The sequence below is a fragment of the Meriones unguiculatus genome, chromosome 6 (genome assembly GCF_030254825.1).
Source record: "Meriones unguiculatus strain TT.TT164.6M chromosome 6, Bangor_MerUng_6.1, whole genome shotgun sequence".
NCBI lineage: Eukaryota > Metazoa > Chordata > Mammalia > Rodentia > Muridae > Meriones > Meriones unguiculatus.
Genome location: NC_083354.1, coordinates 23,108,998 through 23,178,357, shown reverse-complemented (window position 1 = coordinate 23,178,357; position 69,360 = coordinate 23,108,998). Strand labels below are relative to the sequence as shown.

The window sequence follows — 69,360 nt, the reverse complement described above, 5'->3', positions numbered from 1 at the left end:
AAGTTGTGTGTGCCACCTCCCAGCTTGCTTACTTTTATTTTATGTGTATGAGCGTACCATGTGCGTGCAGAGGCCTGGAGAGGGCATCAGATTCCTTGGGACTGGAGTTAGAGGCGGTTTCGAACCACCGTGTGGGTGCCGGGAACAGAACCCAGGTTCTCTGCAAGAGTAGCAAATGCTCTTAGTCGCTCCAGCCTCAGCTGTGGGATTTCTTTTTTGAAGAAGTTTTAAGTAATTATGAAAATGTTTAAAATCATTTTAAAAAACGATAATTGTTTTAATTAATCACATTGAGGTGGCTAGCGTGACTCCAGGTTACTGTGCTGGCTCAGCCATGCCTGGGGTTTGGTGTTCTGCTTCAGAAAGGGGCTGGAATGCTGGGGTTTTCTTTCACGGGTAGAGGAGACGGGAGTCCCTCTCTTCTGCCTTTAGGTTTGAGGAATACTAGAATATGACACCGAGGCACAGATTTCCTTTGAGCCAAAGACCTTGCAGGACACACACACACACACACACACACACACACATACAACTTGCACATGGTTGGCACGCTGATCTCTCTCTCCCTCTGAGAACAGGAAAGGAAGCTGGCTCCCTGTGAAAGATTCTCTCCTCACAATGCAAGGAAAGAAGAATGTCCTGATCAGAGACAGGATATTCAGCTGAGAGGAATCTGTGCATCTAAACCTTGACAAAATACCTCCCAGCTTCCTCCAGTCCCACTCTGGCTAGGTGTCTACTGCTGTGGTGAAATACCATGACCAAAAGCAGCTTGGGGAGGAAAGGGTTAATTTATTTTGGTTTTTCTTTCTTTCTTGTGTGTGAGACAGAGTTTCTCTGTGTAGCCTTGGCCATCTTTGTAGTCAGTCTGTAGACCAGGCTGGCCTAGAACTCAGATATCTGCTTGCCTCTGCCTCCCAAGTGCTGGGATTAAAGGTGTGTGCCACCACCACCAGGCTTGCTTTTTATTTTTTTAATAGTTTCTCTGTGACACCTTGGCTGTCCCAGACTCACTTTGTAAACCAGGCTGGCCTCAAACTCAGAGAGATTAGCCTGCCTCTACTCCCGGTGTTGGATTTTTGTTTTGTTTTTGAGACAGGGTTTCTCTATGTATCCCTGCCTGTCCTGGAATTTACTCTGTAGACCAGTCCAGCCTGGAACCCAGAGATCCTCCTGCCTCTGCCTCCCCACTGCTACACAGAAAAACCCTGTCTCGAAAAACCAAACCAAACCAAAAAACCTCTCCGTCTCTTTAAGGTATCTGTGCGTCTCTCCGAGTGTATTCATATGTAGGCACTGCCAGGATGATGACAGTGCCAGGAGCTGGGACCGTGGGGGTTAACTGTCTGCCAGGCTGGGACCAAACCGAGGTCTTCCGCAGGAACAGTCTGCTCTTAACTGCTGAGTCATCTCTCCAGCACCCTTCCCTCTGTAATGGGGTCACACACACACACCCCACGGTGTAAGTGTGGAGGTCAGAGGCACCGGTGGGAGTCAGGTCTTTCCTTCTACCATGTGGGTTCCACATCAGGCTTGGTTGCAGGTGCTTTTGATGTTACCTGGGGGTGCAGGAATGGGTTCGTTTTCTCTGGTTAAAGAAAGGCAGGAAAGAAATGTCATTACAAATCTTGGGGCACCCAGCAGAGTCCGTCATAGGATGTCAGGGAACTTGGGGGCCCCTGTTGGGATCCTTATGCTCTGTAGTCGTAAGAGACTCTTAAGCAGAGACACAAGCTCAGGGAGTTTAAAAGGAAAGTGTCAGGGCAGGCGACTGCAGCTGCGGGGTTGCAGTGGCCGGGAGGAGGCGACCAGCTGGCCCGACAGCTACGCGACAGGGCTGGACGGGGAGCTCCGAGGAGGCCTAGAACACCAGCGAAGGCCCGATCCGGATCCCGGCCGCTGGGTTAATCTGTGAGGGAGGAGACAGGGCGGGGCTCCACCTAACCCCTACTCCTTAGTCAACACACGGTCACCTCTTTTGGTGGCCTCTGCTGTGTGGGGTGCTTTGTGTGCAAAAAAGCACGCCTTTCTCCTACTAACCTTTCATGGATACGTTTGTGGACGCGAGTACTGTGCCTGCGTGTGTGTGTGTGCGCTGTGTGCCCGGTTCTTTGGAACGGAGTCGGTCCTGCTTGAGCCACCCCAGGTCCTGGGGAACCAGCCCCCTCCCCTGAGCGGCCTTGGCCGCAGCCTCCGACCAGGCGGACCTCGAACTCTGACCCGACCCGCCCCCACTCCTGGCCGCCGACTTAGTCCTCAGGCTGAGAAGGGGGTTCTGTCGTTTACTCTGTGACCGCTCTGGCTGGCCTGGTAGACCAGGTTGTACAGGAATTCACAGATATCCACCTGCCTCAGGCCCCAAGGAGTACTTGGATTAAAGGTGTGCGCTGGGGAGAAAATGACAGACCGAGGCCGGGGTTCGAGGACAGCCCCAGCACAGCCAGCCGAGGAGAAGGTTAGAAGAGATTCATCTATCGTTAGACCAGCATTAGTGTAGCCTTACCGGAGCAAGGCCTCAAAAAATTGGTTTCAGACTCAGAGTTGTTCCTCTCCACGGAAATCTTTAGTAAAAGGCGAAAGATTTATACGATCTGAAGAGAAACCAGAGTATGCCAGCGACTAGCTGAGGACAGCGCTAGGGTAACAGAGCCTCCTAGTCTACCGACGGTGACTGTGGGTTCGCCGTGCCGGTACCTACGGCAACTGCTTCCCGATCTCCTTAAGCGAAGATTTCGTTTTTAGCTTCAAAATTCGAGCACTAGACGAGTATCTTTTCACGAAAACGAGCCGCGCTGGCCGCGATGTGTTATGGGTATGTAAATGAGCCGGGTGGCCGCCCTGGAGACTGGCGCGGTTCCCCCGGGCGACTGCAGGGGGCGGGGCGGAGGGTTCCGCCCCTTGCTGGCCGCGGGCGTGTTCTTTCGCGCCCTGGACGTTAGATGAACGGGTTTTCAGCTGGCCGTAAAGGACGAAGAAATGACCAACAAGTTCCCTGTACTGAGGGGTGGGGTCGGGACTGCGGCACAGAGTTTCAAAGGTGTCGGCAAGGTGCTTCTCGGCTCCGGTCGGGAACCGTGCTTCCGTGGCGAATAACCTAGACAAAGCGCTGCGTTTTCAATGCAGCGTCCTGCCGCTGTACACAAGGGGAGCAGATGAGGTTAACGCTGCTAAATGTACGGCAAAGGGAGGTACTTTTTCCACTGTTGATACATGCATCGTGTGTGTGCGTGTGTGTGCGTGTGTGTGTGTGTGTGTGTGTGTACTTTTTTTTTATTTGTAGAGAAAGACCAAAAAGTCCAGCACTCTGCACCAATAGCCACAGCAGCGTTTCCAGGTTCTGCAGTCATATGAACAGAATTGTAGAGAAATCCAGCACACTCCATTAAAATACAAAAGTCAAAAATAAAGTCCTGGAAATTTTTTTTTCTTCCTTTCTGTCTCTGTCTCTCTCTGTGGGGTCAGATGCCTTGGAGCTGGTCAGCAATTGTGAGCTGACCCACATGAGTGCCGAGAACCAAACTCTGGTCTTCAAGAAGAGCAGCAAGCTCTTTTTATGTTTCTGTTTTTTTGTTTTGTTTTGTTTTTCGAGACGAGCTTTCTCTGTGTCACAGCCCTGACTGTCCTGGAACTCGATCTACAGACCAGGCTGACCTCTCCCTCCTGAGTGCTGGGATTAAGGGCATGCTCTGCTCTGCCTGTCTACAGCAAGCACTCTTAACACTGTTCCATCTCTCCAGCCCACAGTGTGTGTGTGTGTGTGTGTGTGTGTGTGTGTGTGTGTGTGTGTGTGTTTCGAGCAATATATACACTTCTACTATAAAATATCTTCTAATGTAGTTTTATAATTTTACCATAAGGCCCATTGTCTTGTGGGCTAAATGGTTGGCTCAGTGGTTAAGGGCACTTGCTCTTGCAGAGGACCTGGGTTTGGTTACATACACACACATAGACAAATTGATTGGAATGACTTTCAGGCTACAGTCCAGCTAGTCCAACATAGCCAGCTGTGTGTGAATGGCAAGTTCAAGACTGCAGTACTTGCTCAGCCCCACGAGGCTGAGTGTTTCAGCTGGTCTTCTGTATGAGCTGGAACCCTGAAGAAGTAGGCTCCAAGGGATGTGCTGGCAGAGTGCAAGTGGGCAAACCTTCCTCCTTTCATTGTCTTTAGACAGGCTCCAGCAGAAGGCGTGGCCCAGATGAAAGGGGTGCCTCCAGATCTGCACTAAAGGTGTGTGTCCATCTGGACCAAAAGCACGTGTCACCCCACTTCACAATCTAGATCAAAAGCCCGTGTCTTCCAGCCTCAGGATAGGACCAAAGGCATGTTGTCTTCTTGCCTCAAAATCCGGAGCACAAGTGTGCCTTCCATTTCTAGACTGTATTTCATTCCAAATATAGTCAAGATGACAACCAAGAATAGCCATCACACAGGCAAAAAAAGTCATACACATAAAATTATTTATACACACACAGTTGTTACTTGAGGTAGGGTTTTTCTGTGTAGCCCTGGCTGTCCTGGAACTCTCTTTATAAACCAAGCTGGCCTCGAACTCAGAGATCTACTTGGTGTACACCACCAGGCCCCACTAATAAAATAATTTTCTTTTTTTGGTTTTTCAAGACTTTTTTGTTTTGTATAGTTTTTTTTTTTTTTTTTTTTTGGTGAGTGTTCTGAGACAGGGTTTCTCTGTGTAACCTTGGCTGTCTTGGACTCACTTTGTAGACCAAGGTGACCTCAGACTCACAGAGATCCCCCTGCCTCTGCCTTCCAGAGTGCTGCATCACCACTGCATGGCACGGTTTTCCAAGATTTTTAAAAAATACTTTTTTGTCTTGATATCTTGTGTTTGTGGATAGCATAGAATCTATTTTTAATTGTATGTATTTGGTTTAGCTTCTGTGTATGTATGTGTCTGTGGGGGGGGCATGTTACCACACAGATGCAGGTGCTTTGTGGGGGGTGGGGGGCAGAGGAAGGCTTCAGAAGCCTTGGAACTGAGGTTACAGCGATGACGAGCTGTGCCATGCGGATGGCTAACAACAGCCTGTAACCCCAGCCCCACAGCCTCGTTGGGCACCTACATTCAGGTGCACACACACACACACACACACACACGCACATACATACATGTTGGAGGCTCTGCAGCTGAAGGTTGCCACCTCCACACCCGGATAGCTTCCGGAGCTGGGCGCAAGATGGAGGACTCCCTTCCCCCAGCAAGGCTTCCCGAACCGGGCCTGTCCTTACTCAGAGGACGTCCCTGAGCTACAGGGCCTGGCTTGCCATAGAAGCAGCCTCTGACACAGCTTCCTGTAGAAGGTTCTCCGCTTGCTGCCCGTATTATTAGGTAGAGTGCCCCTGCGACAGGCCGTGCTGTTTACCATGAAGCGCACTGACAGCACCTATTATCTACCTCCTGGCCGCTTTCTTTTTCCTGAATATTCCTCTCACCGCAGGAACAGAGCTGATCCGCCTCCCAGCAGCTGGTCCCAGATGTCATTCCATGCTGCTCAAGGCCTTCCGAGCCCTGCACTCCGCTTCTGCTCCTCCTGAGCCGGCGGGCTGATGGCCAACAGTTCCCAAGGGAATTTAAAACAATAAAACAAATATATATTCATATTGTTTTTAACTTAATTAATTTTTTTTTGACACAGGGTCTCTTAATGTATCTCTGACTGATGATCCTGGAACCCTATGTAGATCAGGCTGGCCTCCAAGTGCTGGAATCAATGGCATGCGCTCCCATCTGGCTAAAAATAATTGCTTGGTGTGTTGGCTTACACATGTATCCTGAAGAAGTTTGTTCTGTGGTCTGGAGATGCGGCTCAGTTGCTCCAGTGTTTGGCTAACATACACAAAGCCCCAGTTCAATTCCCAGCATTTTATAAAACTGGACTTAGCGGCAGATGCTAATAATCCTGGTGCTTGGAAAGTACAGGAGGTAGAAAGTCACAAGGGCAAAGCCATTCTCAGCTACATAGGGAGTTGGAGACCAGTCTGGGATACATGAGATCCTGTCCCCCCAAAAAAGTGAGCGGAGGCTGGGAAATGGCCCCGTGGAAAAGGACACGTGTCACGAAACCTGATGACTGAGTTCAGTTTCCAGCAGCCACATGACGGAAGGAGAGAACTGACTCTCATGAGTTCCCTGACCTCCCCCGTGCGTGCACACACACATACACATAAATAAATAAGTGTGGTTTTAAAAGGAACTTTATTAAAATTTAACGTGGCTTTTGAGGTGCACAGTTCCAGTTTGGAGAAGAGAAAGCGCCGATACACTCACAGGCTGCATAGTCTCTGGTGTTGAGCAGCCGCAGCCCACTACCTCTTTGACACATGTTGAGCCATCTTTGGGCATTAGGGGTGTTGTCTTAGCGGGCAATCTTCCCTGCCTTTGTTAGTTCTGCTGAAGCTCTTGAAGCCAGCGAGAAGTGTTAAACAGATCCTGGAGCAAGCAGCTTCCTGCCCCTCCATGTCCCCTGAACGTTGCCTGTCTTTTATTCTGCCTTGTGTATGTTATCATTTTTGTTGTTTTTGTTTTCCTCACTTGAGTGGTTGCTTTAGTGGTCACTGTTAAGGGCCAAATCTGCAGTGGAGCAGCCAGGCTGTGGGGCAGGGAGTCTGCACAACTCCAAGGCCTTCGCTGGCCTGCTGCCTTCATGTTCTTAGTAAGCCTGACATCTGCGAAGGAAGTGCTCTGTGCTGAGTGATATCCCAGCCCTTCCTCATGAGTCTTTAATGTCCCTGCATTTTCATTCTGCTCCGAGCTGCTCAAGATTTCTGTTTGGAATCGTTCTCATGAGGCCTCTCTCATTCTGTTTCTAGTTTTCTGGATATGAAGATGATCACGGGTTTTCTATTTTTACTTTTTTTTTTTTTTTCCCCAGGAGCTCACTGTGTATCCTTGGCTGGCCTGGAGTTCTCCAGGCAGACCAGGCTGCCCTTGAATGCATAGAGATCCACCTGCCTCTCCCCCATGCGCTGGGATTAAAGGCATTCATCCTAGCACTATTTTGTTGATTTTTTTTTGGGGGGGGGACAAGGTCTGTGTCGACCAGGATGACATTAAACTCCTGGTCATCTCTATCCCGTGTCCCAGTTGTCAGGTTGCTGCAGGTGGTACCGTTATGACAGGTTAAAGTTTTAAGCACATGCTATGCCTTAATGTTGAAGTACAAGTTGGAGTGTTCCGTTTTGTTTTGTTTTAGTCTCTAGAACAAACAGTAAAATTTGGGAGTTATTTCTGAAGCTGTCAGTTGTCTTTTCAAGGAAACAGTCCTTTTATATTCTTCAAAATATTTCCCCCTTATTATTGTGTGTGTGTGTGTGTGTTTGTGTATGTGTGTAGTGTGTAGGCATACATGTGCCTTGGCATGTATGTGGAGGTCAGAGGACACCTTTCAGGCATTTGCTTTCTCCTTCTGCCACGGTGCCTGGGAATGGAACTCAGGTGACCAGGTTTTCACATCAAGCACTTGGACCAGCTGAACCACCCTGTCTTTCTTGACGCCCTCCTCCTCCTCTTCTTTTGATGCTGTTTGTTTGTGTTTTGTTTGTATTGATGGACTCTGGCTGTCCCAGAACTCACTATGGAAACCAAGCTGGCCTGGAACTCACAGCGATCCGTCTGTCTCTGCCTCCAGAGGGCTATTTATTTATTTAAGATTTACTTTTATCTTTTATTTCTGTGTATGTGTGTTGTGTGTCTGCTACGTGTTCTCAAGTCCACAAAGGCCTCATCAGGTCCCCTGGAGCTGAAGTTCCATGCAGTTGTGAGCAGCCTGACGTGGGTGCTGAGAGTCAAATCAGGTCTTCTGGAAGAGCAGCAAGTGCTCTGGCTGCCGGACCATCTTTCTCCAGCCGCACTTCTATACTCTTTTATGCCATGCTTCATGCCTGTTCTTTATTTTCTGATCTTCTTTTTATTTAATTTCCTGTATTTTCATTGGCTTGCTTCTGTTTCTTGAGTTTTTCCCTTCCTTCCTTACAAGCTGGATGGTTGGCTGTTTATTATCATTATATGGTGCTGGCTTGAACCCAGGGTCTTATGCATGGAAGGTGAGTGGTGGACCCTAAGTCCCAGCACTAGCTCCAAGTTAAAGAGAAAAGAACAACAATTAGTGGAGCTTTGCTGGATAAGGTTGGACTCTGACATCCCTGGATGCCATTTGTTTGTGCTCAGTCAATGATGGTGGACTCCCTTTCTCAGGGAGGTTCCAAAACTCTCCCCTAATCTGAGTGAACCCAGATTTTGTAAGGAGTGTCACATAGCCCTTAGGGCAGATTACCGGCCTGACCCTTTCCTGATAAGAAAAGCAGTCTAACAAGTATCTGAGAATACCTAGAAATTCTCTACTCTGTTAAGGCTCTTAGTCTTCAGTGGTGACCTTGCACTATGAAGATTCTCCCACCCGTAGGACAATTAAGTACTGTGTTCTCCTTCTTGTGATAGGACCATACCACTGCATGGAAAATGAGGCACTGTACCACCGCATGTAAATCACCCTTGAAACTCCTCCCACCGGTTTATAAATCCCTGAGTTCAAGTAAACATGCTGGCTGGTCACATGCTATACAATACTGTCAGCCTTCCACTATGGCTGCCGTTATCCCCCACTGGTCTCATCTTACCAGACAGGCTCTCTGGCCTGCTGGGTCTGGGCTTTGCCAGGCCTGGGCTGGTATCGTTGCCACAGACTTTGGAACGTCTGAGTTTCCACTGCCACCAGTGATCTCAGTCTAAAAGAACTCAACTGTAACGCTCTGTGGAAAACTTCCACACGCCGGCCTCGCCCCAAAGCGCTCCAGCCTTTCCTGAGATCTGGGACCTTTGATTCCATTCTCTGTCCAGAAGCTAAAGGACCCTGATGGAGAACTATAAACATTTACCAGAGTTAGGGAGATGGCTTCGTGGGTAAGAGTGCTTGCTGTAGAAGCAGGAGGGCCTGAGTGTGGACCCCAGCACCCACGTAAAAAGTGGGTCATGGGTGTGGGAATAGTGACAGGCCCACAGGGTCGAGGCCTAGGTTCAGTGAGAGATCCTGTCTCAAGGAAAAAGAAGGGAAGCATGATAGAGCTTATCACATCTTCTGTCCTTCTCTGGCCTTCGTGCATACGGGTGTTTGCACACATCGCATGCCCACTCAACACAACATACAGTCTTGAGACACACAGCATTCATTAAAAGCTGGGCATGGTGCCTCACATCTGTATTCCCAGCATTCAGGAGACTGAGGCGGAAGGATTGTTTTCAGTCGCTCTGGACTGACTGAGTTATAACTCACCAAACCAAGGTTAGACTGCTCAACTCTTCCTTTCACTAGAGCATTTAAAAAGTATTTTATACTTCAGTCTTTAATTATGTGTTCATGTGCACACAGGAATGCATTAAATGGGCACTCTAGAAAGACAAGTTCTTATTTGTGTCTGGGCGTGCATAGGAGGCAGAGTATGGAATCAGATCACTCGGAGCTGGAGTTACATGTTTGAGGGATCTCCGCTTGTTATTTGGATGCTGGGATCTGAATTCTTATCTTCATGATTGTGCACCAAGTGCTCTAACCGCTGAACAATCCCTCCAGTTGTCAGCACATGTCTTACAGAGCAAGAGCGTCATTCAGAAATCCCATCTGCAGGGAGAAGACTAACGGTTTCCCAAAGGAGTGGACTTCATTTGTAAGAGCATGGAGCCGCCTGCCTTCCGTAGACAGACTGGGATGTGGTGTCGCCCAATGGTAGGGCACTTTCCCAGGATGAGAAAGGCACTGGGCTTAATCCCTAGCAAGGCAAATAACAATGATAATAAAAACAACCACAGTAGTAACAGAGAAAGTGGAGCAATACTGGAGGTTGTGGTGAGGGGCAATTGGGAGACTGACAATTTTACTGGTTTTATGGGCTAATCTATAGGCCAGAGGATTTCCAGAAAAGTAAACAGTTGGAGTTCACAATATATGAACACCAGCTCAGGGAGCAATTCCTTCCAAGGAGTCCAAACAACTGAGCAGTCATACAGTATTGAGTGGGTTTACAGCTGGATGTGGTCAGAGACAAAGTCAAATGAAAGTCTGCAAAAAATACCTCCCAGCACTTGTGAGGCTAAGGCAGGGGGACTGCTGCACATTTGAGGCCAACCTTGGCTGAACACAGAGTTCTAGGCCAGCCTATGTGAATAAGACTCCGTTTCATAAAAACCAAAACCACGTCACAAAAAACAAGTCAGGTGTGGTGTTATGCTTTTAAGCCCAGTACTCAGGGAGGCAGAGGCAGGAAGATCCCCATGAGTTTGAGGACAGCCTGGTTTACATGGTCAGTTCTAGACCGGTCAGGGCTATATAGTAAGAATTTGTCTAAACAACAACAAATCAAAACCAACCAAGCAACCAAACAATCAATAACAACAACAAAATCCTTTAAAAACCCTCACAGTTGTGCTTCTGCAAAGCATACCCCCTTCCATCACTGTGGAAGCAAATCCCCAGCTTCTGTCACTGTGGAAGCAAATCTCCTGCTTCTGTCACTGTGGGCATACCCCTTCCGTCACTGTGGGCATACCCCTTCCGTCACTGCGAGCATACCCCTTCCATCACCAGCACACCCACTGCAGTCACGGTGAACGCACGAGTGTGGGAAGAGTGGCAGTGTTAGAGGCACTAAAGGGTGAGATGGACTCGATTCCCTTTACTGACATCACTAAACAGATAGACAGACATCACCTGCCCCTGAAATAGGAGGGCAAGCACAGTATAGTCTCTAAAACACCCTTTCTCCAAAACAACAGAAAGTACAAGGCATGCAAAGACACAGGAAAATATGACTCATACAGCAAAAAACAAACAAAAGCAGGCAGCAGGGACTGGCTGCGTCAGTGGGCAGAGGTCATATTTGACAGATACAGGCTTCAAAGTCACTGTTATAACTAAGGAGCCAAAGAGCTATGATTAAAGAGGAAAGGGACTGTCAAAGGACAATGTCACACCAAATAGAGTATATCACTGGAGAGAGGAATTGTTTTGTTTTATCCTAGGTCAGCATGAGCCACATAGTTCCAGGCCAGCCTGCATCACAATAAGACCAAAAGGAACATAACAAGATTTCATAAAAGTTTTATTGTTGCTTGGCATGGTGGCGCATGCCTTTAATCCCAGCACAAAGAGCAACAACAACAGAAAAAATCTGCTGGACTTCCAGGAAGCCCAACAAAAGTCAAGTAGAATAAATGCAAAAAAGTATATAAAGATACATACCGTGGCAAAAATACTGAGAGCCAAAGACCAGAAGGGAATGTTTCATTTCATTTTATTGTTTTTTCAAAACAGGGTTGCCCTGTCCGTCTTGGAATTTTCTCTGTAGACCAGGCTGGCCGCAAACTCACAGAGATCAACCTACCTCTGCCTCCTGAGTGCTGTGCACTACCATGCTGGGCAAGGGAATACATTTTAAAGATTTCTTTCTCTCTCTTTTCTTTCTTTCTTTCTTTCTTTCTTTCTTTCTTTCTTTCTTTCTTTCTTTCTTTCTTTTCTCTCTCTTTCTTCTTTCTTTCTTTCTTTCTTTCCTCCTCCCCCTCCCCCTCTTCCTCCTCTTCCTCCTCTCCTTCTCCTCCTTTCATGTGTGTGAAACAGACAGAGAGGCGCGCGCGCGCACACACACACACACACACACACACACACACACACACACACACAGATTATGTGCACCACACATGTACAGGAGCCCTTGGAGGTCAGAAGAGGGCATCAGATCCCCTGGAACTGTGGTTACAGGTAGTTATGAACCACCTTATGATAAAAATGGAACCTGAATCTTCTACAAGAGCAGCCAGTGCTTGTAACCACCTCTCCAGCACCAAGGTGGAAATCTTGAAAGCAACATGAGAAAAACAAACTTGTCATAAGGCAACCCAAATAAAATTTCCTGCTGACCTTTCAGCAGAGACATCAGAGAACAGGGTAGTAGCAGTTGGATGACATATTCACAGCTCTAAGAAAAAAAAATCAATAACCTGAACTTCAGATCAGTAAGTAAGTAAGTAAGTTGTTCCAAATGGTCAACAGCTGAAATACACTATCCAGGAAACCCTAGGTGGGCTGGGATGTGGCTTAGAAGTAGACTCAGATGCAAGGAGGCCCTGGGTTCAATCCCCAGCACTCGAAAATAAAGCGGTGCTGGGCTCTGAAGTGTAGAAATGTTGTCAGCATGAGCTCAAAGGCACGGTGTGGGGTAGTTCTGTGCTGGGCCTCAGAAATGTTGCCAGGTGGTAACTCAAGTTCACAAAAATAAATTAGAGCCGGAAATGATAATACTAACATAACAAAACTGTAAGTATAAACGCTCTGTTCTTTCTCTGATCCATTAGTATGTTTTTTTAAAGAATTGTAAAGATTTTGTTTGTTTGTGTGTACGGGTGTTTTGCCTGCAAGTATGTTTGTGCGCCACATGCATACCTGATGTCAGAAAAGAAGACGGCATTGGATCTTCTGGAACTTCCGTTGCAGAGGGCTGTGAACTGCCACTCGGGTGCTTGGGAATTGAACCTGGAGCTCCAGGAGAGGACAGGAGTGTTAGGTCCCACGGAAGTGGAGTTACCAGCTGTTGCCAGCCTCCTGAGGTGGGTGCTGGGAACTGATTTCAGGTCCCCTGGAATTGCAGGAAGCTCTTTTACTGGGCAAACCATCTCTCTGGCCCTTTGTTAATATTTTTTAAAAATACATTTTTAATGCTTACCCGGCAGGAGAGATGGTCAGAAGGTTTTCTCACAGGTGAGGCTCACTCATTTCACTCCAGACATTCAGCAGCTACTTTATCGGTCTGGGTGCTCCGTGGGGCCCCAGGACTTCGGAGGTTTAGGGGGTTTTATTTGGTGATTTTAGATCAGCCTAGGCCATACAAAAGCCATTATCGTGAGGACTCCTGTGGGCAGCCTGCACGTGGCCTGGGGATGTGGCCCTGCCTACCTTCTCTCCCAAAGTCTGATGAGCACAGGGCCAAGTCCCACCAGGATGCCCAAGGAGGGGGTTTATTTCTCAGAGAAGGCCGGGTGAGAATGTGTATGTTTATTCATCTAATTAATATGTTCGGTTAAGTTTCTGTTGTTTTGCTTTGTTTTTGTTTTTGAGATAGTGTTTCTCTGGGTAATCCCGGCTGTCCTATAATTCATCTGTTGACCAGGCTGGCCTTGAACTCAAGAGATTCGCCTGCCTCTGCCTCCTGAACGCTGGGATGAAAGGCCTACACCATCACCGCCCAGCACATAAGGGGCATTTTGATCTAATAGTTCAGTCCTGGCTTATGCTTAGATTTTTACGTGATCAGGTCAGACAGTTTTGTCTTCCTCGTGAGACCCTGAGTAGGGGCAGGTGACGCAGTCTATCCTTACACTTATTTATTCTGTGTATGCGTTCACGTGTGGGCATTCTTGAGCCATGGTGAGTGTGTGAAAGTCACAGGACAAATTGCTGGAGTCAGCTCTCTAACATGCGGCATCTGGGGATGGAACTCAGTAGTCAGGACTGACAGCAAATGCCTCTACCCGTCGTCCAATCCCTGAGTCATCTTGGAGTCCGACCTTTTCCCTTCCGCTGGGTTAGGTCACTGATCCCTCTGCCCTCAAAAGCTTGTTTTCCCGGGCTTCCTGTTAGAGGCCTTCAGAAAAGGAGGATCTTGGGAAATTTGGGCAATTCAGAGGGCGCGTCTTGAGGAAGTATTGCCACCACCCCGAGCCTCAGTTTCTCCGGGTGTCCAGTGGCTCCTTCCGTGCAGCGCGTCAGCTCGGGAGGAAACGGATTGATTCAACAGGTGGCAATTCCCAAGGCAAGAGAGGCAGCAGGCTCAGTCCGCAGAGCCAGGACAAAGGCAGATCCCAGGGGCCGGGCAGGGTGGGTTTCCACCTGGGGCTGCCGCGAGCATGACTGGCAGCGGCGCGGGCACCCTGCCCCGCACCCAGGGCGGCCGGGACCCCGGGGGGCGGCGGGCTGGGGGGAGCCGGGCCAGGGCGCGGAAGGGGCGGGCCCGCGCCGGGTGGGCGGAGCGGCGTGAGGGCGGCGGGCGGGGCAGCAGGCCGTGCTCGCGGGCAGCGGCCGGGCAGGCCCGGAGGGCCCGGGTGCCGCAGCGGCTCCTCCGAGTCGGGGACCGCCGGCGGGGTGCGAGAGGCGGCTTTCCAGAACCCCGCGTTTCCCCGCGCCGAGCGATCGAGCCCAGGGCTTGCAGCGGACGCTCGCCAGCGCGTCCTCACCCCTGTCATCTTGTCACCTCTCTGCCTAGCTCCACCCCCCCGGGCTGGGAAACCCGGCCGCGGAAGGTCCGCGGTCCCCCGGGCCCAGGCCCCGCGCCGCCCCGCGTCGTCCCCTCTGGCCGCGCGCCACGAGCCCGGGATGCAGCTCTCCAGCAGGGCGGCAGCCAGGGAGGCGGCGAGCCGCGACGTGCTGGCCGCGGACCTCCGCTGCAGCCTCTTCGCCTCGGCGCTGCAGAGCTACAAGCGGGACTCGGTGCTGCGGCCCTTCCCCGCCTCCTACACCCGCCAGGACTGTAAGGACTTCGAGGCCCTGGTGAGTGCGCCCTGAGCCAGCGTTGCTCGCCGCATCCTGGGCCAGGTGGCCCCGTGGAACGGCAGCCAAAGGCACGTCCACCCGTGTTAGAAAACACACCAATTCTCTGGACTTCCTGTTCGCAGCCTGGCCTTGGGGAAGGTTTCCATCAGCAAGAACACTCCTGAACACCTCGTGTAGACACATTGCCGAGTCATTTGGTGGCTACTTCCTCGTCTTGGTGGCTGACTCCCAGGAATGATGCGAGGAATAGCGCCATAGTCCTCCACAAAATGCTCAGCTGTGGCCCTAAAGGGGCGTTGCTCTGAGCCAGCTGTTCTGCCTCACTAGAAAGTTGTCTCCTCCCGTTGCAACTAGTTAGACTTTGCCCTTCAGAGGAAGCTGCACGTAAACGCTTCTTATACAAAATGTCACACACAGTACACAAGTTTTTTATAATCTGATGATTTATAATTCTGAGTACTGGGATTACAAGCTTCAGTGCCAAGCATGGCCTATAAGGCATATAATTTCTCTCTTTTTGGTTTTTTTCAAGACAGGGTTTCTCTGTGTGTAGCCTTGGCTGTCCTGGGCTCGATTTGTAGACCAGCCGGGCCTTGAACTCACAGAGGTCCGCCTGCCTCTGCCTCCTCCCCCAGTGATTATAGACGTGTGAAACCGTGCCTGGTGGCATATAATTTCTTGAAGACTTAGGGTCAGTACTCCAGATGTCAGCTATCCTTGTAATCTAAATATTTGGAATCACCTGGAAAGATACAACTTGCCAAAATTGACTCCGTGAAAAAAAAAAAAAATAGAAAGTAGTGGTGGGGTACACCCACAATCTCTTACCCTCTTACTCAGAAGGGTAAGGTGGGAGGAGCACAAATTTGCGGTTAGCCCGGGCCACAAAACGAAATAAGCAAACAAAGGGCCTAGCTGCTTCATTGATGAGTTCTATTTCAAATACGGGGGTAAAAAATAATTGCAGCTTCCGGCTGGAAACTTAACCGGGCTCAGAAGTTAAGAGCACTGTCTACTCATCCAGAGGTCCTGAGTTCAATTCCCAGCAACCACATGATGGCTCACAGCCATCTATAATGAGATCTGGTGCCCTCTTCTGTCACACAAGCACACATACAAATAGGTCAGCCTCAGTTTCTGTACAGCCTGGATTACATAAAACTATCTCAAACAGAACAAGAAAGCAGGAAAGAAAAAGAGGCTGGAATGTCCTAGGTATTGAATCTGATAAAGGTAATCTGAGAAAATTGTTGAGCAGTTCCATTTCCAAGTATAATTGCAAAAATCCAGAGCTGTAGAGATGGACGTTAGGAGCACTGGCTGCCCTTCCAGAGGACTCAGGTGTGAACATGGCAGTTCACAGTCATCTCCCGACAGTTGCAGGGCTTCTAAGACTCTCCTCTGGCTCAGTGTTAGGGAGTCAGCTAATATACTGAACCATCTTAGCTAATGAAATGTTCAGAATGGACAATGCGTATCTCCCACCATCTCTGATGAGGTCCGGAGCGCTGGGTTTCCTTCCTCTCTGCTTTCATTCCTTGGAGGTCCATCAAAGGCTCCCCCTGGCGCTTGCAGTCCTCACCAGGTGCTGAGGATACCTCAAGTCTTGCCCACGCTGCCTGTGCACGTCAGGGTACGGGAAGTGGGAAGTCAAAGAGACAGGCGAATCGGCTCCCACCGTGGTTCGCTCTGCCAAGCCCAGGTATTCGCTCCTTTGAGTTTGTGGTGTAAGGGACTTGAGCACAAGACATACATAAGTTTGACAACAGCTATTTATAGGTCAGGTGACTTCAAAGGCTGATTTTCAAGGAAAATCAAACCCGGTCTGGATTTCACTTTCTGTATCATTTTGTGGCTATCTGAAGGAGGAGACTTAGGAAGTTGCCTTTTTTCCCCTCCTCCCCTCATCTTCTAGCTGAAAGCATTTGGGTGCCCTTGCCACTTTTGGCCAGTCACAATTACTTTCTCCACACGCCTAGCCTAGGTGTTGTTGCTTTGAACAATTAGTGCCCTGGTCTGAGTGGTTTTATTAACTGCTGCCTGCTAGAGAACACCTTTGATGAGCCAAGACCCTGCCATGAGGCATGGTCCGGCCTTATCCTGCCTCTGTCCCTAAAGCCCTCAGTTATCTCCTAGATGCCTTGTTTTGAGAAAATTTCTATGCTGCCAGCTCTTTTGATTTTTACACTAAGAATTCTTTGTGCTCTCTGGGGCTGGCCTGGGAGGTGCTCACGCAGATTTGAGGCATCTGAGTATGTGCTGATTGCCCGAGCTAGAGGCTCTGACCTTGTTTCTGGCACAAGGGTTGCATAAACCTTTATCAGGCCAGAGACTTTATAGCACTCTTGGGATTTCCCAGCCTGTTGCCTTTTGTCCCCAAGCTTACTGTGTTGTCATTTGACAACCTTGTCCCTGTCTGAGAACTATTAAGCTTTAGTTTGTTTGTTTTCCTTTTAAAAAAATACTATGCGGGGCTGGAGAGATGGCTCAGTGATTAAGAGCACTGGTTGCTCTTCCAAAGGTCCTGAGTTCAATTCCCAGCAACCACATGGTGGTTCACAACCATCTATAATGGTATATGAAGCTCTCTTCTGGTTGCAGACATACATGAAGACTGAACACTCATATACATAAAATGCCTAAATAAATAAATTAAAAAAAAAACCTATGCCCTGGTTTTCTGCTGGACCACAGACCTTTGTAGGGTTGGAGGTGTCTGGTGATAGTGCCTCTGAAATGACGCCAGCCTTTCCGTGCTCAGGTGTTTGGGACCTAAATCAGTACCAGCATCTAAATCAGCATCCTTGGGGATTGTTAGGAGGGCAGAATGGAGCTGGGGAGCTCCATGGGTGAACTGCTTGCTGCACAGTCTGGGGATTTGGGTTGGATCCCCAGAACTCACAGTGACAGGAGAGAACTGACTCCTGAAAGTTGTCCTGTGACTTCTGACTTCTGCAGTCACTGTGGCACACATGTGGACACACACACACACACACACACACACACACACTACCGGAGGCAGAAAAGGCTGATCTCTGTGGGTTTAAAGACAGCTTGGTATATATATTGAGTTCCAGACTAGCCAATTAGACTCCATCTCAGAAAAATTAACTACTTAATTAATTAAAGTAGTAAAAAAATGTATAAGCTGAGACGAGTCCCCTATCCTGAGTCCCCCTGATACCATTTCTACTCAATGCTTGGGAAACTCTACTCCTTTAGGACTCCTATGAAAGTTTTTCTTGTTCTGTGGCCCACTTGCCAAAATTTGTTCTACCACTGGGGTATTTATTTATTTTGCGTGTGTGTGTTCACACATTGGTGTGGAGCCTTGAAGCTGACCTTCGGTGTCTTCCTCATCATTGTCTATTCATTGAGGCAGGATTTCTCACTGTACCTGAAGCTTGCCAATTCCAGCTAGTCTAAGCTAGCCTGAACGGTGGTAGTATAGCCTCCACACCTGTTGGCTTTTTTTGCATGTGTTTTCGGGATTTAAACTCTGGTCCTCATGCTTGCATAGCAAACACTTTATCCACCGAGCTATCTCCTAAGGCTTCGCCTAGCCCCCTGCCCTTTTAATGTGATGCTGAGGACCAAACCCCATACCTAATATTTGCTGGGCAAGTACTTTGTCAGCTGAGCTGTATGCCCAGTTTGTGGTGGTGTTTTTTAAAGCCCAGGCTGGCCTGGGATTTGGAATCCTTCTGCCTCAGACTTCTGAGTACTGGGATACAAGTGTGCACTACTATGCCTGCTTCTTTCATAACTTTAAAAAATGGCTCTCACAAATAATGCCGCAACGAAACACCCTTCTACGCTAATAGTTGTTCACATTCTCATGGTCTTCTTGAAGCAAACGCTTCAAGACGTGGTGTTGCTGGTTCAAAGACTAATGAAGCTCTGTGAGGATATTGACATTTTCTGGGATAGACCCAGGCTTTCGACCTTGTCCGACAGTGAAGTCCCCCAGGAAGCTGTGAAACAAGTGAATAGACAAAACATCCTGATGTCTGGTTGTCGTCCTTACAGCATGTGACTTAGTTGATCACCATAGCCCTGGCATTGGCATTCTTCTGGTTTGTAGGTTATATGGAGCACTTCAGTTTTCCTACGAATTGACTTGAGGGTTTTCACAAGTACTCAGGTGCTGGGGAGGGAGGAATTTAGATTAGGTCTTGTGTAATAAAAATGCTTTCGGTAAATACTTGATTTTTTTATTGTTGGTGTTGTTTTGTTTTTTTTAGACAGGGTTTCTCTGTGTAGTCCTGACTGTCCTGGAACTCACTCTGTACCCCAGGCTGTCCTCAAACTCAGAGATCCACCTGCCTCTGCTTCCCAAGTGCTGGGATTAAAGGCTTGCACCAAAACTGCTCAGTAATACTTGATTTTTAAGTGTGGTTCTTAGTCTTTCGGATTAACTGTACCTTTCAGTGTTCAGGACCAAAGTGAGGGCTTTCAGTGTGCCAGGCAGGTGCTCTACTACTGAGTATTGCCATATTTAACAGCTCCACTCAGAGATGGAGTATGAAGAGTAGAGAGAACAAAAGACACAGCTCCAAAGACTTGGGTACCTTCTGGAGGACATGTGCTGGGAAAGATGTCTCAGCTGTGGGAGGTAGTGTGGGGGTGGATGGGTTGGGGTCCCTGCTCAGGTGCCAACCACTTTCTGCCAACCATCCTAGCGGTACACTGGTGGGCATTAGACTGGTTGGTGATGAAGGTGATGGTTTAGGCAGTGCTGGGGATCTAACCCAGGGCTCCATGCTCGCTAGGCAATCACAGTGTAGGAGCTGAGTTACACCCCCAGCCTAGTATTTGTGTGTGTGTGTGTGTGTGTGTGTGTGTGTGTGTGTGTGTGTTTGTAGGGGTGTATTTTCAAAGGTCAGAGGACAGAAATTGGAGGGAGTTCCTTCTCTCCTCCCACCATGTGGGTTCCAGGGCTGGAACTCAGGCAGTCAGGCTTGTCACCTTTATCTGCTGAACAGAAAGCGTCTACAGGTCAGTTCTAGAAGTAGCAGCCATAGGCTGACTGACATTCTGCTACCTGAGGTCACCGATGCCCACAGCCAGCACCGAAGAAGGCATTTCCAGAGAACTGCCTGTGCCTGGAACCCCGCTATAGTTTCTCCCTTAGATGGCAAATTCGTATCTCCTTACCTCTGCTTGTCTCTCACCTCTCTCTCCCTTTCCCTTCCTTTCTTTCCTTGAAACAGGCCTCATGTAGCTGGCCTCCAGCTTGCTATGGAGCCCATGTACCTTGTCTGGTCTTTGGCTTCCTGGTCCTCCTGCCTCCTCCTCCTGAGTGCTAAGAGACCAGGTGTTACCACCATGCCCAGTTCATATGCCCCAGGAACTGGGTCCAGGGCTTTGGGCTTCAGCCAACTGAGATTCATCCCTAGTTCCCTCGTTAATGTGTTTTGAGACTTATGTCTAATTATTTTATTTGGATCTCTTTACATACAATCTATTTTGTATCATATGCTTTCCCTTCCCCAGCTCCTTCCAGATTCTCCCCACCTCCCGACTTACGTCATGTTCTTTCTGTCTTTCAAAACAAACAAACAAACAAACAAACAAAAAAGGTCAAAACAAACAAACTAAAAACTAGCAAGACAAAAAAAAAATACAACGAAATAAAAAATTCATGCAAAAATCATGGGGTCCATTTTGTACTGGCCAGTGCACCTGAGCATGGGGCCTGCCCCAGAGCGTGCGGAATACCTAGTGACACTCCACTGGGGAAAACTGATTGTCTCTTTCCTAGCAGGTCTGCTTCTTGGTTCGGGCGGAACTTTGTGCCCACTTTCTTCCTCTGTGCTGAGATTTTGTCTGATTTAAATCCGTGCAGTCCTGCCATATGCCTGCTGCCATAGTCTCTGAGGTCACATGTGTTGTATCTGGATGATGCTCTCCCTTGGAGCCACCATCCTGATTTTCACAGTCTTTCTGCTTCCTCTTCACATAGACCCCGAGCCTTGAGGGGAGAAGCTTTATAAAGAACATTCCCGTTAGGGCTGAGTGCTCCAAAGACAGTCACCGTCTCCATGTTGTACAGTTGTGTGTCTCTGTACTAATTACTGTGTACTGTAAGGGTCTCTGCAAACACCATGGCCAGGAGCACATCAGTCTGATCCCTGTGGGGCAAGAAGGAAGTCTAGTTCAACACGATTCAGTAGCTCGTGTCGGTTCACCCTTGACACTGGGCAATTTATTTTAGGCATATTTAATCACAGCACAGTTGAGGAGTTTCCTGATGTTAATCAGTGCCGTGTGTACAACAAAACTTAAGACACAATTACATCAAAACTCTTTGTAAAGTACACATGACATCTTCCATAAGGGTGGGTCCTTATTACATGTGACATCTTAAGGGGTTCAGAAAGGCTCTGTGGTGGTCTCGGGTCATACAGAGAGAGCAGAGGTCACCAGGCTATTAACCATGCCCCGTCCCAGACTTCTGGGTGGAAACAGGCTACACATCTCTTCCTTTGAACAGACAACCCTGCATGTTTAACATCCCTGGATCCCCCAGTGCTTCTCTGTGAGTGCAAGAACCTCGTGTCTCCTGCAAGAAGAAGCTTTTCTGATTGAGAGTTGAGTGATGTGCCGATCTGAGTCCTCGCCAAGTGTGGTAGCTGTGGGTCTCTGGTAGAGAGCTTTTCTGCCGGTCAGCTGGGAGTCACGAATGAATGGAGATGGGCTAGAAGGAATGGCAGGATTAACTAGGGATACCCCGGGACCTGGGTCAGAACCAGGAGGCTGAGTGATTTAGTTATGTTTGTTTCGGGTGTTTGGACTTCGTGTACGTGTGTGTGTGTGTGTGTGTGTGTGTGTGTGGGTGTGGGTGTGTGCGCGCGCGCGCGTGTGTACTACATACATGCCTTATTTGGTACTGCCGATTAGCTCCAGAGCTTGTTACGCAGGAATGCTACCAGCTGAGCTACATCCCCAGACTCCAGTTGTGTTTTATTGTCTTTGAGGCAGGATTTCACTCTGTAAACCCGGCTGGCCTCAAATTCTTGGCAGTTTTCCTGACTCAGCCTCCCAAGTGCTGGGATGACGGGCATTCACCACCATGCCCACTCCCCCAGTCCATGTTAAGTAAATCTAGATTTCCGTGGTCTAGGTGTGTGTTAGGCCTGGCATGCCTGTATGGGGTTGCAGCATTTACCTCGCAGCCTTCGCCTGGCAGCCCTTCGTGCCAGCTGGGTCAGTCCTCACCTCATGGTAGCTGATGTCATTGTTTGGTCCCCAAGGCAGGTGGCCTTTGATTCATTCTCTTCTCACCACTGTCCCCACTCCCTCATCCCCTCTGGCACTTTCCTAACGATTACTTTTTTTCCAAGTGTTTTCTTGCCTGCTGTACCTTGTCAGCAGCTGTCACCTGCATCTGGGTGGCTCCAGTTTTGCCTGGTGATGAGCGTCACCTGCAGACAGCTTCCCGGGGAGCTTGTGGGCTGGTGGAGCTGGTGGGCCTTTTGTGAGGCTGGGATCTCCAGTGCAATAGCCTTTAAGGCTCTCCCCAGACTACCCCTTGCTTGTTTTCTGCCGTCCTGTCCCAGGGGGTGTTTAGGTCCAGGATGAGCCTTTGAGGGCCTGAGTGCTCACTCCTCTGGTATCCCCTGGCTCCGCTCTCACAATCCCCCCACCACTGCTGGTGCAGTGAGTTCCCTTCCAACTTGCCCTTCCTCCTGACTGCTCATTTTCTTCCACCCGGCATTAGTAAACACATCCCGCTGTGGATCTCTTGCCCACGTGGAATCTCACTTGGCAGAGTGTTTGCCTAGCTTTCGAGAAGCCCTGGCAGTGTCACGTAAACCTGGCATGGTGGCACACACCTGTAATCCTTGCACTGGAGAGTATGAAGCTTGAGGCTAGCCTGCTCTACATAGTGAATTCCAGGACAGCCTGAGCTACATAGTGAGACACTATGCCTTAAGTATCATTTAGGTTATTATCCACTGAGAGAAATTCTTGCTGTGAAGCCTTGGATGTCATGAAAGGACCAGGCTGGCCCTGACTCTGTGGTCTTCCTGTCTCCTGAGTGCAGGTCTGTGCCACCATTTTTTTTTTTTTTTTGTTCATATGAAATGCCCTTTTAACTGGGCATATTGTATTTTATCTGGCAACCCTAGTTGGGTGTTTTCACTCCAGGGGTCCTACTACAGTGGAGACAGGGAAGACTCGTAACTATTAGAGCAGAATAATGTGAAAAGTGAAGTGGGCCAGAAAAGAGTGGACAGATGGAGGCCGGGAAGGCAGGGTGAAGCAGTGGGAGGGCCTGGGAGGTGACTGCTCCTGCAGGGAGCTTGGGTGCGGCCTGGGGCCAAATTAGAGCTGGTAGGGCTGTTTCCCATATTGCCCGAAGCCCCTAAGAGAGGCCTAACTACTGCTCTTGTGTGGGGCTCTCGGGGCCCAGTTCGGGGCGGTGGATAGGGCCGTGGCTCACAAGATGGGAATAAGTGCTGGGGAGTCAAAGAGGTGGCTGAGCTCTGCTCTGGGTTAACACGTGTAATAGGTAAGCAAACAAATCAATGGAATATGAGTGCAGGATAGGAGTGTGGGTGTCCTTTGTTATTTTTTTTTTCTCTTTTCACCCTCTTCTTCCTTTTCTCCCTCCCTTCTTTTCTTTCTTTTTCAAGATGGGGACTTATGGATCCCAGCCTGGTGTGGAACTTGCAAGAATGACCTTGAACTTGAGCTCCTAATCCTTTCCATCTACTGAATACCAGGGTTATAGCACTTCCGCTGTGCTGAGCATCGAGCCTAGGGCCTCTTAAGTCTTTTGTTTTATAGGTAGTGTCTTGCTTTGTTTTCCAAGTTGGCTTCAGACTCACAGCAATCTTCCTGTCTCCGGCTCTTGAGTCTGGAACTACAGGAGTGTGTGTCCAGGCCTGACTATAGAATATTTTGTTGTTATTGTTGTTTAGGACTGGAGATTAAACCCAGGGCCTTGTGTGTGCTGGGCAAGCAACCTGCTGCTGAGCCACATCCTAGGGCTTCCCTTCCTTCCTTCCTCCCTCCCCACCTTTTTAATGTCTCATTATATAGTTCAAGTAGGTCTTGAAATCATTAGGCAGCTCCCCAGGTAGCTCTGATTTTTGATCCTCCTGCCTCAGCTTCTCTACTTTGGGTATGGCAGGCATGGATCATCAGGCCCAACTGACAACGACTTTTCTCTTACTACATTTTAATTTATTTATTTGTGTGTGTGGGTGGGTGGTGCAGGTGTGCCACTGCAGTGTGGGGAGGTCAGAGTGTGGGAGTCACTTCTCTCCTTCCACCGTGTGGGTCCTGAGGATGAAACTTGGCTTGTTAGGCTTGACAGAAAGTGCCTTTACCCACAGAACCTTCTCACAAGCCGGCGGAGAACACTTTAAAATAAGGGTTCTTTTGCTTCCTTCTTCATTTCACCAAGACCCCCTCTCTAATGCCTCCCAGATGGGCAGGACCTGGTGCCGAGTAGATGCTCGGTGAAAAGCATCTATTCATTGTGTTCATGAAGGGAACGTGTAGGGACCAGGGACCACGCATTTGGTAATTCCTGCAGACTCCAGCCATCCCTCACAGTAACATTCTTGCAACTGAGGGTATCAGTTGTAACAGGGCGAAGACTGAAACCCTCATCAGCTCAGGTCATGTTTTGTACCAAGTGAATAAAACAAAGCAAAACCTTTTAGAACTGAAATTTTTCACGGTTTGGTATTATTTAGGAAGGAGGCTGATTTACCTTGGAAAATTCCTCGTGTTAGGAGTGAAGTTTTCTGTCTCACCACTAGAGGGCGTTCAATCACCATTGTAGCGGGGATCCTTGCTAATGGAGGTTCTCCTTTCAGCTTGCGGATGCTGGCAGGTTACCCAACCTGAAGGAACTTCTCCAGTCGTCCAGAGACACAGACAAACAGGCCTGGGACCTGGTGAGCTGGATTTTGTCCTCCAAGATCCTGACAATTCACAGCGCAGAGAAGGCAGAGGTGAGGCTGGTGTGGAGGGTCACAGCTCCCTAAGGCTGGCTGTTTTGGGACAATGCCAAGCTAAGCCAGTAGCTCTGAGACCTCCCTGAGCACCACTGGGCAGCTGGCTGAAAATGCAGGTTCATGGTTGTCACTTTCAGAGATTCTTATATGTCTGGCAGCCAAGGAAGTTACACAGCGGCAAGTTCTGCTCTGCAGGTCAGGATGGGGCTCCTCCCCTGGAAACGGGGTTAACTATGGCGTACTTCCCTTGGGCAAACGTGCTTTAGCCATGGAGCAGTGGCTAAGAGCACACAGAGGGCTCAAAAGTCTATCAACCGCAGGTATTTCTGATAAGTGAAGGCCCTGTCCATGCCTCCAGGATGTCTCTTAGTACCGGAACTTGCGTGTACAAGGTCTGGAGTTCTATCCTGAGCACTGGAGGGAAGGGAAGGGGAAAACAGAGAGAAGAGGGGAGGGGAGGGGAGGAGAGGGAAGGGGAGGGGAGAAATGGAGTTGGCTTAGTCCCGCTTTTAAACAGAAAAGTACCCCATAGTAGTGGGATACTTCAGTTTTACGTCCAAATCCTATTTCAGTCCATTGCTGAGGTCCCAACTGTAAGGCAAGACCGAAGTGATCTCCAAGAGAAGCAGTGACAGAAAGGGTGTCACCCAGCAGTTTCTGGCAGAAGCTAGATGTCCCATAATTCAGTTTTTCTTGCCTGGCAGGGAGCTCACAGGACATGGCGAGGACAACAAGGTCCAGAGTGGATCATGTGGCCTCTGGTCTGGCGATCTGCCCTTTGAGGGGCACCAGCGGGATGGTTATCTGTGCTGCTGCTGAGCTAGTCAATTCCAAATCAGCATTTCATCTCAAGATAGAATGTTTTTACACTGGGTGGCAGTATGTGTGTGGAGGTCAGGGGACAACTTGTTCTTCCAGCATGTGGTTCCTGGGATTGAAGTCAAGTCGTCAGGCTTGGTGCAAACACCTTTTCCCCACTGAGCCATCTTTTTGGCCCTCAAGTTAAAAACTTAAAAAAAAAAAAATTGTTTTAGATGAGCTTATTTATTTGACACATTTAGTTATGCAAAGAAAATATATACAACTGCCTAAAAACAGCCATGTTTTCATATTACTAAACCCAGAAGTAGCCAAAACATAATGAACTGTAGATTGGACCACAGGATTTAATGCAAAAAACCACCCCGTACAGAAAAATGTCTTGTAACTTCACTGAATCCAGTATTACACTGTGGTTCTCTAAGCTCCTCAGCTTCTTCCGAGTGTTCAAGACTTACTCATTTGTGAATGTGAGCACTGGGCATGTATGCCCACATGACAGAAAAGGGCATCGGGTCTCATGGCTGTGAGCCACCACGTGGGTGCTGGGATCAGGCCCTCTGGGTGAGCAGCCAGTGCTCTTAACCGCCGAGCCAGCTCTCCAGCCCACCTTCCTCCAAGTCTTTTGCACTTTCTATTTGCTGAAGATCAGTAGATGGAGCCTGTAACCACCTGGGATCAGCATCTGGTTTTCCAAGACAGGATTTATCTGTGTAGCCTTGGCTGTCCCCGACTCACTTTGTAGATCAGGCTGGCCTCAAACTCACAGAGATCCTCCTGCCTCCACTTCCCTGAATGCTGGGATTACAGGCGTGCACCACTGAACCCCTCTTTCTGGCTGCTTCTTAATGGCATAGTTGGTTTTTTGTTTGTTTGTTTGGTTTTTAACCATCTTCTGCCTCCATTTCTTCAATCTTTTCCTTTTGCTGCGTTTCTTCTTTTTCACATATCACTTTGACCAGTCACTTCACCATGCAGGTCTTGATCCTAATCTACCCCAGGCAAGGACTGGCCATGGTCTCTTGAGCTACACAGCTTACTTGACAATGTATTTATTCTTATCTTAGTCGTATGAGTGTTTTTCCTGTATGTATGTCCATGCCTGGTACTTGAAGAGGGTGTCAGATCCCCTGGAACTGGAGTTCCCAGTGGTTATGAGCTGACATGTGGGTGCAGGGAACTGAACCCTGGACCTCTGCAAGAACAGCAAGTGCCCTTAGCCTCTGAGCCATCTTTCCAGCCCTCTGCTTTTGGTTTTTGAGACAAAGTCTCCACATGTCACCTTACTGTGTAGCCTATAAAGTCATGGTAGACCTCCTGCCTCAGATTCCTGCGCTCACAGGATTGACTCCTAAGTCCAGCTCTAAGGATTCAATTTTACAAGTGTCCCTAAGTGTCATGGATTTTGATCCCAGGGATCCTGGTATTACAGGGACATCCAACATTGCCGGATGGTAAGGAACATAAGGAGCCAGGGGGAGAGAGTCTGTATTCCGAATACTTCTTTGCTGAATTGAGATACAGTGATTTCTTCAGACTCCTGTGGGATCAAGGCCCCATTAGATGTTGGGCATTACAGCTAAAGCAGGTGCAAGAGTGTATCCTTGATGTTTGAAATGTGGGTGGTGTCTGGGTGGGGCTGGAGAGGTGGTTCAGTGGCCGAGAGTACTAGCCGTTCTTCCAGAAGACCTGGGCTCAGTTCCCAGGACCCCACGCAGTGTGCAACCGTCCTTAACTCCACTTCCAGGAGACAGTGCCTTCTTCCAGCCCTCTCGGGCACCTGCATGCATGTGCTGCCCATGCAGAAAAATAGGCACACACATATACTTAAATAAAATAAATACAATTTTTTTAAAATGTAGGGGCGGTGGGGCACAGGAATGTCAGTTTTTTATTTTGCCCAAGTCAGGACATTTGCCTACCATGTATTATCATTTTTTTTTTTTTTTTTAAAAAGGACCAATTGGCTGGGCATGGGGAGGTGGAGGGAAGAGGATCAAGGCCATTTGATAGCAGCTTGAGTCCCATGAAATCTCAAATAACCTCAAAAGACAAATGGGCTGGAGAGATGCCTCAGTGGTTAAGAGTGCTTGCTGCTCTGGTAGAGGACCTGAGTTCAGCTCCCAGAAACCACGCAGGGCAGGTACCAACTGCCTGGAACTGTAGCTCCGGGGCATCCGGCTCCCTCCGCTGACCTCCACTGGTACCCTGCCCATTTCATAAATAAAAGAAAACCTAAAAACAGCAAATATGCTGAACAACAAAAAGGATGAGAGAGAGAGAGAGAGAGAGAGAGAGGTGTTAAAAATGAAGAAAAAAGGAGCTTAATCCCAGTACTTGAGAGACAAAGGCAGGCAGATCTCTGTGAGATTGAGGCCAGCCTGGCCTACTGAGTGAGTTCCAAGACAGCCAGGGCTACACAGAGAACCTTGTCTCAAACTACAACAGCAGCAGCAACAACAACAACAACAAAAGAAGAGATATAAGAAACTCCAATAAAATAAAATAGTGAAAATAAAGACGCCTACAAGGAGCTTAGATGGCTGTGTCAATTAGATTTTTCTAAATAACGAACCAGCCTGAAGTTTAGGGACTTAAACGATGAAATGAAAATATCGGTTGTGCCAGGCGGTGGTGGTGGACTCCTTTTATCCCAGCACTCAGGAGGCAGAGGCAGGTGGATCTCTGCTCTTTAGAAAAGAAAAACACCTGAAGAACAGAGAAGGGACCCTCGGGTTAGGAGCAGGCCATGCTTCCCGCCATCCTGTAAGAGTCCTTAGCGAGAAGCAGCCTTGAGCTCTCACAAGCTCTGAGCTGGGTTATAGAGGCGCAGCTTCAGAATTAGGACGTTCCGATGGGCAGTAATCCCAAGGCTTTAGGACGTCTTCTTGTCTGTCTTCCCTTCCTCCCCTCCTTCCCTTATTTCCTCCGTCCTTTCTTTTATTTTCTCTCATGTAGCCCAGGCTGGCCTTAAACTTGACATATAGCCAAGGATGACCTTGAACTCATGATCTTCCTGGCTCTACCTCCCAAATAAGAGGCGTCTCCGCCTGTGCCGCATGCTGGCTGCAGGGAGGGGCATTTCTGCAGCACACTCACCAGCTCCCGAATGAAACTTCGACTCCCTCATGTTCCACTTTCGTGTTTTCAAGTTTGAAAAGATCCAGCAGCTGACGGGCTCCTCTCACACACCTGTGCCCACCCCGGACTTCCTGTTTGAGATCGAGTACTTCGACCCGGCCAACGCCAGATTTTATGAGACCAAAGGAGACCGAGACCTGATCTATGCCTTCCACGGCAGCCGCCTAGAGAACTTCCACTCCATCATCCACAGCGGCCTGCACTGCCACCTCAACAAGGTGGGCCCGGGGCACCCTGCCGCGGAGCTCGGGAGGGGTGGTGCTGGGCGCTGCTCGGCGGGGAGGACAGGGTTGACCGAGGCCACAGCACTCAGTGACCTGCAGACCGGCAGCACGGCCCCGCCCACCCAGGTCACCTGACTGCCCCTCAGGCCAGGGCTGACCTTCTGAATCCTGGCGCCACCTGCATTTTGACAGGATCTCCGGGAGATTCTGGTTGGGGAAGCATCTGTGATTTCCGGCTTTAGCTCTGCATTAGGTCATATGGGAAGCTTTAAAACACCTGGTGCTGGGGCTGGAGAAGGATCAGGAGCTAAGAGTGCTTGCTGCTCGGGGATCTGGGTTCAACTCCCAGCATCAACCAGCTCACAGCTGCCTGCAGCGCTAGTTACAGAAGATCCAACGCCCTCTTCTGGCCTCCATTGGCATTGCACCATACAGACTATACAGATGTGACCATACAGACGTGACCATACAGACGTGCAGACACACAAACCTACAAATAAATAATTTTAAATAAAGAAAACAAAAATAGCCGTATTAGAGAGCTTGGGCCATAGCCCAGTTGGTAGAACGTCTGCTTGCACTAGGCTCTGAATTCAGCCCCCACTACCTACTTAAGCTAGGTGTGGTGCTGACCATCGATAGTCCTAACACTAGGGACGCTGAGGCAAGAGGATCTGAAGGTCAAGGTCATCCTGGGCCACATGAGACCTTTTCTCACAGAAACAAATGAAAATCTCGATGCCAGCTGCACTCCAGACCAAGTAATTGAGATACTGTGGGGGAGGAGGCCCACTCGTGTGCTTCACCAACGCCCAATGCTCTTAACGTGTGGCTGGCTCTGGTCACCCAGTATGGATGCTGGAAGAGCTGCTACCCAGGAGCACCTTGTTGGAAATGTGGAGCCTCAGGCTCACCTTAGATGACACAGTGAGAACCCAGGATTCCGGGGGGACCGTGAGCATTGCTGGGCTCCTGTGAGCCCTGAGAAATTTCAGTGTGCACCAGGAATCACCAAGAGGAGGTGTTGTTTGTTTGTTTGTTTTGTTTTTGTTTTTTTGAGACAGGGTTTCTCTGTGTAGCCTTGGCTGTCTTGGACTCACTTTGTAGACCAGGCTAGTCTCAAACTCAGATATCTGTCTGCCTCTGCCTCCCAGAGTGCTGGGATTATAGGCATGCACCACATGTGTTTAAGAGAAGGTTCTTTATCAGAACTGTTTTCCTCTGAGTTTTTTCTTTTTTTGAGTCAAAACTACGTCAACCACCTCTTTCTTCTGACATTTATCCTATCTATACAGTCTAGGGACTGTAGCTAACAGGCATGGCAGCCATGTGGGCCTGGACAGAGGGACTGTTCCACCTTCTGTGACCCCAGTGCTCACTACTCTCTGAGCACAGCAGACGATTGGAGCGGCTTCTTGGTGTCCCAGCCCCAGGCGCAGCAGGGCTGCTCTTAGGCCAGTGGCAAGGGCATCTGAGGTAGTGGGTGCCTCGGGCCTTCCCCAGGCAGAGCAGCATCTGTCTTGTCTTGCTGGGCTGGCTCCGGGAGCCTGGGCTCAGCTGCAGCTGATGTAGCCCCGAGGCTGGAGAAGAGGCTTCCAGCCCTGCTGTGTCTGATTAGTGCGGAGGGTTGTGCTGGGGTGGCGGGCTTGATGCTGGTCCTGAACTTACTGTTGGCCAGGCTGCTGGAATCCAGGGTCTCCGGCTCATCCTGAAGCTTGCCTGGAGACATGGCCTGAAGTTGATAGTCTCTGTTCGCCTCCATTCACGTGCCCAGGCAGTGTGCCGCTTAGTGAATGTAGGAGGCCTTTGGTACAAGGACTCAAGCTCTGGCCTCTCGTCAGAGAGGAGGGAGGTAGCTCATGTGCTGGGGGAAGGGGGAGCAAAGGGGCAGTCACTGCGAATTTATCTTGGGGGTAGAAGTGTCCTAGGACTCTCTCGTGCTCTCTGCTCACAGCAGCCTGGCACAGGGTTTTGAGTCTCAGGAACTGAAAAAATATATAGGGCTTAAATAGAGAATCAATGTAGGGGCCATCGAGATGACTCAGTAGGCAAAGGTGCCTGCTGCTAAGCCTGATGACCTGAGTCCAACCCCAGGTACTCAGAAGGCAGAAGAAAGAACCAACTTCCACAAATTGTCTTCTTACCATGGTACGCATGCACACACACACACACACACACACACACACACACACAGAGTGAATAAATATTAAAAAAAAACTGATGTGGGATCTGATCAGAGGGTGTTTATTGTCCCTGGAGATCGTCTCTGTCAGGTTTTAAGAGATGAGGACATTATTCAACTTGGCAAGGGAGCTTTCCAAAAGTCAAGCAGAGAATTGCCCCAAGCTTTCCGCACAACTGTGACAGCCACTGAATAGGACATTTCTCAGTTCCAGAGCAGAGGATGTTCTGTAGTGACTGCTTGAGTCCCATATCATCTTAAGATCCTGGGACTGAAGCTGGGCGTGAGGGTGCACACCTGTAATCTCAGTGCCCAGGGAGTCAGAGGGAGGCAGTCCTCTGTGAGTTCCAGCCAGCCTACAAAGTGAGTCCAGGACAGCCAAGACTACACAGAGAAACCCTGTCTTAGAAAAGCAAAACAAGGGGGCCTGGAGCGATGGCTCAGAGGTTAAGAGCACTGGCTGCTCTTCCAAAGGTCCTGAGTTCAGTTCCCAGCAACCATATAGTGGCTCACAGCCATCTATAATAAGGTTTGGTGCCCTCTTCTGGCATGCAGGTGTTACATGTAGGCAGAACACTGTATACATAATAAATAAATTAAAAAAAAAAAAAAGAAAAACAAAATAAAACCAAACAGACAACAAACCATCCTGGGACAGGGTCCACAGACAGCAGATGAATTTCAACTTGAGTATCAAAGTCTATCTATCGATAGATGCTACTGGAATGCGATGACAAATGTTCTGTGTCTGTGTGGCTAAGTGCCAAGATGGATGTTGCTGTGACTACAGTCGTGATCAACTTCTGGTACCTGTCATAGCCAGAAAGACTGTGTTCCCTGTGCCTGCTGTAGGCTCTGCTGGCCAGTGCTCACCTGCCATTCTTCCTTATGGAGGAGTCAATTTAACACCCCTTGTCAGCCAGCCTCATCCTACATTCCTGGATGCTTTCTTAGCCCACACCAACATAGAGTAAAACTCACCCTGCCTCTCTTGCCAGGTCCCTCATTCAGTCCCAGTTTCTGGGCAAGGGGATCTCATTCTTCTTCAAGTCATAGGGAGTGGCTTTGCTTTTGCAAACCTGTAGGTGTAGCTCTGTTTAGTGCCGTGATACAAAGGGGATTACTCTGTTATAACAGCAGCACTTCTGATGGCGTGCCGCCCGGGACTGCCACCGTCTCTTATATGCCACATAGCCTGAGCACGTACATTGCTTTTTGTACATTATGTCTGGCTGTGTGTGTGTGTGTGTGTGTGTGTGTGTGTGTTGCTGAGGACTGAACCCAGGGCCTGTGAATGCTTAGGCAAGAGTTCTGCCACTGAGCTACACCCCTAGGCCTACCTTCTGTCTGAATCATTGCCATAAGCTTATGGAGGAGAACTTTTACCAACATTTTGTAGAAGTAAAAACTGAGACACAGAATTTATGTAACCTGTTGGAACATTGAAATGAGGTCTGTTTAAACTCTGATATCATTGTTGTTTTTTTCATTCAGTCTTGACCACAAGGTACAGCTCATTTGCCAGGCTAGGTGGCCAAATCCAGTCAGTTAAACTCTTCTCAGATGGGAATGTGTTCAGTAATAAGCCCTGTGATGACATCAGAGGTTGCGGGAACATGAAATTTGTAATGTTTTCACCTCTGTGGAAGGAGGACATATGCCATCTTGTGATGGCAGCCTTGCATTCACTTCATGTGTTTCATTTCTGTTCACCTCTGCTCTTCCAGACATCTCTGTTTGGAGAGGGGACCTACCTCACAAGTGACTTGAGCCTGGCCCTCATTTACAGCCCTCACGGCCGCGGGTGGCAGCACAGCCTCCTTGGCCCGATCCTTAGCTGTGTCGCTGTGTGTGAGGTCATCGATCATCCAGATGTCAAGTGCCAAACCAAGAAGAAGGGTGAGTGAGCACTGGACCCGAGCCTGGCTGCAGGCACCTGCTAGCCCAGATGTGGGTGGAGGGCCATTGCATGCGTAGAGATGGGTTGGTCCAGAGCAGGACAGATGCTGGCCTTTAAGGAGGAGCGTGTCTTTTCAAGGATTGAACACATGACAGAAAAAGGATCAGATACGCCTTTAAACCCTAGCACTAGGGAGGCAGAGGCAGGCAGATCTCTGTTGAGTTTGAGGCCAGCCTGGTCTACAGAGTGAGTTCAGGACAGCCAGGGATATATGGAGACCCTGCCTCAAAAAACAAAAGAAAACAAACAAAATGAAAAAAGATGAGATACTATAAGAGTCAGGGAGTGCTGGGGGAGGAGCTGACACAGAGTGGCTGAGTGGGTCAAAGCAGCCATAGGAAGCTTTGGGAAGGAAGCCGGATATGACAGACGAAGGCTCAGTGGTTAAGAGTGTTTGCTGCTCTTGCAGAGGACCTGCAGGAGCAGCTCGGTTTCCAGCGCCCACATTGTAGAATTCACAACCACCTGTAACTCTAATTTCGGGGGATCTAACATCTTCTTTTGGCTTCAAGGGTACCAGGCGTTCATGTGGTGCACATACATACATTCATGCGAAACACTGAGACATATAAAAATTCAGAAAAAAACTGACAAGTGGAAGCTAATACGTAAGGTGAGGGCATGGCTCCGTGAGAGTGGGAATTTGGTGTTATCACTGGGCACTTGGCATCAGCAGAGAACATGGCACACATTTAACATTCGGTAGATATTTCTCAACAAAAGCTGAGGATAGCGGGCCCAGACCTTCTGGGCTACCTTGGGGTGTGCTGGAATCCCCAGGTGACCACATGGCATGCGAGGCTATGGACTGTCCTGGAGCAGCTAGCTAGGAGCCACCTCCACTCCACTGCCCTGAGGTGTCCCTCGAACCATGTGCCCTGGCCTCTCCCTCCTCCTTGGCGGAAGAGTCATAGGAATGTCCCTCCAGCCTCCAAACTGGGCTGTTGGCTTTACAGAGAGGAGACTTCAAGACACGGACTGTTCTGGCCTCTAATGTGAAACAACTTGACGCCCAGGTCTGACAACATTCTCCCAAAACAGACAAGGAATGCTCCCTCCTTGCATTCATGATTCTTAGCAAATCTGCGTATGGTGACAGTAAACATCAAAACAAAACTGCTCGGCCTCTGCTGCCACAGAGCCCTGGCTTGCAGTTGGTAAAGCTTTTCATGTTATTAAAAAAGCTAGCATGCTGCCACCCTTCCTCCCCCTCTCTCTTTCAGAGTATGGACAAGCTCCATAAAGCACTCGCCTAGCATGGACAAGGCTCCTGGGGCCAGCATTACACACATACATGTGAAATCCACAACAAAGAAGCAAAACAAAACAAAAGACATTGCTGAGGTGGCAGCATGAGCCGTAGTCTCAGTTTGTAGGAATTAGCGTCAGGAGGATCGGAAGATCAAGGCTAGCCTCAGCTGCATAGTGAGTTTGAAACATAAAAGAATAAAGCCAGGTATTGTGGTGCATACCTTTAATCTCAGCACTTGAGAGGCAGTCAGGCTGTTCTCTGAGTACAAGGCTAGCCTGGTCTATATAGTTAGATTAAAGCCACACAGTGAGATTCTGTTTCAAAACAAAATTAAAAAAAAAAAAAAATCCTGGGCATGGCATGGTGTCAAACACCTGTAATTCTAGCGCTTGGGGCATAGACAGGAGGGTTGGGAGTTAAAGGTTATCCTCAATTACATGGCAAGTTCAAACAAACAAAAATCTTACTAGGAGTGGTGGAATTGTCTTTATATTTGTTTTTGTGTTTGTGTTTTTTGAGACAGATTTTCACTATCTAGTAGCCCTGACTATCTTGAAACTCACTACGTAGACCAGGCTGACCTTGAACTCACAAGAAATCAGCCTGCCTTTGCCTCTCTCTGAAGGGCTGAGTTTAAAAGTGCTGGGATCAAAGGTGTGTGTCACCAGGACCGGAGGAAGGAAGTGTCTGAGAGCTCCAGTCTGGTTCGGTTTATTCAGAATGCCTCCTAGGCCCTGGGGAGGTAGCTGGGTCAGGATTGGGGAGATGGCTCAGTAGAGCATCCACCTGGCAGGTGAGGCCTGAGTTCCAGCCTCAGCACAGCATCACCCTGAGACTTGTGGACAGACAGACAGACAGACAGATGAGTAAGCAGCCCTGCTCCAGCTTTGCCTCCTGATGAGTTCTTATATCATGGTTCTAGAGTGTGTGACGCTGCTCTGCAAGGTCATTTTTAGCTAGGTACTGAGTTCAGGTACATGAGACTTCCTGATAGACAGACAGACAGACAGACAGAAGACAAGCAGCAACTCTACTCCAGCTTTGCTCCCTCGTGCGTCCTGGTCCTAGAGCGTGTGATGCTGATCTGCTATTTCAGCCTTCATTCGCTTCTGCTTTCTCTATCCAGCAGTCTTATTTTCTTCCCTCACCTTTCCCTATCCTTTCCCGCATTTATCCTTCTGCCTGCCAGAGTCTCCCAGCCTCTGCGCCAGGTCACATAGGAGCACAGATGCATCCCTCAGCCTGCTGACCGTCCGTGCCTCAGGACCTCGAACCTTGACTCATTTCTGTTCCTAGTTTGCTGCTTTTGTCGTTGTGCCCCCACCCTCACCTGACAAAGTGTGCTTTCCCCTCCTTTTTCAGACTCCAAGGAAGTGGACCGCAGCAGGGCAAGAATCAAGCACAGTGAAGGGGGGGATGTCCCCCCTAAGTACTTCGTAGTCACCAATAACCAGCTTGTGCGGGTCAAGTACCTCCTGGTGTATTCTCAGAAGCAGCCTAAGCGGTAAGAAGGCCGTCCCTCATGAAGGGTAGGAGGTAGCTGATGGCTGTGTTCATCAGCATCGCTGTCCCCCAGCCTCAGGCCTCTGATGCCGCTGGACACCTGGGGGAAGGGGTGGGGAAGCAGAGAAGATGGACTGACTCTAAGGGCACCAAACCTTCTAGTGGAGAAGATCCCCTTGGAAACAAGCCCATTTGAAGGGCTGCATGAAGTCAGACTGGGGCCCATGGTCTGTCTGAACTCCATTCCAGAACATGCCTAGAGGCGGGATGGGAACCAGACGGCCTGAGAATGTTAACTTCGCGTCCCACAGGGCGTCTGTGGACTCGAGGTATTTCATCTCTCTAGCGATGTCAAGGATGGAGCTCAGTGGTAGAGTGCTTCCCTGGCATACATGGGGCGATGGGTTCAGTACCTAGTATTGCAAAAGATATAAAATAAATGAACAGGCAGTGGTGCCTGTTAATTCCAGCACTTTGGGAGGCAGAGGCAGGTGGATCTCTGGTCTACAAAGTGAGTCCAGGACAGTCAGGGCTACACAGAGAAACCCTGTCTCAATGACACCACCACTCCCCCCCAAAAAGAAAAATGAGTTATAACTGGCAGTAGAGGAGCTAAAAACGGAAGAGGGTGAGCTCACTGCATAGCTGTCTTTGTGCATTTAGAAAATGTTCTGTTGAAAGGCGCGTTGGCGGTGCCAGGGCAGACAGCTCCAGATCTCTCAAGCTGCCGCACGAAGCTTCTCGCAGAGGATGAGATTCATCACATTGTGTTCTCTGAGCCAGGACTTCTTGCACACACTTAAAACAAAAATGTTTTTCCTGAGTTGCCAACTCTCTTTCCCTCTGGGCAGGGCCTCCAGCCAGCTCTCCTGGTTGTCCAGCCATTGGTTCGTGGTCATGATGTCCCTGTATCTGCTGCTGCTGCTCACTGTGAGTGTCACCAACTCCTCCGCTTTCCAACACTTCTGGAATCGCGTGAAGAGATGATGCCAGGCGCTCGGAATGGGGGCCACTTACCCGTGTGCCTTATGGGAGCTTGTCCCCTACCTCCTGTGACTCCCATCCAGCCAGGTCGAGTCTGGGAACCCATTGTGGTGGTGTGCACAGGAAGGTTTTCATATGCCATAAATGTACGAGTTGCCTTTGTTGGTGTGCCCAGCCACAGTCCAGTCAGTGGGGACCCCTGGCCCCTCATTTGTCAGTTTCAGGGGTGTCTTTCCATCTGCTTCTTCCTAAGTAGTTTAGGGAGGTGGCTCTTCAGCCAGGGCCAGAGGAAAAAGTCCTGCTGCATTTAAAAGTGTCCAAGCTGTCGGTGGTGTGTTTACAATCACTCAGAGGGAGGCTGGCCCCAGCTTCGATGCCTTCTGGAAGACAGAACATGTGCAATGGGGATGATAAATCATTAGGCGGTTGCCTTGTTTTGACTCGAGACACCCAAGAGGGACAGTCGTGTTTCTCATAAAAATCAGTGGGATCGTTCGGGGATTCTGTCAGCTTTAGTCTGCGGGTGCAAAACATTTTAACGGTTTTCTCAGATCAACAAACAGTCTCTGCTGCAGCTGTACCTCCCTCCCATCTTAACCACACAAGAGAAGGAGCCACGAGCAGGATAACAAAATGCACACTTAACAACTAGAAACTCTTGTCATCTTTTTCTAAAAACGACCAACTGCTGATCACAGCCGAAACAGAACCAAATGTTTGTTTTCTGTTTCTGCTTTCTGTTGTTTGTTTTTAATTAGCTGTTTGATAAATTAGCTTCTATGAGCAGAATAAAAGGGGCAATGTCTGGGAGTGGCCCAGATCCACAGCGTCTTTCCTGGCTCTGTTATAGAGAGAAGGAAGGATCCAAGCCATAGGCTCACTAGGGTCTTCAGTCCCACGAAGCTGCCTTCCCACACTAGGCTTTTAGGGGTTCGGTGGCCTTCCAAACAGAGGCCTGCCTCAGTGGGCCACAGATGTACAGAGGCTGAATCTCCCCCAGAGGAGCTGTCGTCTTTGTGAGTAAGCCTGAGCATTAGCTGTTAGCAGAGAGCCCCAGCTCTGTGCTGTGGTAACTCCCTCCTTCCAGCCAGGCTTCTACCAGGAAAGAGCCCTGTCTGCTGGGAATGAGATTTCCACAGAGAAGGAGAAAACAATTTTTTCCTACAGTTTGTAAAGTTTGTGAAAAAGCCACTATTATGAGTTTTAAATCAAGTAGTGGGACATTTAAAAACCAATAAAGATATTTTCCTAAATACCAAGTTGTCTCTGTGACTGTCTGCAGCCTCCGCTCAAGTCAGCTGGACTCAGGGTTAAAAACTTCATCTTTTTTCCTTCTTCATGGTGGACATGAGCTGCGGTGCCACCAGATAGCTAATAAGTGGGACTGCTTACATTGCCATCACAAACGTGAGCACACACACTCACATGTTGGGGGCCGGGGGACAAGACAGAGGCTGGTACCATGTTTGCAGATCCTCCTCCTCGCTCCTACAGCACCCTGAAACCTGAGCCTTTGGGTAACATTTCATAGCTAAACTGCAGCACACCTTCGTTCCCCCACAAACCACAGAGGTTGCATTCAACTGAGCCCTACCAGAGCAGTCAGTATAGGCAGAGGGAGAAAAGTGTCTCAGAATGTGGGGACAGGCAAAGAGCAGGAGTTCTCAGAGAAGCAGCGAGAAGGAAGGAAATGAGGAACTGAGCTGCGAAGTGGACAGGGCAAAGCTAAAGGAGAATTGGGGTGTTTTGAGGCAGGGTTTCATGTAGTCTATGGTGGTCTCGAACTTGCTACATAGATAAGGATTACCTTGAACTTCTGGAGTTTCTGCCTCTACCTCCTGAGTGCTGAGAAAACAGACATGGGACACCTGGTCTGGGTGTTATTTTTTTGGCTTTTAAATTTTCATTGTCCTGTGTATGGGTGTTTTACCTGCATGTGTGTCTGTGTTGTGTATATGCAGTACTCAGGAAGGCCAGGAGAGGGCACCAGGCTCCCTGAGGCAGGAGCTACAGAGGTTCTAAGCCACCCTGTGATGCTGGGAATTGAACTTCAGGCCCCCGAAGAGCAGCCAGGGCTCCTCATTGCTGAGCCATCTCTTCAGCCCTGAATTTTAAGTTTTCCCATGTGTTTTGAACTTAAGGCCTTGCTCATGCTAGGCAAGCATCTATCGAGGAGCTGTATCTGAAGCTCCCTGCTTGTTTTAAAAGAAATCAAAATGTTTCCCAGCTATGGGTCGGAAGCACTGACCCATTATTTCGTGTAGTGAACACATCAGTCCTGGAGGAGGTCATTGGAGGTGCTGTGTGACCTCTTGGCTACCCGGAAATGATCAGGCAGGAAGGAGACAAGCCCTAAAAGACTCCGCTCCAGCCAGCCCCTACCCTAAGCCCGAGGCAGATGCCGTTAGAACAGTGACTATGGAGAAGGCGAGCTGGCAGCCCTGGGCTGGGGCTCAGGAGGAGAAAGCAGCTTCCTGTCTAGCGTGCCCACTGGGGAGGAACATACCTGGGTGATTGACGGCAGAGGAGGCAGATGGGGGCTCAGGTGCCACCACCTCACATTGGGGCTCCTGCTGCCTTGACCTCGTGTGAAACCCCCCCCCAGCTCTGTCAGTTTACAAGTCATTGTTGGGTGCAGCTTCCTGAGCAGTGACAAGTGGGCCTCTCCCAGGTAAGAAGCCGGCTGTGAGGGGCCCAGAATCCTGGGAGCTGCAAGGATATGCCCGAGGAGATGAGAGAAGTCAAAACGATTCAATGTTGGTTTTGATTAATTCATTCCATTAAATAGTGATTGCCTTCCAAGCCAGGCCAGGGGTGGGGAGTTGACTTAAAGAGCTCAGTTCAGGTGTTTTCCTTTATAACAGGCCTGCATCATCACATCTGCGCCCATCCTCTGCTAAAGCCGGGAGGTTTGTGTTGGCACGCACAGCACAGCTCACCCTTCCCGTTGCCATGGTGACTCTCAGGCCCTGGGGTTGGACTCAGTTCTTCACACATACACACACAGAGACATGAACTACACCCTCCCCAAGCCCCTTTACCACTTCCCCACACCCCCACCCCACCCCCGTCCACTGTCTTACCACATGCCCTGCTCCCCAGGGTTTTCCACCTCTTGGCCTGTGTTTGTTTCTTGCCTCTGTCCACTCCACACCATGGGTTTTTGTTTGTTTCCCAACTGTCTGGGCTGCGCACCATGGAGACGGTGTCCTGGGCTGCCTCTAACCCTGATCTGGTTAGGAGCCCCTCTCTTTGCGTGTATCTCCAACCTGATGTTCAGAACATCCAAAACAAATCCCGACATTCCAAAGCAAGATAGAAACCACCATCCCCACCCACTCTGCTGGCGCCCTGGTCCACCTGGAAAGGGTTTCTGAAAATTTCCAGTGTTCCGCAGCGTTGTCCATGTGCCGAAGGAAAATTGGTGTCTACTGAGCATTTCAGACCAAACGAGCCGCACTTTGGGTGAAGTTGAGGTTCTCTACATTAAAATTGGAAGCCAGGTGAGGTGGCACACGCCTGTAATCCCAGCACTCTGGGAGGCAGAGGCAGGTGGAGTGCTGTGAGTTGGAGACCAGCCTGGTTTACAAAGCAGTCCAGGACAGCCAAGGCTACACAGAGAAACCCTGTCTCAAAAAAACAATAACAAAATTCTACTGTTAGTTTCCAGAGGGCAGGGCTCTCAGAACAAATGTGTTTGCGTTTGTCTCAGTCGGTGTGCTCAAGGGCAGTTTGTTGAGTAAAGAGATGAAGAGATTCATGGAATCCATGCCGCATCCCTCCCTCACCCCAAAGCAAAGAGTGATGGTTGAATGGCAGCTAAGAGGCTTGGAATTAGATCTCAGGGAAGGGGAAAAAAAAGAGCTGGTGGGTGAGGGCTCCTGAGGAGGCTGTTGCTTGCCTTCAGGAAACCCTGCTTGCCCTATCCCCAGAAGTACCTCATATGATGCATGAGGTGGGCAGCATGGAGCCTTTTTAAAATGTGAATAGCCCTGGAAGGTGACTCTGAAGTTTATTCACACATGGGTTAATGACTGTTAGCAAAGCTTTTCAGCTGGGCATTGTGCATTCACCCGTGATCTAAATACCCATGAGTCAGCCAGTCAGCACACCTTGATCCCAGCCCCCAGGAGGCAGAGGCAGGAAATTCTCAGAATACAAGGCCATCTTAGTCTACAGAGCAAATTCCAGGACAGCCAGGGATACACAGAGAAATCCTGTCTAGGAGAAACCAACAAAACAAAGTACCGACTAGGGCTGAGGCAGGATTGCCACAAGTTTGAGGCCAGCCTGTGCTACAGATTATCCATCATCCATCCATCCATCCATCCAAATAAATTTATTTCTTTGTTGAGTTCCAGACTAACCTGGGCTATAGAGTGAGACCATCTCAAACAAAAACCCTAACCCCAAGACGCCAAAACACAAAGCAAAGCCTTTCTTGGAACAGGCCTTTGTAATGAGTTGGGAAATGATGAGAGAGAACTAACTGGAAACTAACTGGAAACTAACCAGCCTCACTAATGGGGACACCAGAGTCAAGTGTGGCTCTGTCTGCACTTAGCCGAAGGAGGGCTCCATTGAAAGCATGTAATCTTCCAGGCCTTCCCTATCCTTGGTAACAGGATCAGGTCAGTCAAACTGCAGGAAGGAGGCAGCATCAGTCTGAGCTGCTGGACCTGTAGATCGCAAACTAGCTGAACGATCTCGCTGGTCCTGGGCACAGGCACAAGTGTGTCCATACGCACAGTTGCCAGAAGCCTGCTGGACTTCAACTGCAGCATTTACTTATTTATTTTTAGATATTTATTTATTTTTAGATATTTAGATATTTGTGTGTGTGTGTGTGTGTGTGTGTGTGTGTGTGTGTGTGTGTGTGTTGAACATCAGTGCAGGTGTGCTTGAAGACCAGGGACAGTTGATCCCTTTGAAGCTGGAGTACAGGTGACGGGGGACAGTACCTGGGTCCCCCCATGAGTACTAGGAGCTCTAGTCAGGTCCTCTGGAAGAGTGTACATATATACTCCTCCTCCTCCTTCTTCTTGTTTTTTTTTTAAAACAGGGTTTACTCTGTGTAGCCTGGCTGTCCTGTTACTCGCTCTGGAGACCAGGCTGACCTTGAACTCAGAGATCTGCCTCCTGAGTGCTGGGACTACAGGTGTGTTCCCACACCGCCCTGCTCGCAGTGTATGCTCTCAACAGCTGAGTTAAACACATACACCCGCCTGCCGTCAAGTATAGTCTGGGGGTCTTGGAAAGTCTCGTCCTTTTAGCACTTGGATTCCCTCATTTCTTCTGCATCAGGCCACCTGTTCTGATGGGGTTGCCCGTCCACTCACCCTATTGGCACTGCACTCTGACTTCTCCTCTGGGGCATCAGCCCATTTCCTCCTCTCCCTGGATCCCAGCAGAGCGGGCTGACAGTTTTTCCATCCACCCACTCTGAACAGAGCAGTAGTTGGCTTCAGATGCGGGCACGAGACACAACCGGATAATAAAATCTCAACAAGATGAAGTCCAGATTGTGGATGCTTCTGGGGAGGAGACTTGCATTTGCCCGGTCCTGGCTGGCCTCCATGCTGCCTTCGTGACTGCATTTTGTTGTTGAGGCAGGGTCTGCCTGTGCAGCCTGGCATGGCACAGAGCTCTGTCCTGCTGCCCGTGCCTCGCCAGGGCTGGGACAGTAGGCATGCGCTTTCCCCTGCTCCCGTGTAAAGCCTCAGCTGATACCAAGCCGGTGGGAAGCAGGGCACAGAATCAGTGATGCTGGTTGACACCGAAGCAGGAGCTTAAACCAGGCTCTTCACTTGGTGATCGATATATTCTTTTCTATTTGACAAAGCTAAGTTGGTGAGAAATAAAGGTGTGTGAACCGGGGAAGAGGTTCTTACCTGATGCCCTCAGCTGTTCTGGGTTCTCTTTAGGTCTGTGCATTATGGGGGTGGGGAAATGTGGCTTTTCTGTTGGTGAGTCTGGGTCGCTGGATCATGGATGATCCCACAATACACTCGAATGTACTAAAAAGGAGAGATGGATCCCAGGAAGTGTGGACTCGAACTGGAAGAATGGCGGAAGCAGGAAACTGTTGGGGAAACTGTTGGATTGGAAAAGACACAGGCTGATGGTAGAGGAAGGCTGTGGTGTTAGAATCAGGCCCAGTGGGAATAAAATGTCTCTCTCTCTCTCTCCAGAGCCCTCAGCTCTGCCCAGTTCAGCAGGGGCCATCCAGGGTGCCAGGAGTGGATCCCATAGGAGTGTCCCCTGATGGTCTCTTATTAACCATAGCCCTGCCCTCAACCCTGGTCACCTTGCTAGCCCAGTCACTGCAGGTCCAGGAGGCGACCATGAGAGCCACTGAATGGGGGGCAGGCAGAGGGAACCCTCCCTCCCATCCCTGCTGCTGCTTGGAGCTTAAGCCTCCAGCCTGCTCTGATGATTTCTTCGAGACCACAAATCCAGGGGCTGCCTGCAGCCAAATCCTCCTCTGATTGTCTGAGCTGTTCCGGACATCAGAGGATAAGCAGTCTCCACTGTCTGGCCAGCTGTGCTGAGCAGTATTTCTGTCTTCTTCTGCTGGCTGGTGAGGACAGTTCTGTGTCTGTCTCCAGCTGAGGCCTGGGGGTCTGGCAGTGGTAGGAGAGTGATCAGAGAGGCCTATGGGTGTCCAGGTTAGAGAGAACACTCTTTCTGAGTCTCTATTTTGCCCGACTACTTCAGCTTCTGATCTTCCTGCCTCTCCGTTCTGAGCCCTGGGGTCACAAGCATATGCCACCATGCTTGGTTTATGCCTTGCTGAGGATGAAACCCAGGGCTTCATGCATGCTAGGCTCCAACTGCGCTGTTGTATAGCTCAGCCTGTATTTCAACTCTGTCGGGTCAGAGGGAAACCCCCATTGGGTCGCTGTCCCTGGGGTTGGAGCCCTTTAACTGGTGCCTACGGAATAGCTGGGGTACTTGAAATGTGCCATTTCTCTAGCTAGACCTGCGGCCGTCACATCCGATGGCCTGTTTCAACAGAAGTGGAAAGAGAGAGATGAGGCAAAATGAGACTAGAACACTGGCCTTTGAGCCCTGTGTCTGTGGAACAACGTGGATACTGCTTTGATAACATGATGGGCTACCCATGCATTTGGAGGGGTGCAGGGTGTTCCCATCCTAGGCCTGTTTTGGAGATCAAGCTCATGGCTGGACTGTTTCCTGAGAAGGACAACAGCCCCTGGAAAAGCACTGGTCGCCAGGCTCTGCTAAATCATCTTGTCAGGAGCCGTGCTGGTGTAGCAGGCAGGGCCTCTCTGCTGGTCTCTCAGCGCCCTGTCTAAGCTAGGCTAGGTCACGGCAGGAGTCAGGGACTAAAAGCAGAGTCCTCAGGAAAGGGAACCCTCTCCCCCAGCACACACGTCTGCTTCTGTGCCCTGGGATCCTGGCCTTAGATTACTGAGGGGAGGGGGTAACTTCCTCAGCTGTCTGCAGAGGAATTCCTTCAGGATTTCCATCCTTTCCCTTTCCAGCTGTAGACAGGAGGGTGGGAAGCAGCCAGACAGACAGCGTGGGAGGGCTGGGGTAGCTCAGGGGTCTCTGTGGACAGGTGTCTCAATCCTGGTCTGCCTTGGGCCTCAGGCTGTGCCGTTGTCCAGCTGTGCATGTCTGTGCGGGCTTGTGTGATGTCTTGGGCTGCGTGTGTGGGCAGCTGTGTTACTGGTGGGGGATAGTTTCTTTGGTAGAAAGTGTGCTGGTGTGTATTCAGCCCTGGGTGTAAGTGTTCACACTCCGAGTATGCCTTTGCATGTGGGTGTCATGGAGGGAAAGCCGTGGGCTTCCGTGTCTTCGAATCGATGAGTGGAGCCGCTGCACTCATTTTGGAGTGAACGTGAGCTTGTCTTCACAGATGTTAATTAGGCGTATGTCTCTGGAAACATGCCTATTTGCCTGTAGTTGGTCACTGAGTCTCTGGGAACATGTAGGTGCTCTCTATTCTTATGCAGAAGCATTCATCTTACACGCGTGGATTCACTCATGAAGGTCTGTGCTCATTTATCCGGGAGACATTTCTGAAGTTCTTGCTCCGTGATGTTCTGTCCTTGGCACTGAAAATCTAGGATGGTGTTTGTGACCCAAGTAGAGCATGATATGGCCTTCGGGGACCTGCCTGTTTCTTATGGGCTGGAACTATGACAGAGAGCTGAGTCCCAATGTCTAGTGTATACTTTTTTTTTTTTTTTTTTTTTTTTTTTTTGAGACAGGGTTTTTCTGTATAACAGAGCCCTGACTGACCTGGACTTGCTTTGTAAACCAGGAACCAGGCTGGCCTCGAACTTACAGAGATACAGAGATCTGCCAGCCTCCAGAGTGCTGGAATTAAAGGTGTGTCCCACCATGCCCAAACAACAAATGTCTAATGTATACCTTTGCCTGTAGACATGTCTGGATGCCTGCCTCCATGTTAGCTACATATATGTCTGATTTCCTAGAGGACACAGCCCATAGCTTTTCCCTTCTGGAGTTGATTAGGACCATGAGAGGTACGAGGGTGCTAGAAAGATCACTAATCAAGAGTCCAAGATCCTGTTCCTACACCCAGTTTGGCTCTCACCTGTGGAATAGTTTACAAAAAAAAAACACAAACGAACAAACAAACCCTGTAGAGTGAAGGTTAGTTTTTAGAAGGAATTTGCTTAATACCATTTTTTTTACGTGTGTGTGCGTGTTTCTGTGTGTGTGTGTGTGTGTGTGTGTGTGTGTGATGATGATGATGATGTGAAGGTCAGAGGGAAACTTGTGAGAGCCAGTTCTCTCTTTCTACCATGTAAGTCACAGGGATTGAACTCAGGTTTGGTGGCGAGCAAACCATTTTGCCAGCCCCTGAAGTTAAGTGCTTTTTAGAGGTCAGATTAGGAGATGCTCAAATCTAGAATTTTTGGGTGTAGACAGGACGAGCCCTAGCTCTGCCACGCAGGGGCTGCTCTGCAGTTACCACTGACCCTCCCCCGGGTCCGAGTGTTAAGAGCATTAAAGAAAGCAGCATGTGAAGTGTTGAGGATCATGGCCTCTGGGAAGCAGGTGCTCAGTAAGTACTTGTCTCTGTCCTTTTCAGCGGCCATGCCCCACCACTCCTGGGTCCAGCCGACCTACTGACTACTTGAATTCATTTAAACCATGTGCTGAAGGCAGTTCTGGCCTCTGGTGACTCGGGTCAGGTGGGCCGTCTCTTCACCTTTTCATCCTCCCCCACACGCTAATGTGGAGCTTTGCTACCCTGCCGTGTCACCTACACACAGGTACCATGAATCACAAGTTCAATGCCTTCGTCCACCCTGACTGACTCCAGCCTTAGCCCAGGGCCGCAGCCTGCTGCGCTCAGCAGGATCAGGCACAGGGCAGGGCTGGGTCAAGTCAGGCCTCAGCTCCTTGACATGTCTGCGCCTGCTTGCCCAGCCCTAGCTCAGCTCAGGCAGCTGTCCTCACGGCTGATAGTCCTAGGTGGGGTCTCTCTGGCATGGGTGGCCTTAAGATTGGAGCACTGGAGAGACAGGAGACCTCCATGTCTCCTGTCCCCTCCAGGCCTCCTAGAACGGCTGAGTTCCAGGAGGGATAACACACAAGAGTTATGGGGTGGGGCAGGAGGCATCTCGGCTTGGTGGGGCGCCATCTTGGGAATCCCCTGGAACCTGTTAAGACTGGCAGCTCTTACGCTGTCCTGAAATATCCCTGACCTGGAGGGAATGAAGGAGGGGTCCAGGGTGTGGCCAGGGTTGCAGGCTGGGAAATGGCTCTGAAAGGGAGCTCAGGGTGGCCCAGGGCCTAGGGAAGGCAGGCAAGGGTCTGCCCCCGGCTCATAAAGCCATCGTCCTGACACCTCATCCTCCCTGCAGGGGGACTGAGAGCCAGTCTGGTGCTTTCACAGCTCCAGAGCTCACAGGTGGGAGTGACGTAAGCCACGGAAGACCCTGTGGCATCTTGTTTGTTTGAGAGCCTGCCTCCTTATGTAGCCCAGGCTAGATTTAAACCCGACGTGTAGCGCAGACAGAGCTCAGATTCTCAGCAGTCCTCCTGCCTCAGCTTCCCCAATGCTGGGATTACAAGCAAACTGGTCCCTGGAGGGGTCTTGCTGATCGTTCCTGACATTGAGGCTTGTCTGTTTGGAATCAGAACTGGGAATTTTCCTACTGAAAAAAAGTATTGAAAAAAAAAAAAAAAGGGAGCAATTGGTAGATTGTAGCCAAAGCAATGTGTTTAAGGAAATTTCTGCTTCATACTGGCCAGGGCAGGGAATGTCTGGTCAAAGAGCTGGTGACGGCCAGGGTCTCTGTAAGGAAACAGGCCACCCTGAGCTCATTTCCCTCAGCAGTGTGAGGTGGGGAATGATGTCATCCTGAGTGGGCCCTCTGCTCATGGAGTTTGTCAGTGAGCAGGAGGCTACAAGGCCACACGCTCGCTGGCGGCTGGAGCCACTGCTGGTTATTGGGAACAGCTGCATCCCGTAGAAGCCGCTAGGCTGCCCGCCTACTCGTCCTCTCCGATGGGACTCCGGCCACACCCATGACCCCGTAGCAGAGGTGTTTCTGGGGATGCCTGGGATTAACTGTCCCAGCCCTTCCTTTCCATGCAAGACCTTGCCCTCCTCCAGGAGCAAGGCCTCCCTCGCACCAAGGAGGGTCACTGAGGGTGGGTTCAGTTACAGAAAACGGTCCTGAGAGACACAGGCTCACGTCCTGATCCCCCATCCCCACCCCCCAGAGCTTGGACAGTGGCAACGTGCAACCCAGCCTGTCTCCTGGGGCCCCGGCGGCCAAGTCCAGCAGGGGAGTTTCCATGAGCAGAGATCCCAAGGCCTGGGGGACTGGGGTGAGGAGCAGGGAGGCCACAAAGCCCTCTCTGTGGTTCCACAGGCTCTCCCTGTTGTGCTGCCACCCCAGGTGAGGCTTTTATGGGTCCGGAAGCCCTCCAGCAGCTGCCAGGGGTGGGGACAGGTTCACCAGGCTCCCCACTCCTCCGCACCACAAGACTTCACTTCCTGGAGGGAGAGCCATGAGCAGTGAAACTGAGCAGAGAGTGGGCCAGACACTTTTGGAAGAAAGCCCAGGTCTTTTGCTTTGTTGTTACCACAGGACTTAACTGTGGGCTCAGCAGTCAACAGACCCACCCCACAGAGCAACCCACCCAACTCGAGGGCTGCCTGACCTGGTCCGGCCTGAACCAAGACCTCAAGGCTGGCTGGCAGGCTCGACTGCCACTCTTGATGTACAGCTTGTCCGACCACAGGGCCAGTCCGCCCTGCATCTGTTCAATCAACAGATCCTCACTCAGTGCCTTATCTAGTGTGTGTCAAATCTTTGCTGGATGCAGGACATCTAGTCACAAAGATGGCAGGCAAGATTTCTGCTTTTAGGGAGTTGACAGAGAAGCTAAAGATGATGAGTGTGATCTACACATTTTTTCTTTTTTAATCATGAAGGGGGCAGATGAGATTCCATGGAACACAGTTCTCTGTAGACCCTATCTTGGTCACAGTGTGGGGTGGAGAATAAGAAAGGACCATGCAGGAGCATGTGGAAGAGATGCCAGGTAAAAGGGAAAGCCTCTCTGAGAAATGGGGGGCCCTAACCTTAAAACAAGAGAAGACCCGACCTCGAGGCATGGGGCCTGCCTCATGATCTTAGAAAAATGAGAAGAGCCTTGAGCCTGGGGTGCAGGAGTAGGGGAAAGCAGGAGAGATGAGTTGGAAGGCATGAGCCATAGGGAGGACTTGGGTATTAGGGGAAGATCTTGGCTCTAGCAAAAGTGTGTCATATCCAAGAACACAGAGATAGTGGGATGCATGTCAAACATCTGAGAAAGGAAGAACACCAAGGAAGCAATACTTCCTGCCTGTCCCACAAAGCAGCAGCACCCTGATACCAGATAGAAAGATATTCTAGAAAATAAAAACCACAGGTCAGCAAGACCCAGTGACTCAGGCACTTGGGAGGCTGAGGCAGGAGGATTGCTGAGAATTCCAGGCCAGCCGGGGCCATGTAGTGAGGCCTGGTATGAACACCAGTTTAGGGAGAGGGAAAGGGAAAGAGAGAGACAGAGACACAGAGAGACAGAGAGACAGAGAGAATGAACTACAAAACCTAACTAACAGAAACTTCAATGTAGAATACAGGATTTTAAATTTTTTTATTTATTATAATATATGTCAAGAGGATAACTCTCTGGAGCCAAATCTCTTTGGACACTTTTGTAGTTATTGGGCTTGATCAAGATCAGACCATCAGGTTCAGAACATCAAGATCAGATGATTGTAGGTTCTTGGGCTTGATCAGATCATCAGGCTCAAGCAGCAAGGGCTGTAATAGCTGAACCATCTTGCCAGTCCTGTTATACAGTCTTTTAGAAGCAGCTGGGTATGGTGGTGCACAGAGGAGTAGAGGCAGGGGGTCAGGAACTCAAGGCTCTCCTTGGCTACACAGCGAACGTGAGGCAAACCTGGGCTATATGAGGTTACAGCGCCCAAGGAGTCTCACAGCTGATGCTGATCTCTTGCTTACACACACACACACACACACACACACACGCACACACACACACGCAGACAAGGATGGCCCTTGCTTATTAAACCTCAGTGAGTGCTTCTGAACAGACACGAGAACAGCCACAGTTAAAGGGTAGGACCACATCAGCTAAAGCCACAGTTGAGAGGTGCTGCCCAGATCCTGGAAGAGCTCAGTTCTGGCGGTGGGAATGTCAGCAGGGTAAAGGCTTTGGAAGACAGCCTGGCAATCATCCAGAAAGTTAAACACACCTACTTAGGTACCTACCCAAATGTGGCAGAAATCCACACAGAGACTTGTAAGTATGTGAGTGTATGCAGCACCCCAAATGTGCACCACGAGAGGAATGTGGAAAGAAATTGCGGGCCGTTCCTCACTGTGAGGAGGGATGAGCCAGGGACAGAGCAAACAACGTGGATGAGCCGCTCAACTAAGCCTCATGAAAACGGATACACACATGAACCCATTTACAGTGACGTGAAGTGGATCAGCGAATGCTCGGGATAGGAAGTCAGCGAAGAGCTGGATTTCCAAGGAGCACGAGGTCATCTGTACAGTAAAGTCCGTGTGAGACACGCATGTTTGCTTCTTTTTCGTGTATGTATGTGCAGAGACCAACACCAAGTGTCTTTCTCAATCACTTGCCACTTTTATTTTCTATTTAATTTAGTATGTTGCTCTGGCTGTCCTGGAACTTGCGCTGTGGACCAGGCTGGCATTGAACACACACAGTGCTGCGATTACAGATGTGTGCCACTGCGCTCAGCTTTCATGTAGGAGCTGGGTCCTGAACTCAGGTCCTTGTGCCTGAGTGACAAACACTGTACCACTGAGCTGTCACCCCAGCTGCTTATTTACATCTGTCTGTCTGTCTTTATTTCATTTATTTTCAAAGCAGGATTTCTCTGTGTAGCCCTGACAGTTCTTGGAACTCATTCTGTAGACCTGGCTGGCCTTGAACTCACAATGCTGGGATTCATCTAGCACTTGTTTACTTCTTGTGTGTACACACACACACACACACACACACACATATATATATATATCAACATGTAACAGATTGTACAATGTGAAATATTAATTGTATGCTAACTACCTCCCCCCCCCATACACATACACACAAAACCTGCTTCAAAACCAGGCGCTGAGCCGAGGATTCGGCTCAGTTAGTGCAGTACTTGACTAGTGTGCTTGAGGCCTTGGGTTCGATCCCCAGTGCCCCCCAAAACTAGCCACGATGGTGCACACCTGTAATCCTAGGCGTGGAGGCGAGAGAGTCAGAAGTTCAAGGATTTCCTCAGCTGCATCAGGAGTTTGGGTTCACCCTGTATTACGCAAGGCCCGATCCAAAAAAGAAAAGCGAGCCTGGCGGGCGTCCTAGACTGTACTTACAGGGCCGAGGCTGCAGCTGCTCTGAGTGTGTGTGGGAGAGCCTCCTGGGGCCGGGAGGTAACTGCAGACAGGAGTCTCTCGCTCCTCCCAGTCCTGATGTAACATCTGGTGGCAGGCCATCCACACAGCAGCCAAGGTGATCCTGAAGTTGTAAATCTGCTCCCGATGCTCTCCAGGGGGTGGCCCTCGCAGCTTCCCCTGGTCTACACAGCCCAGGGTCCTGGCCCCCGCCCACCTATGGGGTCTTCTCTGTTAGTTGCTGTCTCCAGACACTCTTAAGCCCGGGGTCCTTGGCCTGGTGTTCCCTCATCCTGGAAGGCTCTTTGACGCCCTCCACTGAGTCAGCTCTCAACTGATGCTTCAGCTCTCAACTCAGAGCTCTTCTCTGTAGGATTTCTCCCTCAGTTTCAGCCCATACAGATGTGTGGTGCAAATTCTCACAGCTTCCTGCCTCGTCTTGCATAATACTATCAAAGTTCGTATTTATATGATTTTTTCAAAAATTTAAGGGCCTGCAAGGTGGCTCAGTACTTGTTGCACAAACTTGGTGATCTGAGTTTGATTCCCAAAGAACCCTTACAATAGTGGAATGAGAGAACACACTCCACAAAATGGTCATGTAACTTCTGCGCGTGAATCATGGCATGTGTGTCCCCCACATCATGCGTATGTGCACATACTAATAAAGAAAATGAAACAAAATTTAAAGAGTTCTGGTTTTGCTTTGTTGCCCAGGATGGCCCTAAACTCCTGGTACAGGCTGGCAGTCCAGGAGGCTACAGCAGAGACTACTTGATCTCAGGTGTCTGAGATCAGCCTGGGCTGCACATCTGCCTGTCTTTCTAGCTATCTATCGGTTTGAGATGGTCTAATTATTTGTATCTAAATAACCAAATGTGGCAGAAGCTGTGAGGTAGGCCAGAGAGGCAGCTGAACATCCTGGTGGCTTTCTTTGTGGATGTTCAAAAGACAGTTGCCAGTGGGTGGTAACGCTGCATGCTTTTAATCCCAGCACTCCGGAGGCAGAGGCAGGAGTATCTCAAGGCTAGCCTGGGCTACATAGCAAGACTGTCACAAAAACAAATAGAAAAAGCCAACAACTGCCCTTTCCTCCAGAAGACAAAATCAAAGGCTAGCTACCATGCTATGAAGATCACAGGGTCACATGAAAACAGCATGGTCCAAAATCAGCACCAACTGCCAGACATGAACCACGGAAGCCTTTAGTGTGCTTCGGGTCTTAGGCCATTTCCTTTGCTCAAACAAAATACTGTAATCTGGATACTTTCTAAAGACCAGATGTTTATTAAGCTCACAGTTTCTGAGCCTAACTTCCAAGTTCTGCAAGAACTGCATTATACCCTTCCGAGGACAATGCTCCCAGAGATCCAGTTCCCTCTGATTAGGCCTCACTTTCTAACAGTTCTACTGGAAACATCTCCACACTGTATGCTAAGCTTCTAGCACACGAATAGGATCATGCCACATATAAACCAGGACACCATATGATTACAGTTTTATGAGACTGAGGAGGGGCTGTGTTCTGAGCCCAGTTTCTCCTGGAACCATGAGAGGCAAATGATTATCATGACTCATGATGTTTGGGGCCGCATGTTCAGCAGTGGGAGCAGAGTTTACTAACCACCTTTTTGTTTTGTTTGAGACAGAGTCTAGTTAACCTAAGCTGGCCTTGAACTCATGATGCTCTTGCCTTAGCTGCCAGAGTACTGGAAGGCAGGCTGCACTCCCATGCCTAACTCCAATAAATGCATGGAATGAACAGAAGTGAAGAGGTCTGCTTAACTGTGGCTATGTTTGAGCTCTTTGTAGTTTTAGCTGATGGTTCTATTTTTCCTTCCCCAAGAGGCCCAAAGATTTGGGAAGTCCAGTTCAGTATCTCAAAGGTCAGTCAGTGTTCTTCAAAAACACCCTTGGTGGGGGCAGGCTGGGAAGAACTCTGCTCAAAGCAGGAGTCATGGTGGCATCAAAAGTTACCTCTGAGGCTCAGTAGAGTCCTAACCTTCTTCCTGAAGCTCTGAGTTCAGTGTTGATCCCCAACATTGTGTAACCAAGGTGGTGCACTGTGATCCCAGCCTGAGAAAAGTGGAAGCAGGAAGATCATGAATTCAAAGTCATATCCAGCTATTCAGCAAGTTCAAAACAGACAAAGCCGTGTCTCAAAAAAAAGAAAGAAAGAAAAGAAAAGGGGGTTTCCTCACGGTGTACTTTTAATGCTGGGTCCCTGGATAGTTTCAGGAGAACAAGAACAATTGTGCACATTTTCAATGCTGTTTTCTGGGGAGACATTCCCAGGCTCTATCTTTTATTTGATGCCCAAAAGAATCTGTGGTCTGGATACATTAAGAACTATTTTCTAGTCCAATTATCTCAGTTTTTAGGTCAAGAAATAGATCCTACTTCCTTCTGGAAATAATTCTGGATAAAAGAAAAAAAACTGTAAAAAAAAAAAATAGGCCCATGAAATGGCAAGAAAACAAGAAATATTCAAGCCAAAAATATTTATAATCTCACTGCTGTGAGACTCAAGCCATGAAACTGTCTTTTGCCTTAAGGACATCTTGTTTATTTCTATAATTTTACTTATTACTATGGTTAAAAAACATGAGTTCTAGCTGAGTGGTGGAGGTGCATGCCTTTAGTCCCAGCACTCTGGAGGCAGAGGCAGGCGGATCTCTGTGAGTTTGAGGCCAGCCTGGTCTACAGAGTGAGTTCCAGGACAGCCAGGATACACAGAGAAGCCCTGCCTGGAAAAAAAAAACCCAAACCAAAAAAATCTCCATGAGATCTGCTGGTGTGGTGGCTATACACATAATCACAGCTCTTTGGAGACTGAGGCAGGAGCATTCCCACAAGTTTCAGGTTAGCCTGGGCTATAGAATCAAAAAGGAAAAAAGGAAAGAAAGAAAGAAAGAAAGAAAGAAAGAAAGAAAGAAAGAAAGGAAGGAAGGAAGGAAGGAAGGAAGGAAGGAAGGAAGGAAGGAAGGAAAGGAAGGAAGGAAGGAAGGAAGGAAATAAGCAGACCCCTCCCCCCCAAATACCAGATCTTCAACGTCTTTGTTTGCCTTTTGAAACAGGGTCTCACTGGCTGGCCTGGGATTCATACAAGCACACTAAGATTAAACATTTTAATGACACATATTTTACAGATTTGCAAAGGAGAAAAATTAGATGAGGTGAGGGGAGTAAGTGTTGGGAGTGGTGATGCACACCTGTAACCCCAGCACCTGGGAAGTCAGGGTAGGAGGATTGTGAGTTCGAGGCCATCCTGATCCAGAGTGTGAGAACCTGTTTTAAAAATCAAAGGCTGAGGGGCAGGTATGTAGCCCTGGTGAAGCACTTGCCTAGCATGCCTAAGGCCCTTCTTAGTTGAGGGGTGAATGAATTAATGGATGAATGAATGAGTGAATGAGTGAATGAAGTTTTTGTTTGTTTTGCATGTATGTATGTGTTTTTGTGTGGGTAAATGTATGTGAACAGGTGCATTTGGGCACGTGTGTGCACACACAAGCCTGTGGAACTCAGAGGACAACTTCAGTTGTCACTTAGATGCTGTCACCTCCTTCTCCTGCTGCTGCTTTGGTTCTTTGAAACAGGGATTCACTTTGATGATCAAGCTGTCCTTGAACTCATAGAGACCCACCTGCTTCTGCTTCCCAAGTGCTGGCATCAGACGTGTGAGCCGCCACACTGGCTTAGGTGCCTTCCACTTTTTATTTGAGACAAGGTCTCACCTTGTCCTGGACTGGCACAAAGTCGACAGGCCAGCTAGCCAGCAAGTTCCTGGCATCTGCTGTCTCTACCTCCCATCTTTCCATCTGTGGGATTACAAGCATGCCCTGACACGCCTGGATTTTTATGTGGATTCTGGGGGTCAAACTCAGGTCCCCAGGCCTGTGAGACAGCATTTTCCCAACTGAGCTGTTCCTCCACCCTCTGAAACTTCTAGTTCTGAAGGCTGGAGCTTTCCTGGAGCTCCCACTTGCCCCCAGTTGGAAAAACAAATCTGGAGGCACCACATTTCCCCAAGGAGGGGGCAGAGAGAACAGCAAAAGGTGGGGGAAGACTTGCCAATCTTAGAAGTGTTTCTGGGGAGGGACTCTGTGAGCAGGAACAGCCTGGAGGTTAGAGGTTTGTGGCCAGAAGGGCCTGAGGGCTAGCCTGGAGACTTGGATATGTATTAAAGGGAACTAATAGGGAACTAGATGCCCCATTTGCCTATAGAGAGAGATGAGGAGGCTGTGGGTCTGGCCACAGACAGACCAATGCACAAGTCCTGAGGCAGGCTGAGTGTACACTTTCACTTACCCACTAGCAGTCCTGTCTTCCTGTGGCTCAAGCCTCTTGTTGGGTCTCTAGCCTTAGGCTTGTTGGTGTCGGTGAAGAAAGCGGGCTAAAAGATTGAGGGTTCTGGTCTCTCACGGGGCCAGGCAGAGGCTGGGCCTCTACTAGGCAGGACCTGGTCTTCCTGCCACATCCCTTCTTCTGGCCTGTGGGAGCCCCCTGCAGGTCCCCCTCCCCAGGAGGAGAAAGCAGATGCCATCTCTTCCTACCAGGCCCTGGGTCATCTTACAGCCCAGCAATAAGCTTTCTCCACACTTAATCCTCTAGTGAGCACAGCCAGTTAGTTCCAATGGCAAAGAGAAAGATGATGGTAACTGGGTGGCTTTGATCCCACACCCCACGCTCATGGCTGACAGTCATCTGGGCCTGGGGAGGAGAGTCCAGAGGTCAGCTGCACACACAGCTGGGTGCTGTCTGGAGAGGACCTGGGTAAAGGCGATCTCCAGGCTGGTTTGCTGGGTCCTGGTCTGGCAGAGAGCTGGTGGCTCCCCAGTGTCTGCTGGGGCCAGGCTGGCTTGGGACTTACCCACGGGGGCCCTCTTTTCTTTCTCCCTCCAAGCATGCCTTCTCTTTCCTCCTTACAGTGGGGCATAAACTGGGGCAAATGGGTACTATGGTATCTTTGATCATCAAAGAGCTTTTCCAGCCTGGAACTGGGTAGTGTGTGTGTGTGTGTGTGTGTGTGTGTGTGTGTGTGTGTGTTCATGTGCACATGTGTGTGCAGAAAAACATATGTGAGCATCATGTGGTAACAGAGGTCTGGGGGTTGTTCCTTAAGGGCCATCAGTTTATAGTTTGAGTCAGGGTCTTTGGGGCCTATGATTTGCCAGTGAGTCTGGCTAGTGTACACGCAGGATCTGCCTGTCTCTTCCCCAGGGCTTGTAAAATACGCATGTAGCTTTTGTGGGGGTGTTGGGAAGCAGAGTCAGGTTCCCGTGCTCAAGTGGAAAGCAATTTCCAGACTGAGCTATCTTCCCAGCCTTCCGGGTGCTTTCCACAGCTCCTTGGGGATCCGAACTTGTAGTGTGAGGGCCTCAGGAGCGCCTGGCAAAATAAGCACTGTGGTTCTCCTCATGAGACAGATGCAGCTCACAGGGGCAGAACCACAGGGCCAAGGTCAGAGAATAGATGGAATGGGTGCAGCTGGGCCTCAGATGAAACAGAGTCACAGAACCTCGGCTCCTTATGGGACCACGAAGGCTCAGGCAGCCTGGGAACTCACTCCATTGCCTGGGAAGACATTTCTGGTTCTTTTTCTAGGACTAGGCTGTGACTTCTCCAAGGCCTAGAGTATGGGTAGGACACTGCTACTGGTTCAGTCCTGGGTTCCTCCCGCTGGACACGCACACCCTTCTGTGAGGGGGAGGAAGCATTTTTGAGGTGAAATGTTGTCTAACAGCCCCGATTGGAAAATATTAAAAGTCGGATGGCGCCAAAAGGGTTTGTGGCAGAGCCAGAAAGTACAGAGGAGGAAACATCCTTGTTATTGAGGACCCAGAGGTCTGCACTGGGTCAATTCCTGGCACACCCTGTCTCCTGGGCCACCTCTATCTGCAGGACTAGCACAAGCCTCTTCTGGGCCAGAGGAAGGCCCTCAGAGAATCCTTGAGGCAAACCTGAGGGTGGTTAGATTTGGTTTATCCCTTACTCTGAAGAGAGCAGAGAGCATAGCAGTGTGGCCATGGTCCATGGGCTATCTCAGTGGGAGTGTGAGAAGCTAGGCTAGCCCACTCCACACATGTTCTGAGTTTTCTGAGCGCTAGAATACCAAGATGCTTTATTCTGTAGGACCTCTCACCACAGAGGAGCAAGAAAAAGTGTCGGTAGAACGGGAGTGTGGTTCTGTTGCAGGAGTACTCAGGGATTGTGAGGCAGAAGAGGAACCACTGACTTAGCCTGGAGCTATGAGAGGAATGGTGGTTACAGGGCAAGCCCTACTGTAGAAATTGAGGGAAAATTCGAGAATCTGGGCTCTGACTCCATATTCTCAGAAGTGCCTCCGTGTGTTTGGAGAAAGATTCACTGACACTCCGAGTGTCTCCATGAGAAGTAAACAAACTGTGGGAGGAACACAGAAGCATGAGAGACAATGTGCTGAGAATCCAACACAGTTCCTCTGCAGGAGCAGCCAGAGCTCCTAGCGCAGAGCCATCTCTCCAGCCCTCTTTTCCAGGGCATTTTACTAGAACAGGAGCTCTGGGATATGCTAGCAGGGGTCTTGAAACCACTGGGAGAGATGACCTGGAGTGGCCTTCTGTCCCAGGTACTGTCACTAGGGAACAAATGACCCCGCTTTCACTGCCTTAAACGATAAGCATTTTATGCCTCGAACACTCAAGATTTCATGCAGGACTTGGCTGGACAGTTGTGCTCTCTCTTTACGTCCTCCATTTTGAATACTGTTTGGTTTAATAGATAGTTCAGTTCTTCTTTTTTTTACTATTTAGTATGTGTATGTTTGTATGTCTGTGTGAGTATGCCGTGTGTGTGTGTGCCCACAGAGGCCAGAAAAGGGGGTTGCATGCCCCAGAGCTGCAGTTATGGGCGGTTGTGAACTGTCTTGTTTACAGTTTGTAAACTTCCAAAAATTTATATTATGTATATGAGCATTTTGCCTGCATGTATGTTTGCTGCCCTCAGAGGACAAAAGAGGGTATCAGATCCCCGGCACTGGAGTTCCAGATGGTTGTGAGCCACCCTTTGGGAGCTGTGAATCAAATCTGGGTGGCCGTTTGCTGAGCTGCTGAGCCATCTCTCCAGCCCTTTACATTTTTAAAAATTCATTTGTATTTGTAACTATATGCATGTTTGCATATATCGTCAAGCGGCTGTGAGTGCAGGGTTTTGCAGAGCTACTCAACGTGGGTACTGGGACCATTTCCAGTTGAGCTCTTTGAGGCATTAACTAAGACTTCCTAATGACACTCTGTTGGTGAGCTGGTGTAGAGGACCCAAGACAACACTGCTCACATGTCTGCTGCCTTGGTGGTGCTGGCTGGAAGCTGGGCTCAGTGGGGGCTGTTGACAAGAGCTTCTCCAGTACAGTGGTCTCCCAGTAATTAGACTTGACTTCTCACACAGCAGCTGGAGCAGTGGTTCTCAGCCTGTGGGTCAAACCACCCTTTCATAGGGGTTTCCTAAGACCATCAGAAAACACAGATACTTACATTCATAACAGTAGCAATGGGATAATTTTATGGTTGGGGCTCACCACAACAGGAACCCTATTAAAGGACGGCAGCGTTAGAGAGGTTGAGAACCGCTGCGCAGAGCGAACGACTCAAGAGTGGAAGCGGTGTGCCAGGGAAGTCGTGAGGCCATCTGAGGCGACAGGTGTGAGATGACAGTTCCACATCTTATTTTTATGGTTGCGAGCCTAACCTTTAACAGCTGAGCCGTCTCTCCAGCCCTCAGTTCAACATCTTGATGGCGAGTAGTGTACAGTCTGTTGTGGATGTAAACATGTTTTTGTTTTGATCCCAGGACTGATTCAGATTGTCCACAGCAGCAAACCGTTTGCCTGGTACTGGCTCTGAGAGGGAGCTCTTTGCCAGCTACAAACACTTCAAATCTGAGGATGCTGGAGACGGAGTAAATGCCAGGGCTCAGAGAGAGAAGGGAGCTCCAAGAAAGAAGAAGGCTGCTGGGGCTCCCCCTGCTGCTTCTGATTGGTGCTGATGTAGATGGATGAGGAGAAGTTGGAGATATCCTGAAATGAGGATTGGACTTGCCCTAAGGGATCTGATGACCAGAAGTAGTTAAAGAGAACTCTCCCCACCTTCTCTCTTACTTGGTGTTGGGGTGTTGGAAGGGACTGGGGTGAAGAAGGGAGAAAGAGTCATAAGTATGTCAACAGTATTCACTCACAAGCCTTTAATCCCAGTACTCTGGAAGCAGAGGCAGGCTGATGTCTGAGTTCAAGGCCAGAGTGAGTTCCAGGACAGCCAGGGATACACAGAGAAACTCTGTTGTAGGGGGAAAAGAAAAAAAAAAAAAAGAGGTGCTATAATGGAAGTCATTTTGGAGTGCATCACAAAAGAAGCAGTTAGGACAGGGAGAGAAAACAGTTCTGAAGACATCTGCCTTACCTGGATTTAGTTTTACAGGCATGATGGTATATGACTGTAATCCTGACACTTTGAAGTCAGGGTCAAAGAGATTGATACAAGTTCAAAGACAGCCTGAATTAAAGTGTGAGACCCCATCTCGAAAAAACAAAGCAAGGGCTGGGAGTGTTTCAGCGGATAGAGTGCTTGCTTTGTATGCACGAAGCTCTGGGTTTGGTCCTTAGCTTTGCATAAAACAGGGCATGGTGGAGCACATCTATACTCCTAGCAATTGGGAGGCACTGACAGGAGGAACAGAGGTTCATACAGTGAGTTTGAGACCAGCCTTGGCATACATAAAGGCCTGTCCAGGTCTATAAAGCCTCCCCAGCCACAGAAGGGCAACCATGGCAGGGGGAGCTCCATGGTTGGAGCAAAGAGTGTTAGAGACAGAACAGCACCTTCCTCTGGAATCATCAGGATCTGCCCACCCTCACCTTCCCTCCCAAGCATCTTCACAACAGCAGAGCGGAGAGCCTTGACCACAGGTTTTGGCACCAGAAGGGTAGCTGAGCTGGGCTCCAGACTCTTTTTCTGCCTGGTCAGGAGTGGGGGTGATGAATGAGTTTCCAGTGTGTTCCAGGCATCCAAGTGGGGGATTGGAGCTGCTTTCAGACAAGCTTGGCCTGAAGAAGTCCTCCATGGCTGATCCATCCAGGCCAGGCCTTGGATAGTACAGGCCTATGGCTGACTCCCACGCCCTGTTGGTCCTGAGGTCCTGGAGGAAGCAGCAGCCTCTTCCTAGGAGGGGATCTTGGAGAAGAGGTGGGGAAGGCTCAGATTCCCCACGTCTAGTTTTGTACAGCTCACAGTGCAATCTCACTTGAGAAAAGACTGATGGGAGCACAGGAGAGGGGCAGGGCAGGAGCGAGGCAGACCCCAGGGATTCTGTGCCTTCCTCTCCCATCCATCTTACCTTGTTAAAATCCAGCCTCAGTAGTCATACTGAAGTTCTGGCAAGCCTTCTGCTCCACAGCACGGCTCCTTGAGGTGCCATGTCTCTCCTTCTCTCCTGCCCGCTGTGTTTGCTCTCCAAGTCTTAACAGACCTCGCAATCCTAGAGCTGGCGAGGCCAGGCACTCACTCAGCCCAAAGCTCTTATTGCAAGGTTGGAGACACAGAGGCCCAGGAGTACCTGGGATGCTGCTAGTCCAAGGTCACACATCAAAGTGATGTGGCCTACAGGACCAGGCCTAGACTTCTGAACCCCAGGTTCTTAGTTTTCTCCTGCCCTTTATTCTAATGATTGTAGCTGAGTCTCTACCTGTCTTCTCCTCTGACTATTCACATGGGCCTCACTCATTTCATACACCTGCTATCAAAGCCTGAGCCGAGGACTCGGGATGTGGCTCAGTTTGGTTGAATGCTTGCCAAGGACGTGCCAGCTGCCGGGTTTGGTTCCTAGCACCGCATAAACCAGGCACAGCAAACTCCTGTAATTGCAGCAAGATCAGCGAGGCAAGTTCATCCTGGGCTACACACAGCCAGTTTGAAGCCAGTCTGGGGGTTATAATGAGGCTCCTTCTCAAGCAGCAACAACAATCCTAGTTGAGTGGTAGTGGCCTGGAACTCACTCAGTAGACCAGGCTGGCCTCCAACTCAGAGATCCACCTGCCTCTGCCTCCTGAGCGCTAGGATTAAAGGTGTGCCCCACCATGCTCATCTCTCTTAAGTTGTTCTTATCTTGGCCCAACAATGAGAAATGTAACTAATGCAGCTCCCTTTTGGAGCTTCACATCGCCCAGCTGAGCTGGCCACCTCCTAGGAAGAGCAGCTCAGTCAGGCTTCGAGAGATGTAGGTACAGGCCTCCACCTCCACATGCTGGCATGGGACAGGAAGCCCAGGCCAGCTGGATGAGGCTATGACAGGAGGCAGGAGACTCAGAGACTCCCTTTTTAATCTCCTACTTCCAGCTAGGGTTCTGTCTTTTTAACCAGTTATTCTCAAAAAATGTGGGCTGAGGACCACCAGCTCCATAGCAAAGCCAAGTCTCATGTTCTGAGTCAGAAACTCAGGGGGTGGAGCTAAGAAACCTGCATGTCATCTTATTTTTTAAAAGACGTGTGTGTGTGTGTGTGTGTGTGTGTGTGTGTGTGTGTGCCTGCATGAGTGTATGTGCACCCGGTGCATGACTGCTGTTCAGGGAAGCTGGAGGGTGTTGGATACCCTGGAACTGCAGTTACCCGTGAACTGCCTGATTTGGATGCTGGGAACTGAAGATAGGTCCTCTGGAAGAGCAGTAAGGGCTTTCCCCACCCCAAGGATTTCTCTGTGTAGCCCTGCCTGTCCTGGACTCACTTTGTAGATCAGGCTGACCTTGAACTCAGAGATCCTCCTGCCTCTGCCTCTTGAGTGCTGGGATTTAAAGATGTTTGCCATCACCACCAGGCTGAGTGGTGATTTTCTTTTCTTTATTTTTCTCTTCTCTTCTCTTCTCTTCTCTTCTCTTCTCTTCTCTTCTCTTCTCTTCTCTTCTCTTCTCTTTCTTTCTTTCTTTCTTCTTTCTTTCTTTCTTTCTTTCTTTCTTTCTTTCTTTCTTTCTTTCTTTCTCTTTATTTTGAATTTTTAAGACAAGCACTCATGAAGCCCAGGCTGACTTCAAACTCTCTATATAGCTGAGGATGATCTTGTCTCCTGCCTCCATCTCCCAAAGTTCTGTGATTACAGGTATATACCGCCATACCTGGTTTATTGGAACCCGTGTTAGCCAAATGCTCTACCATTGGAACTACAATCCCACTGCTTTTGAGCTGGTTCTGAAGATGCTAAAGTTGGCTTTGGCCCAAGACAACAGGCAGCTTGAGCCTGGAGCTGGAAGACAGAGATGGCAGAAGCCACTTGAAGGCGCCTTTACAGGCAGCTGCTTAGTCACCTGTGGTAAGGCTTGCTGGTGGACATCCATTCAAGCAGTCTCTCTCTGTCTCTCTATCTCTCCCTCTCTCTCACACACACATCTGGACATCTGGCAGGGTCTCAAAGCAGTTCACATGCTGGATCTCTCTGGTCTCAGCAGGTTCAAGAAGCCACACAAATGAAAGTGGAGAGGGGGTTAAAGATGAACTAGGTGATATCCTGTACCCTATAGCCTTTGTTCCTCATCCCTTCTGAGGGTCCCTGAGAGCTCCTTCAAAGGCCAAGGAAGCTTAGTCATTGCCCAGCTGAGATGAGGCACACCCATCCATGGAGGCTGAGGTGACCTGTGTGCCAAAGAGTTTCCAAGTAAGTGCTAAGACCTTGTTGTGCATGGGCTGGCCAGCTGGGGAATGTGGGGGATCAGCAGACAAAGCTTAGGCCAGCACACACCATCCCAAGCTATGAGAGGCTGCCCAGATGGAGAATTCCCCTTGGCCCTTTCCCAGGACCCCATGTCCAGCCGTCCTCCTGACCCCTGTCTCTCTGATACAGACGGTGGCGCCCAGACTGTGGCCTACTTGGTCTCCACTGCTCTGTGGCAGTCTCCCCACCCCTCACATCCCTAAGGGTCTTGATGTTAAATTCTTGCCCCTGTGAGCTGCTGGGGATGTGGGGAAGGGAGGGAGGGAGCCTCATGCTCAGATCTGGTTTCGCTGCTGCTTCCCGGTGGCTGGCTGCCATGGGCTGAGACACCAGCTGTGCTATATAAGGGCCGTGGCTGGACTGCTGGAGAGGTGGAGAAGTCTTGCACCCCCAGCTGAGAATCTTGCTCAGGACACGGTGAGCTCCAAACCCAATCTCTCACCCCATCCCTGCATCTCCCTGCCGGGCTCTGCTCCTGCCCCCATCCCTAATTACCTTATTGTTGTTTCTTTGCTGGCTGACCACCTCATCTCCCCCCACACACACACAAAAAGCCCCCTTTGCTTCACTCTTCTCTTTTGTACCCCATTATCCAAAGTCTTCCCTCAGCCCTGCCTACCTGAAGCCACCATACCCCCCCAATGGCCCCATCTCGGTCTCTATAACTTTTCTTCCTGCGGCCAGCCACTACGCAAAGTCCAGGAGCTCCAGGGAACATCCGCTGGAGAGCCTGACTGTCAGGCCTCCTCGGAGGAAATGGTGGGCTGTAGAGGGCCTCTCTGCTGGCTGCCAGATGGGAAATGGCTTTTCCACAAGATGCCTCAGGCCACCCTGGCCTTTTTGACAGACTTGGAGTTGGCTCTGGCTGTGCAGATCTGCTCAGCGCCCGGGAGCTTGGAGTAGCCCGAACCAACGGGTACAGCTGTTTAGGGCCAGACAGTCAGTGCTGTAGATTTGTTCGTCCCGAGACACCCAAAAATTCAAAGGATCTTTTTCTTCCAGAAAGGAGACATCTTTCCTTTCCTTCTGCACTGGACTTAGTGATCGAAGGTAACTTTATTTGTTTATTTATTTAACAACAGAGTCTTGCTCTGAACTCACTATAACAGCTCAGGCTGGCCTCCAGCTCACAGCAATTTACCTGCCTCGGTCTCCCAGGCGCTGGGATTGCAGCAATGCAACATCGTACTCAGCTGGAAGAAACAATGTTTTAGGTTCGATTCTGGGTTGGCTCTAACTCTAACTGGGGGGGGGGGGGGGCAGGGAGAAATATCCAGCTGCGAAGGAACCTAGGCTATCCATGACCGCCCCGTGGTTCTTTAATCTTATTTCTGGGCGTGTCTTCTTCTCCTTAGGTGTGCAGCCCTAACTCCGTGTTCCCAGTTATCGGGAGCCCTGGGCTTTCACTACACACCCATTCAGTTCTCTTTAGCTGGCTCCTGGCTATGGTACTCCTGCCAGGTTGCAAACAAACAGGCCAGAATGAGTTCCAGCTGTGGCCCGTGCACATCTGGGAATGTAGTCTTGAAGATGGTGCGGCCGAGGCCTTGGTGGCTTTCAGCCTGCCTGTTCACCCTAGGACGGCCCACTGTCGCTGGGGCCAGGACTGCACAGCCTTAACATGGAACCACACATACAAAACCTGTGAGCGCTTTCAAGGGAAGCAAAACAAAAGCCTGGGGCTTAAGAGTGACCAGTAAATTATCCAGCGGCCGACTGGAAGTAAGCCAGCTCTCTCTGACTGTCGAGGAAGTTCCTTATCTCTTTTCTCCCTCGGGGCCTGTCTGCTGTGGAACCTGGCACGTTTAGAACCTCAGTCCTGCTTGTTTGAATTCAGGTCCTCAGTTTCTACATCTCCCGGACAGCTCAGTTTGGCAGTTCAAACAGATGTCACTTCTGTAAGACTCCGTTCTATCTTTCCTTCATGGACAGGTCAAGAGCTATCTCTGCTGGGGCTATTAAGAGATGGGGCTTAGGCTTGGGGTGTAGTTCAGTAGGTGGGATGGTTGCCTACCGTGAAGGAAGCCCTGGGTTCCATCCCTAGAACCACATAAAACTAGTGTACAAGCCTGTAATCCCAGCACTCAGAAGATGGAGGCTAGAGAATCAGAAGTTCAAGATCATCCTGGTGTGCACAGTGAATCTGAGGCCAGCCTGGGCTCAAAAAAAAAAAAAAAAAAGTGATTCAGAAATATGGAATATGATACCCTTTGCTTCTTTGCAGATCATTGGCTCTATGAAACAACCCTGGGGAAGCACAGGTCCAACTCTGTGAAGCAGCATCACCCATCTGTGACCTTTCTTCCGGGCTTGAGGGAGAAATGGCTGCAACCAAGACCTGGGTGCTCTCTTTCCTGGTCCTGGAAGTCACCACTGTGCTGGGTACGCAAGTCCCTGCTTGCCACGGTGAAGTCATTTCTGTTCTGAGACTCAGTTATACATCTGCCTGGCCTGAAGACTTGAGGGTGTTTGATGATGCTTTGTGCCCTGTTCCCACTCCAAATCTGAGATCCTTCTTAGTATTAAAATTCAAGGAACAGAATCAAATGAGTAGGATGAAAAGTCACTCATGGGGAGGAAGAAAAAAAGAGTAAGAAAGTATCTGCCCCTGGGCACAAAATTTAACTCTGAGCTTCCCGGTAGCCAAAGCAAAAGGGAGAAACCAGAACCGTGGAGTTCTTAGAAGCAGACCAAAGAGTTTGGTCTCTTTTCAGTTGCATGAAAATTTTTCTGGTGCTAAAAACTCAGTTTCCTTTATACCCCAAAGCCAAGTTTGATGGACACACCAGGAACCGTTCTGGTTTTCTCTGCTCCCATACTCAGAGTGGCTGCGGTGCAATGGAGAACTCACTCTCCCATCTCCTCTGCCTCCCCTCCTTTCAAATGACACTTAGCTAACGCAAAGAGTGCTCACAACCCTCTTTTAAAGCTGCATGCCCTACAGGCTTGTGACCGCAGATGCTGGAACAAAGGCAGCTCCTGCGTAGCTCCAGCCCCGAGTGTGCCTGCCTCCTGCCTCGCCCTTTCCACCTTGGCAGCTGCTGTTTGTGAAGATGATTAACATTCAGCCATCTGAGGGGAAATCAGATTAGGTTGATTAAAAGGGCTCCCATCACCCCAATTAAGCAGCACAGAAAATTCTGACCTGGCTCCTTGCCCGGGAGTTAATTGCCTTTCAAGGCTTTTGCAGAGCACTCTCCTTTCTCCTTCTGGAACCCTCAACCCAGCTTTCTGTAGAGAAGGGCTAGAGAAGGCTGCCCCTGTCCTGAGGACCCTCGTCCTCAGGCTGTGATCAGAACAACGAACCCCAGGGCCCAGTTAGCTCACCGAGTCCTTTATGGAGTGCTGAGTCTCTGTACTAACCACCAAAAGGAAAGGGGCCACCACCCCTCTGCTAGGGACTGCGCTAGAATAGCTTGCTAACACTTACTCAGCATTTGATTCTAGAAATTGTTCTGAGACAGTGTTTCCCAGTATTCCTAAGGCTGTGACCCTTTAATACAAGTTCCTCATGTTGTGATGACCCCCAACCATAACATTATTTTCATTGCTACCTCATAACTAAATTTTGCTGTTATGAATCATAATGTAAATGTTAGCTATGCAGGGTGCTTATGCAAAACCCCAAGGGGTTTGTGACCCACAAACTGAGAATCATCATCCTAAAGTGAACTCTTCCTGTCCTCTTTTAATGAGAGAGTTAGCAGGGCCAGGTGGGTTAAACAGCCTGCCCAAGGTTAGTTTGAAAATGGCAGTCTTCAGCTCTCTCCAGAGATGTTGGTGTCTCATTTCATGGGATCCTCAGGCCAGCAGCACCCTACAAAGGGGAAATTACTGTCTCTACTTTATAGGAAAGGAAAATAAGGCTCCATCTTGCCAAGGACAGATTTAGACTCCCTAGCAGGGGTCTCAGCCCACGAGCTGCCTGAAGTCTCTGATGATCCCATTGAAAATTTGTATTTTATGGATTTCATTAAGTCATTTTTCTCACATGTGTGTGATATAGCTTGGTAAAATTAATTCCCATTGCCCTCTCTGGTCCCCCTTCCACTCCTGCGGACTCTCCCTTTCTTTCTTTTTCTTTTTCTTTTCCTTCTTCTCTTTCTTTCTTTCTTTCTTTCTTTCTTTCTTTCTCTCTCTCTTTCTTTCTTTCTTTCCTCCTCCTGCTCCTCCTCTTCCTCTTCATCCTTGTCCTCATCCTCATCCTCATCCTCGTCCTCATCCTCCTCTTCCTTCTTCTTCTTCTTTTTGAGACAGGGTCTCACTATGTAGCCTGGCTTGCCAGTCTAGCCTTGAGAGATCCACCTCCCTCTGCCTCCCAAGGCCTGGGATTAAAGGCATGCACCACTATGCTTGACATCTCTTTTTCTTTTGTTTTTCTGTCTTTCTTTTCTTTTTAAGACAGGATCTCATGAACCGCAGGCTGGAACTTACCGTGTACCCAAGGCTGTCCTTGAACCGCTGGCTCTCCTGCCTCTACCTCTCAGGTGCTGAGATTACATGCAGGTACCCCCAAGTCTAGCTGCTCACCCATTTCTAGAACAAGACTGAAAAGGAAACTGCTATTTATCAAGCATGCCCTCCATGCCAGCCTCAATGTGTATTTTATGGGAAACAGGCTGAGAAATAAAGCCTTTGGGAAGTTTCACAGCAGTGATTGGCAGAATGGAGAGTTGGACCCATACATAGGGCTCATGCTGTATCGACTTCTCCTGGCCAGGTCTCTGCTTCTTCAAGCCCTGGGAACCCTAACCTCGCCTTTTCTGTCCTGCAGGGAGACAGATGATGCTTCCCCAGTCACTGAGAAGAGCCCAGCCTGTGAAGAGGACCCCTAAAGCCTCTGCCAAGCCTGTTGACTTGCAGGACAGTGAGTCTCTGTTGGAGTAGGGAGGGTTATGAAGGCATTGAGTTTGAGCTTGCTGGGTAAGTCTCTGAAGCCTGGATAGGATGTTAGAATTTCCTGGAAACTTCAACAAGACCCCTGGCTGTTCTCTCCAGGTGGAGTATGAGAAAACCCAGAGTCAGGAAGCTGCCTGATACAGTCCAGAAATGGGGTGCTTACATGCTAGAGCTGGTGGGGAATGGGGGAACACGGGGGTGGAGAAATAACACAGGAGTCTCACTGACACCCTAACTGCCTTCTTAAGAGCTTTTTGTGCCAGGGAAAAAGCTATGGTCCAAGCCATGTGAAAAAAGTTTACCTTAACCACAGTGTTAGAATGGGCTAGAGTGGGAGGAAAGAAAGTCACTGAAGGCATGGTCCATCGGGCTGAGAGAGCTGGAATGTGGCTCCCCATTGGGAGGCAGAGAAGGGATTGAAGAGCTGCTGGAGAAATAAAGGGTGGGGTGAGGGGTGGAAGATGGGGGCTGAACGGAAGCAGGGAGGACTCCCAGGGATGCATCCAGGAAAGGATAGCTGGAGCTCACCTGCTGCTCAGGAGTGGTTCCTCCTCAACCGGTTCTGTCCCTCAGGTCCTGGTGAGTGGACAACTTGGTTTAACATCGACCACCCCGGGGGCCAGGGTGACTATGAGCGCCTGGATGCCATTCGCTTCTACTATGGGGAGCGTGTGTGTGGCCGGCCCCTGCGGCTAGAGGCCCGGACCACTGACTGGATGCCTGCCAGCAGCACTGGCCAGGTGGTCCACGGCAGTCCCCGGGAGGGCTTCTGGTGCCTCAACAGGGAGCAGAGACCGGGCCAGAACTGCTCCAATTATACCGTGCGCTTCCTCTGCCCACCAGGTGAGTCCGAATGGCCCAGCCCTGCCCCTAGCAGCCTGCACACACTCCCAGTCCATTAACGGACGCTGTATCTTTTCTCTCAATCTTCAGCGTGATAAGCTCTGCAGAGCTGCTCCAGGCAACCTGTAGAGTTGGAGTCTGGGTTCTGGGCTTTGAACCTCTAGCTTACTGTGTGCCCCTGTGTTGTTTAATTGTTTGTTATTTATTTGCCTCACGTTAGGCGAGCCCTCTACTACTGAGCTACCAGTCTTCTACCATTTCTGAATTATTGTCATTTTAAATAATGAGATAGGGTTTTACTAAGTTGCCCAGGAAGGTCTTAAACTTGTGCCAGGTAGCTGGGATTAAAATAGGTGACACCAAGCCCAGTGCAACTGTACTCACATAGACCAGGCTGGCCTTGGGCTTCCTGTGTAACCTTGGATGACCTTGAACTTTGGCTTCTCCTGCCACTACCCTTACAGGCTGGGGCTCCAACCCAGAGCTGTGTGCGTATCAGACAAGCATTCGATGAGCTTGACCTTCTGCCCTGCTTCTCCTTTTTTTTGAGGGAGAGACAGGGTCTCACTATATAGCCCTAGCTGGCCTGAAAATCATTATGTAGCTCAGGTTATCTTTGAACTGCTGACCCTCCTGCCTCTGTCCAGAATGTTGGGATTACAGCCATGTGCCTCCTACCTGCCCAGCTGCAACTGTATTATTTTTTGTTTGTTTGTTTAGATGAGTGCTTTATTTGCATGTGTGCCTATGTGACAGCAGAGAGCACCAGATCTCATTATAGACAGTTGTGAGCCACCATGTGGTTGCTGGGAATTGAACTCTGGACCTCTGGAAGAGCAGCCAGTGCTCTTAACCACTGAGCTGCCTCTCCAGCCTTGCCACTGTGTTTTTAAGACAAGGAGCCTGCTGAGGCTCCTTAGTCTCCTGTTCTCACATGTTTTTCAGCGTTAGGGACTGGAGTAGGACCCTCACTTAGTAGGGAAGTGCTCTCTTCTAGAGCTACACTCCTAATCCTTTAAAATTTTTTTCTGTATTTTTGTCTTAAGAGAATCTTCTTTTATGTTATTTTTTGGGGGGTAGGGGGTTGAGACAGGATTTCTCTGTGTAGTTTTGGCTGTCCAGGACTAACTTTTGTAGACCAGGCTGGCTTTGAACTCAGAAATCCGACTGCCCCTGCCTCCTGGGATTAAAGGCGTGCACCACCATGCCTGGCTGACACTAGCCTCTTACATGTGAAACAGGGGTAACAGTACATCTTCAGGGATTAAAATAAAAAAAAAAAAATTTTTTTAATTTTGTTTGTTGTTGTTTTGAGACAGGGTTTCTCTGTGTAGCCTTGGTTGTCCTGGACTTTAT

At 49.5% G+C, this 69,360-nt stretch overlaps 2 protein-coding genes, 2 long non-coding RNA genes and 1 other non-coding gene across 8 annotated transcripts in view; 3 read left to right on the top strand and 2 right to left on the bottom strand.

The window, feature by feature from the left end:
• LOC132654608 (uncharacterized) overlaps positions 1–6,209 on the top strand; it is a 7,390-nt gene extending 1,181 nt beyond the window's left edge. Inside the window, exons 2-4 of one of the 2 annotated variants that reach the window (XR_009592251.1) lie at positions 1–3,188; positions 4,169–4,228; positions 5,458–6,209. The exon at positions 1–3,188 is cut by the window's left edge and continues 517 nt beyond it. This is a non-coding gene — a long non-coding RNA (uncharacterized LOC132654608). Of the gene's footprint in view, positions 4,229–5,457 lie in introns of both variants that reach the window. The other variant, XR_009592250.1, reaches the window with a different exon arrangement.
• On the bottom strand, positions 2,496–2,611 carry LOC132655012 (U5 spliceosomal RNA). Its single transcript, XR_009592596.1, has one exon. It is a non-coding gene; the product is annotated as a U5 spliceosomal RNA (small nuclear RNA).
• Positions 6,210–13,613: 7,404 nt separating the features above from the next.
• On the top strand, positions 13,614–37,847 carry Parp16 (poly(ADP-ribose) polymerase family member 16). Of its 3 annotated transcripts, none has more exons than XM_060384883.1 (7): positions 13,614–13,798; positions 14,264–14,547; positions 24,387–24,524; positions 28,499–28,705; positions 32,621–32,792; positions 35,468–35,609; positions 36,460–37,847. In XM_060384883.1, exons 2-7 carry the CDS (start codon positions 14,374–14,376, stop codon positions 36,593–36,595), a joined length of 969 nt encoding a protein of 322 aa, XP_060240866.1. In that variant the 5' UTR covers positions 13,614–13,798; positions 14,264–14,373; the 3' UTR covers positions 36,596–37,847. The 3 variants fall into 3 exon arrangements, with proteins under 3 accessions (XP_060240866.1, XP_060240865.1, XP_021505265.1); XM_060384882.1 differs by having other exon boundaries at positions 13,614–13,813; XM_021649590.2 differs by lacking the exon at positions 13,614–13,798 and having other exon boundaries at positions 14,044–14,547.
• Positions 20,059–28,580, bottom strand: LOC132654607 (uncharacterized). Its single transcript, XR_009592249.1, has 3 exons — positions 28,446–28,580; positions 24,281–24,941; positions 20,059–21,250 (listed from the first exon to the last, which is right to left on the bottom strand). It is a non-coding gene; the product is annotated as an uncharacterized LOC132654607 (long non-coding RNA).
• A 24,656-nt stretch (positions 37,848–62,503) lies between the features above and the next one.
• Positions 62,504–69,360, top strand: part of Cilp (cartilage intermediate layer protein) — a 15,877-nt gene continuing 9,020 nt past the window's right edge. The window contains 5 exon segments of the mRNA XM_021649601.2: positions 62,504–62,679; positions 63,265–63,312; positions 64,487–64,644; positions 67,037–67,129; positions 67,735–68,004. Coding sequence (XP_021505276.2) covers positions 64,584–64,644; positions 67,037–67,129; positions 67,735–68,004 — 424 coding nt within the window. The 5' untranslated portion in view covers positions 62,504–62,679; positions 63,265–63,312; positions 64,487–64,583.

What these genes read in the sequence shown, in the direction of transcription:
- Parp16 (XM_060384883.1), top strand. Translation starts at nt 14,374, where the DNA reads ATGCAGCTCTCCAGCAGGGCGGCAGCCAGGGAGGCGGCGAGCCGCGAC. An exon ending in ACAGCGCAGAGAAGGCAGAG is followed by an intron (nt 24,525 to 28,498) that starts GTGAGGCTGGTG and finishes CGTGTTTTCAAG; the next exon opens with TTTGAAAAGATCCAGCAGCT. An exon ending in GTGCCAAACCAAGAAGAAGG is followed by an intron (nt 32,793 to 35,467) that starts GTGAGTGAGCAC and finishes CTCCTTTTTCAG; the next exon opens with ACTCCAAGGAAGTGGACCGC.